Genomic DNA, 72,089 nt, shown 5'->3' on the forward strand with positions numbered 1-72,089 from the left:
GGGGTTGTAGTATCACACTCCCAAAACACATTCTGCTATGCCTCTCAAGTACAGCGATACCACATGTGTGAGACTTTTTCACAGTCTAGCCACATAGAGGGACCCAAAATCCAAGAAGCGCCTTCTGGCATTCTAGTGGCATAAATTACACATCTAATTTCTTAACTACTACCTATCACATGTATGTGACTGGCTGCATTATTGAGGCTCATTCATACATGAGATGGGGGGGAGGTGATAAAACTGTGACTCAACCGCTACCCCCTTTAGCTGCAGAGGCAATGGTTGGGGGTGTACATTTGCTGTGGCTGCAATGCTTTGCATCACTGCTGTGGCAGGAATTATATTTCATCACTTTTGGTGGGTGGGGTACCTGCCAATTGTGATCCATTCAAATGAATTGTCAAACTTGTGCAGGGTCCAAGGGGTTTACATGTGTGATCGCAGTAATTGTATTGGCCAGCTTCCCATGCTCTTTCTTTGATTTGGGGGATCCTCATGTTAATAGTCCTCAGTACAATGAAAAAACTATCCAAAAGGAAAATGTCAATTAGCAGCAAGTGGGGAAGAAGGCGGATGTTCACCTAAAATGTGTACCTCCATTAATAACAAGCTCCTGTGCTTCTGTCAAGACGGTGGTGCTTTGGGAGAATGACAGCATCGGCTCCAGCAGTCCTCCTGCCTGCTCCTGTCTCTGAGAGACTGAGGAAGAAGGCAGACATTTGCCTTTGAAATTTGTAACTCCATTAATCACAAGCTCCTGTGCTTCTGTCAAGTTGGTGGTGCTCTGTAAGAAAGACAGTTTCAACTCCAGAGGTCCTCCTGCTGGCTCCTTTGTATGATCTTCTGCTGCACCGCGCCTCCAAAAGCTACTCCATCTTGCTCCACAGACCCTGTATCCTGCTTATTTTCCCCCAGAGATATGCCAACACTTACAGAGTGCAGTTTATTTATTTGTTTTATTTACCAAGAAACTGATCTGCTACACTATATTGCCTCTTGGCACCCCTCTCTCCCCTCTCTCTCTCATCAAAAGAATAGTGTCCTGATCATGGGTCAGGCTCAGAGACCAGTAGCTATAGCAGTAGAGAAGCTCCTACCAACCAACAGGAGAAGTACATGAACAGGACACTCTGGCTCACCTGAAGGACAATGTATAAGCACTAACTGGTCTTCACCAGAGCTCCTGACATTGGAGATGGAGGGTTTTAGTGTATACTAGTGCCAGGTCATGGTCCTCAGCATCGCCCCACTAGGAAATGAGCAAGCCGGTGTCCAGTTGCAGATGTAGCAGGTAGGGATCAAGCAGAAGCGTAGTCAGTAAAAAGCCAAAGGTCAGTAACAATTTGTTGCAGGTTGGAATCAAGCAGAAGCCTAGTCATGGAACAAGACAAAGGTGGGTAACAATTTTGGTCGTAAAGATACAAACGGCAGCAGGAGTGAAAGGAGCAAGATATTGGCTGGAGAAAAGCACAATAATCTGGCAAACAGGAAGTGCAGAGACATGGCTTAATTGTGGAAGTTCATGGGAGAAGCAAAGAGTTAAAAGTTCAGCAGAAACAAGGACAAGACAAGATTGCGCAAGGCATCAGACATGCAGCTGTGCAGCATCTTAGGTGGCACCAGACACTGCAGATGTTGCAGGTTCAAATCTGGATCCTAACAAACAGATCTTGTCAAAGGGTCATAGGGTTATGGAGAGGAGGGGGTGCAGAAAGGCAGCACACAGTAGAAGACAAACAAAATTAATATGTACTGATGTCATTTGCCTGAGATTAACATAAAAAGTGCATTTCCAGATTTTTACACCACTTTAAAAAGAGAAAAAGTTGCCATGGGAAAAGCTTGTTGGCTTTCTAATATACTCAGTATAACAGTGCATTACAAGAAGTTGTCTAATTGTGAAAGACGACTCCTCCAAAATAGACTCATCTGCAGCCCATTTAATTGAGCTCCTGAGATGCAATATCAGTGAGACAGAGGGTTAAATAACTACCAGTCCCATTGGTCTCACCAAGAACCCATTGATGTTTCATAAATCCTAGTCACTACAAATCTAATTGAGTTACCATGCTGAATTAGCTTACATCTAAATGGCATTCATGTCTACAAATGGAATAATTAGACTCTAGAAAATGGGATACATCAAGTGGTATCCCAAGTGAAAAGATGAACACATTAGTATTCATCCAATCAACAGTTTTAGAAAGAAAAGGAGAAATAGTCTCATTCTGAAAATAAAGGATGGAATACCGTATAATGTTTTAATTATAACGCAGAGGTCAATTTAAAAGTAAATGTAACAACAACAAAAAAATGAAAAATCAAATCAAATTTATTAGAAAAAAATAGTACATTAATGCAGTAAAAGAAATGCTATATAATGTAGCTCTTATCCCAGTCTAATTTTCACATCTGGTTATTAATGAAGTTAGACCATAATGTTTTTTTTTTTTTCATTGTTAGGAGAAATACTAGATTGTTTTCAAAAGGTGAGTATCATGCCCTTCAATGCAATGGATGTTAAGTATAGTTTTAATTAAAAAAAGGTAAACATGGGAATGTTCTTCATATAATTTTAACATTCATTGTTTGTGCTATGTAAAACATATATATTTTTACTCAAGAAAAACTCACCAGTGCATTTAGATATAATCAGAAACCATTGCTTCTTTAAATGCACTTCGTAAATCTTTTGGATATTTATGCTGCAGACTAAAATCTAAAAATAATACATTACATACTTTTAGGATCAGTATTTTGAACTTGTATTAGTGTGTTTATAACAATGGGACATGTTGATGTTATCTCATATCGGTACCTGATTGAATTGTTTACATGCTAACTATGAGGCAAACAGAGTAGAAAGGAAGACACAAATGCCGCATACACACGAGCGGAATGTCCGAAAGAAAGAGTCCGATGGGAGCTTTTCATCGTATATTCCGACCATGTGTATGCCCCATTGGACTTTCTCTGTCAAAAATTCAGACGGACTTAGATAGAGAACATGTTCTATGTTTTTCCAATGGAACAAATTACTATCGGAAAAAACGCTCGTCTGTATGCTGTTCCGACGCAGCAAAAACGACTCATGCTCTGAAGCAAGTGCGAGACGGAAGCTATTGGCTACTGGCTATTGAACTTCCATTTTCTAGTCCCGTCGTACGTGTTGTACGTCACCACGTTCTGGAAAGTCGGGATTTGGTGTGACCGTGTGTATGCAAGACAGCTTGAGCGGAATTCTGTCGGAACTCTGTCATAAAAACCTTCAGAGTTTACGACCGGTCGTGTGTACAGGGCATAAGAGGCAAGGCATGTTTTTTAAAGCAGTGAAAGTGACATTCACCAAACATTTACTGCAGGTGAATTAAATACTGTAATTTAAAAACACATGCACTAGGAATTAAAAATAACCTCCCATTTTTTCCTACAATATATTTAAAAATAAAATCCAAAAAGCTCCCTATGAAAGGTTTGTCCTGTTCAAAAATCTTAACTCTATTCCTGGTTACAAATACAGCACACGGTGAACTACAAGACTCTGATGCGTTTCACACCAATCGGGTGCTTAGTCATAGCTCATAGTTGGAGCTATGACTAAGCACCCGATTGGTGTAAACCGTGTCAGCTGAGTCTTGTAGTTCACCGTGTGCTGTATTTGTAACCAGGAATAAAGTTATTTGCACAGGAGTGCTGCCATCAAGTCCTCCTTTGTTTTCATAAAGGCTTTGGGTAGCTATAGGACATGTTGTGTATACTCCATTGTTTTTCTTGAGAAAAGAGGTATGACTAATGACCAATGGTTATATCCTCATTATCCCCTCGAAGAGCTAGAATACAGAAAGTAAGCAGATAATTAAGTCCAAGTTGCATTGGCATAGACCTCTGTCTCTAAGTACCAGCAGACCTGCAGTTTGTCCCCACTATTTTCCCAGGGGTATGAATCAATATCTCCTAGAAACTGCTCATATCACACTATTTCAGTGCCTCCCCTGCTGGGAGATACAGTTTACCTAAATGACCATCCCCAGCATTATAGCCTTCCAAGTTATTGTGAATAAGTCTTAAGGAGGTCTCCTCCAGCAAAGATTTGTATTCCCATGAAAATCTGGCATCTGTGCAAAAGCAAAATAAATATTATTTGAATTTGAAAAAGAGGTGCCAATTTTTCCCTTAATGTTTTAAATTAAAGAAATAATAGAGGACAAATAGTCAAAGCCGAACAAAAAGTCCAGTGGGTCAAACTGTCTGTCAAAGTTATAACCCTTTTATCTTACAAACTCAAAATTTTGGGATTCTCCCCCCAAAGTGAATTCAGCTTTGCAGAGGTTAGAAAGACATGTGGCCATATCACTTGACGGCTTCATCACCTTTAAAGACATTATGGACCTGAATTTGTCCATGGATTTGAATCTTAAAAGGACCTAATTCTGTGGAGGTCTGTAAGTTTGGGGTTACCTTAACGCCAGTAGCCAGAGTCCTGAGATCCTGGATCTGATAGATGGAGAAGCCTTGGTCATCAATATCCAAGAGAAAAGGTATATCTTCCCTGAAAGAAGACGGCATTCGATTTTATAGCAATTTCTATAAACTTGCTGAAAACAGTTGCAAAAATGTCAAGTATACTCCTATGGAAAAGTTAGTATTATGACATAATCACAAAGACACCTTTCTTGCTTTCATAGAAGCAAAATCATCTATAACACTATCAAAATGAATCTCTTTTGCAATTGCGTACTAAATTGCCACTGTTTTCTGATACATTAGTGACCATTGCCAGTTAATTAACCCCTTTGTGCTGCATTAGTGGCACAAGTGTAACACTGACACTGGTGCCATTTATGCAGCACAAAGGGGTTCATTTACTGGCACTGGTCATCTGAATGTGGATGAAGACTGTAGCTGAAATACTTTCAGAGGTAATATATTATCCATTAGGTAGAGAGTCTAAAGAAAACTAAATGTTCCATGTTCTAATTAGAATCCTCCTCCTCTCAGCCAGTGGCCAGCCAGACACCCCGCCAGCACCACCATCCCCCCCACTGACTGACCCCCACCAAAGTAGTTGATTTACTAATATGTATTAATAGCATGGGCTTACTTGAGATCTTGCACATTGCAGAGCTTAGTCCCTCCTCCTCGGCTCCTCTAGGTTGCGGCTCAAGCTGCACTCTCTACTCCTCCCATCACGCTGCACTCTCTGCTCCTCCCATCATGCTGCACTCTCTGCTCCTCCCATCCCGGTGGGAGGTCTGATCTCCTGCTCCTCTGCGCCTCCTCCCATCACGTTGCGCTCTTTGCTCCTCCCATCTCCTCCCTTGCTTCACATCTGCTCCTCCCAGCTGGTGACATCACACCGGGCGGGACTACAGTACAGAGCGCCTGTCGGGGGGAGAATCTCTGCTGACAGGGTGCAAGACAAATGAAAAGCTTGTCTGTGTAGGCTTGTGTCGGGTGTGCAGGACTCAGCGCACTCGGCACATCATTACAAGTGCAGGCTATAGCGGCTGGAGCCTCCAAGCAATCAGTCCAGTCCAGCCACCTTTTAGAAGGACACTTCACTGTGCTGGCGCAGCTCCCACCCCCAATAACCGCCCAGGGCATCCGCCCCTTCCACCCCCCCCTTGTACCGGCTCTGAGTCCATCACACTATGAAGGTTCAGAAATGACACTGTTTTTAAAATGTTTTTTTGTAGAAATAAAAATCTTACAAATTTTGAAGTGGTTGAAAAGGCAGAAGGTTTTTTTATCTTCATGAATTCTATACATTAACCGATTGCTGACCAGCGCACGCCGATTTACGTCAGCAGAATGGCACTGGTGGGCAAAAGGGCATACAGGTATGTCCCCTTTAAGAAGTGGTGCTGCGGGGGCGTGTGCACCACCGGCGGTCTCCGTGACCGTGACAATGGGTCCTGCGTCCTCGATGTCCATTGGGTGCCCACGATCGTGTCACAGAGAGGTAGAACGGGGAGATGGTTTTGTAAACAAAGCTTTTCCCCGTTCTGCCTAGTGACAGGACAGAAATCACTGCTCTCTGTCATCGAGAGCAGTGATCGCTGTCATGTGAGGTGTAGCCCCCCCACAGTTAGAATCACTCCCTAGGACACACTTAACCCATTCACTGCCCCCTAGTGGTTAACCCCTTTACTGCCAGTGTCATCTACACAGTAATCAATGCATTTTTATAGCACTGATCGTTGTATAAATGACAATGGTCCCAAAATAGTGTCAAAAGATCTGTCCACCATAATGTCGCAGTCACAATAAAAATCGCAGATCGCCGCCATTACTAATAAAAAAAATTTAAATAAAAATGCCATAGACCATTCCCTATTTTGTAAACGCTATAAATTTTGCGCAAACCAATCAATATACGCTTATGCCCCGTACACACGGTCGGATTTTCCGATGGAAAATGTCCGATCGGAGCGTGTTGTCGGACATTTCGACCATGTGTAGGCTCCATCGGACATTTTCCATCGGATTTTCCGACACACAAAGTTTGAGAGCAGGCTATAAATTTTCCGAAAACAAAATCCGATCTCGTCAATTCCGACCGTGTGTGGCCAGTTCCGACGCACAAAGTGCCACGCATGCTCAGAAGAAATTCCGAGACGGAACAGCTCGGTCTGGTAAAATTAGCGTTCACAATGGATACAGCACTTTCGTCATGCTGCAATGTAAAAAATGGTTTAATTCAGCGCACTCTCTTCTTCTTTATAATGTGTGAAGAATGAAGTAGTTTTGCTTCTTATATTCACACAGACGTCTTACAAACTTATTTCTTTATTATTTATTGGGATTCCCTCAATATATTTTGATTTGTCACATCTGACCAATTTTTTTTGTTTGTTTTTAATTGTAAAAATTTTTTTTCAAGGCTGTTTTTTTTTTTTACTTTTTTTTGCTTTTTATTCCAGAATATTTTTGTGTGAGTTTTGTGTGTCAAGTTACCACATCACCATTATTATCTTGTATTATTTAATCTCAATGAGATTGTTTGGTGTTGGTGTCTCTTGTTAATTTCACATTGTATTTTTGAAATGTACCTGCCTCCTCACCAACAAACTGTTTTTTTTGAAGGAAAACACACATAGGCGAGTATAATTGAATCAAAAATTCCTTTATTAAGAGCTCACAACAAAACAAAGAGGGAGGCAACGCTGGAGAAACAGCAGCAATTGGTGAAGCCTTGGACCCCCAGGGCACACATCAATTATTTTACACCAAAAATTGGTGGCCTGAGGAGTCCATATCTAAGTCCAGAAGTCCCAGAGATCCAGAAAGCAGCAGATGACATCTGTGTCCCCAGGCTGTGGTCATACAAGAGGCTGCATCTTTTGCCAGACCAGACTGAACCCAGGGCCATCACTCTCTGGTCTTCCTTCCCTGCTTCCTTCCACGCTGCGGCTGTGGTGGCGGAGTTGTGGCAGCAGGAGGAGGAGGAGGATGGTCAAACTCAATCACGTCGGTATTGGGTGTGATTTTGCCACTCACCCCCTTAGTTAGGACTTTATAAATAAGTTTCTCACACATGAGGCATTGACCCTCCTGCAAGCCCTTAAGTTTGGTGGCAGCCATGCAGGCAAAGGCCTCTTTAGGAGTGGGTAAGGCTCTGAGGGATGCAGAAGCCTCCTGAATAAGTCTGAGAGCTGAATCCTGAACGTGACTCCCCTTCCTGGGTCTTTTGTATGGAAGGCGGAGGAGAGGGACTTGTGATTCGGTCAGGCTCCGACTGGTCCCAAGCTTCTCCTGGCTGCCACTTAGCCCCACCTCCTCCTGGCTGCCACTAACCCCCGCCTCCTCCTGGCTGCCACATTCCACAGCCTCCTCCTGTGTGCCACATTCCAGAGCCTCCTCCTGGTCTTCCTGTGTATAAAAAAGGGACATAGTTTGAGTTTTTGATTCATCGATCACACACAATTTTCATTTCATGACTGTTGCAAATTGAATGTTAAAGCGGGGGTCCACCTATCTATCGTTTTTTTTTTTTTGAGTTCATTCACAAACTTTTCTTCTCAGCATTACATACTCACATATTTTGTGTAATATGTCCGCCTGTGTCAGATTTCGTCGGAAAGAATAACTTATATTATTCACTGCAGGCGGTTTCCATCTTCATTGTGGGCATTTGAAGCCCACAAGCATTTATTTCCTGGATGCGGTGAATGCTGTGCTCCCAGCATTCACCGCTCGTTCTCGCACATGCTCAGTGGCATCCTGGGAAGCCTGAGACTAGCTCCCAGGATTCTGTGCGGAGTCTGGGAGAGGCTAGAAACACGCCTACTCCCATGGGAGGAGAACCAGGAAGTGCAAAGAAGAATAGAAAAATAGAAGGTAATTACGGCGATTTAAATTTTTTTAAACGGCATGTCAGCATCTAGGCAAGGAAGAGAATACATACAGATATTGTTCAAAATTTGGGTGGAACCCCGCTTTAACAAATATAACAGACTATCATTCTGAGCCCAGCATTTTTCATTCTTGTCCCAATTTTTTGTGCCCACTACTGTCTATTGATATGTAAAACACTTTATTAAATCAGCAATTAGTGATCAATAATAACATCTAGTAAAGATCATTTATTTATTGACCAGAAATCTAAAGAAGAATGCTATACCTGGCTCCAGCTGGGCTCCTCCACTTCTTCCTGGCTGGAAGTCCCAGGTTGGACATCGGAAGCCTCAGCTGGGGTGGAAGGAAGAGTGGAAGGAAGGGTTGAGAGGGATTCCCTGACTCCAGTGTGGTCTGACAGAAATTGCAGTCTCTCATAGTACCACAGCCTGGGGACATAAATGTCATCTGCTGCAGCTCCTGATCTCTGGGAATCCGTGACCTTCTTGCGCTCCCTAAGATAAGTGCTCCTCAGGCCACCAATTTTGTTTTTTAAATAGGGGATGGTTTCTGTGGGGACCACCGGCTTCACCAACTCCAGCAGTTTCTCCAGCGCTGCCTGCCTCTTTTGTTTATTATTGTAATGTGGATGTCTCACCTGCCACAGACAGGGCAGCTCGCTGTACTTGTCTATGAACAGGGGGAGGAAATTGTGGTCATTGAAGCCATCCATTTTATCTGCAAAACACAACACGAGACAAACCCTAAACTCTCCTAATCTTGTTACAATATAGGCCTCAATCTAGAAGCAGTATAGGCCCAAGTTTAAATCTTACCTTCGTTATCACGATCGGCGCCTCCGATACTCCTTCCTCCGCTCACAGATCGTACGTACTACGCACGCGTGTTACGCTTTATACACACTGCGCATGCATGTAACTCCGCCCGCCCCTGACGTTCTATCTACTCTATTCCCCGCCCCTTTTTGTTCGGCGCAGTGGGGGAAGAGCACATGGCGGAGACACAGCAGGTGCGTGCTAATTATAGCAACGAGGAGGAGGGGGAGGAAAGCCCGGAGCCGTAAACGTCTGGATCCAGAAGGAGAAGATTTAAGGCATCAAATATGTCCTTTGGGGAGATGTTGGAGATGGTCGACATCCTGAAGAAGGCCGACTATGACGGGAAGTATGGACCTTACCCCAACCCCAATGTCAGAAAGACCAAGATCATGGCGAAAGTGGTCAAGAGTCTGCACCGGAATTTCGGGGTACGTCGATCGAAAGATCAGCTCAGGAAGCGGTGGTCGGACCTGAAATTAAGAGAACACGAGCAGTACCGAAAGATCCGGAGAGTGCTGCAAAACTCTCCTGTGTTCCTATTCTATATGTATGTGCTGCTCCATGTGCTTTTCTTAACTGTTATCCAGTTTAAAAGGTCAACTTTCATGTTCATGGGCACATTATTCATTCGTATCAAACGTTTTTCTTTCGGCCTAAAAAACACCATTGTTTTGGCCATATGCATTTGACCACATCCATGCATTTGAGAGGACACTCAGCAGCAGTTTTCACATATGGACGCTGGAGCACTAGTGTGGGACACAAGAACACCCTTTTTATTAGGGGGTCCACACAGGTGCTCCAGTGTATACTATAGGGGGTCTCCATCTGTGAAGCTTGGACAAAACAGGTAAAGTATTGTAGCTTGACAAAGGACACTAAAAATTCTACATCTTGGAACTCTGCCCAAACAGACAATTGTACCCCACTTCCAAGCAATGTTTCATATTTATAGTTCTGCCATCAAATATCTGTGTGCTAAGTATACCATTTTTTTTTCACATAGGGGAGAAAAGATTCGGAGGACACCCCTCTTCCGAGGAGACCAGAGACCCCCCACCTCTGGAAGAAGGGGAAATACCCCAAAGACAAGAAGAGCAGGATGAGGAAGACGTGGTGGAAATAGTCACCACAACAGGTGAGTGTCTGCGACCACAGGCTCAGGTAAGAGATGGATGCCGACATATTTATAATACATGTTTTTTTTTGGTTTCTATCTTTTTAGGTGATCGTGATGTTGTGGATCCAGGGCATTTCACCTCAGAAAGTGCACAGATCCTGATTGAGGAGATCATGGGGTGTAATAGGGACTTGGAAAACATCAAGAAAAGCATCAATGATGTTCTTCAAAAAAATAAGAACTTCATTGATATTTTGGGGAGAGTTTAAAACCCCTCCAAAGCCCTTTCTTTTATGGTGTGCTACAATTTAAACATTTTTTGTATAATTGGAGAAAAGCCAAATTTTGAAGATGCACACAGTGTGTCAACATGTGCTATCTGCTATCACGGGAAATCAATGGACGCCTTTTGGGGGTGCAACCCCTTCCTTAATAATAAAGTAGCTGTGAGGAAGGGGTGGCTCCCCCAAAACACGTCCGTTGATCCCCCATGATGGCAGCTAGCACATGTTGTCCTTCGGCTATTTGTGTGCATCTTCAAAATTTGGCTTTTCCGGGGGTGACTTCACCCCATCTGAACGCAATATCAAACACAGTTCCTAAATACTCATGTCTGATATTGCCTTCAAGTTCTACCAAATGTGAACTTTGTAAGTTCTAGATTTGAGTCTTTCTTGTTGGTTTTAAACATGCCTGTTTTATCTTAAATGGACATTTCTACTTTTTCTAATGTGACCCCAAAAATTGTTATACAACAAACATGTTGGTTTGTTTTAAAAACCTTGTCTAAATGCACATGTGATTGTGCTGGTATTAATCAAGAATGTGTGGATTATTGTCTCAAAGCTACAGTTTCAAGTGCACTTGTAGTGCAAAGTGTCTTTGCCTTTAGTAAATAACACCCAACAATGCTTTGTATAAGGTTACACAATCACGCCATTTTCAGGACTCAACATATTTCTGTCAGGGTCAGCTAAAACAAACACAAGCAGTAAATGTCACCAAAGATTTGCTTAATGTTTTTTTTTATTTGATAAAGGTTTCACACATTGTCTGGCATATTGATAGCCCCCCTACCCGCAAAGAATTCAAGGTATCTTAGCCAAACATCACGGGCACTCAGGGAGGGCAAGCCAGGATGGCCACTTTCAAGCGCTGTCAGGGTTGGTTCATTTTGAATTCCGGCCTCAGGCCTAACTGAGCCAGCATAGTTGGCAGAATGTTGCCATAAAAAGTTGTGTAGAACACAGCACGCCAGGATAATATGATTCAGTTTGTACTCCGCCATGTGAATGGGTGTAAGAAATAGGCAGAACCGGCTGGCCATGATTCCAAACATGTTCTCCACCACTCTTCTGGCTCCGGCCAGCTGGTAATTAAAAACCCTCTGGTCCGGGGTGAGGGTCCTCATTGGGAATGGCCGCATAAGATGGTCCCCCAGCGCACAGGCTTCATCCACAATGAAGACGAATGGGAGTCCTTCCACATTGTCTTCTGGAGGTAGCAAGTCCAAGCTGCCATTCTGGAGATGCCTGTAGAACTCGGTCTGGGCGATGACTCCACCATCGGACATCCGGCCATTCTTCCCCACGTCCACATACAGGAACTCATAAGTAGCCGACACCACCGCCAACATCACAATACTATTGAACCCCTTGTAATTATAATAGTATGACCCCGAGTTGGGTGGTGGGATAATGTTGACGTGTTTCTCATCAATTGCCCCGAAAAAATGGCATGGGGTCCCCCCTAAAATCCATACCAGACCCCGATCCGAGCACACAGCCCGGCCGGTCAGGAAAGGGGGTGGGGACGAGCGAGTGCCCCCCCTCCTGAACCATACCAGGCCGCATGCCCTCAACATGGGGGTGGGTGCTTTGGGGGAGGGGCGCCCTGTGGGGCCCCCCCACCCTAAAGCACCTTGTCCCCATGTTGATGAGGACAAGGGCCTCTTCCTGACAACCCTGGCCGTTGGTTGTCGGGGTCTGCGGGCAGGGGGGCTTATTGGAGAACGGGAGCCCCGTATAATAAGAGGGCCCCCAGATCCCGGCCCCCCACCCTATGTGAATGAGTATGGAGTACATGGTACCCCTACCCATTTACCTAGGGGAAAAGTGTCAATAATAAAACACACTACACAGGTTTTTAAAATAATTTATTAAACAGCTCCGGGGGGTCTTCCTCTGGCTTTGGGGGTCTTCCTCCAGCTTCGGGGGTCTTCTTCCGGCTTCGGGGGTCCCTCCGATTCCTCTTCTCCCGGCATCCGGTTGGTTCTTCTCCACTCTCTCTGGCCTCTTCTCCCGGTGTTCCAGTTCTTCTGCCGGCTCCTCCGCTGTCTTCATGCCGCTCTTTTGCCAGCGGAGGTCCGGACCCCTGAAGCTGGAGGAAGACCCCCGAAGCCGGAGGAAGACCCCCCGGAGCTGTTCAATAAATTATTTTAAAAACCTGTGTAGTGTGTTTTATTATTGACACTGTTTCCCTAGGTAAATGAGTAGGGGTACCATGTACCCCATACTCATTCACATAGGGTGGGGGGCCAGGATCTGGGGGCCCTCTTATTATAGGGGGCTCCTGGATTCCGATAAGCCCCCCGCCCACAGACCCCAACAACCAACGGCCAGGGTTGTCAGGAAGAGGCCCTTGTCCTCATCAACATGGGGACAAGGTGCTTTGGGGGAGGGGGTGCCCCGCAGGGCACCCCCTCCCCCAAAGCACCCACCCCCCATGTTGAAGGCATGCGGCCTGGTACAGTTCAGGAGGGGGGGCGCTCGCTCGTCCCCACCCCCTTTCCTGACCGGCCGGGCTGCGTGCTCGGATCGGGGTCTGGTATGGACTTTAGGGGGGACCCCACGCCGTTTTTTCGGCGTAGGGGGTTCCTTTTAAAATCCATACCAGACCTAAGGGCCTGGTACGCCCTGCGCTGGCCGCAATAGTAAAATTTGTTTTTCCTATTGCAGCAAGCGCGAGATGCAATACCCTGCCCTTGCATCGTATCTGGTCCGTCGGACCAGCATACAGACGAACAGACTTTCCATCAGGAACTGAGTCCGACAGAAAGATTTAAAACATGTTTTAAATCTGGATCCGGCGGACTTTTGGGGAAAAAAAGTCCACCGAAGCCTACACACGATCGGATTGTCTACTAAGGAATAACTTATGTATTTATTTTTATGTTTAAACCCTATACATTTTTATTAGGAATTCCCATCTTTACATGTTCTACTGTATACATTTAAGAAGAGTCAGCAAACATAGACATGTTTACATAGTTTGCAAAGATAAGCTATATTTTGCATTCCAGGAGATACCATCCTCCACATTTAAATCAGTCATTACCTAAATCACAATTTTTACATTTGATTAGAATTACCAATGACCCCATGAAACGTGAAATTAAACTGTAATGGATGGTGAATAAATTCATTCTCAGGGGCTATTCTAATATAATAACAAGACTCCTTGACAAATGTCTGCCTATTTATAGGCATATGTTACCTTATTGTGTAAGTGAATGTTAAGAACAATTCAGACTGTCAAGAAAGAACATCTGTTTTAGTTTTTGGGGATTTTTTGTATCAGAGTTAAAGTACACAAAAATAAATTATATTTTGCTATTATTTCTCATTTTTCTATATGATAGGGAAAAGTGGACAGTAAGTGGTAATATTAACTTACCAAATGCTGTTCTACAAAAAAAAAAACAGAAACCAGTAAATAGGGGAAACATTGGCTCACTAGTAGTACCATTTCACATGTTTTTGCACAGCACAATAAAAAAAATATTAGATTCTTGGGTTGCCTATATAGATTGTAAATTACACATTCACTTTTTTCCCCTCTGTTTCCACCTGGTATCTGGCCAGTAACACATCTCCAGCATTAGAGTTCTCCCATTCTGAATGAAGGAACACAGGGGCACCTTTGGATAGCAGCACTAACAGGCTGGGGGAGGGGAATATTGAATGTACTAGCAGATTTAGATATACTAACAAATTGAAGCCAAACTCCAGCTCGCACTGCAGTTACAGCAACTGTTTTTTTCTTTTGGGATAAAAGTTTTACCATAATAAATGAAATCTGATCATTGTAAGCACCCCTGACAGTGGTAAATCGTTGGTCTCAACACTCTAATTTCTATATATACAAGAGAGCTTGTTCTGTTGAAAAACAACAGACTTACTGGAACGATCTCTAGATAAAAATAAAGGAAAGAAAGCCAAAAAGCAAAAACGAATGCAGCTACCACATCCAAGAATTGGTAAGCTGCAAAATAATAATGGTTTTGCTTTTGCATTTAATATCACTTTAGTTAGACGATTGGACATTCAGCCTGTGTCAGATGAACAGGTTAGCCTATGTGCCCATGGCACTGTTTTCTTTTTCCTCTGACCATCTGTCTGGGGACCTTCACCCCTCTGGCATCTGTCTTGTCTATTTGTCACTTGTCACTCCTTGTGGTACAGTAGGTTATATGCATAGGCGTGCACATGAGGTGTGCTAAGTGTACATGGACATGCCCTAATCACCCTGTACTATGCAGATTCCCTCTGCAGCCTCGGTCCCTTTTTCTGTCTCAAAAATGAGATCTCAAGGGTTTGTTTGGACCCCTGATTTCACCAAAGCCCCCCAATGCGGCTCCTAAAAAATAATAAAAATAAATAAATAAATAAATAAATAAATAAAATAAGTAAAAATAAACTACTGGCAACAAGCTCTGCTCTACTAACATTGTCCACTGCCCTACTGACACGTCCAGTGCTCTACTGACACTGTCCACTGCATATTACATAGTTACATAGTAGGTGAGGTTGAAAAAAGACACAAGTCCATCAAGTCCAACCTATGTGTGTGATTATGTGTCAGTATTACATTACATATCCCTGTATGTTGCGGTCATTCAGGTGATTATCTAATAGTTTCTTGAAGCTATCAATGCTCCCCGCTGAGACCACCGCCTGTGGAAGGGAATTCCACATCCTTGCCGCTCTTACAGTAAAGAACCCTCTACATAGTTTAAGGTTAAACCTCTTTTCTTCTAATTGTAATGAGTGGCCACGAGTCTTATTAAACTCTCTTCTGCGAAAAAGTTTTATCCCTATTGTGGGGTCACCAGTACAGTATTTGTAAATTGAAATCATATCCCCTCTCAAGCGTCTCTTCTCCAGAGAGAATAAGTTCAGTGCTCGCAACCTTTCCTCATAACTAAGATCCTCCAGACCCTTTATTAGCTTTGTTGCCCTTCTTTGTACTCGCTCCATTTCCAGTACATCCCTCCTGAGGACTGGTGCCCAGAACTGGACAGCATACTCCAGGTGCGGCCAGACCAGAGTCTTGTAGAGCGGGAGAATTATCGTTTTATCTCTGGAGTTGATCCCCCTTTTAATGCATGCCAATATTCTGTTTGCTTTATTAGCAGCAGCTTGGCATTGCATGCCATTGCTGAGCCTATCATCTACTAGGACCCCCAGGTTCTTTTCCATCCTAGATTCCCCCGGAGGTTCTCTCCCTAGTGTATAGATTGCATTCATATTTTTGCCACCCAAATGCATTATTTTACATTTTTCTACATTGAACCTCATTTGCCATGTAGTCGCCCACCCCATTAATTTGTTCAGGTCTTTTTGCAAGGTTTCCACATCCTGCGGAGAAGTTATTGCCCTGCTTAGCTTAGTATCGTCTGCAAATACAGAGATTGAACTGTTTATCCCATCCTCCAGGTCGTTTATAAACAAATTAAATAGGATTGGTCCCAGCACAGAACCCTGGGGAACCCCACTACCCACCCCTGACCATTCTGAGTACTCCCCATTTATCACCACCCTCTGAACATGCCCTTGTAGCCAGTTTTCAATCCATGTACTCACCCTATGGTCCATGCCAACGGACCTTATTTTGTACAGTAAACGTTTATGGGGAACTGTGTCAAATGCTTTTGCAAAATCCAGATACACCAAGTCTACAGGCCTTCCTTTATCTAGATGGCAACTCACCTCCTCATAGAAGGTTAATAGATTGGTTTGACAAGAACGATTCTTCATGAATCCATGCTGAAGTCTATATACAGGTGCTGTACAGTGTTTCAAAAAACAAACAGAACAAAAATAGTCCAACAAAAAACTAGCCGTGTCTCGGCACTAGCTACACAATATATACAGGCCCTAACTAACAGGCTGAGCAAGCCTACAGCTTGTCAACTTCCACAGATACAGCTTAACAGCTTGTTATCAACCTTTTGCTCTCACAGACCAGTGTTGTCTGTGTTCCCTAGGCAGAGAGCTAAGGCTGCCTGTCACAGGTTTAAATTGGCCTGGGGGAGAGGACCAAGATCCAAACTGGATCATGGCTCAGAGATCCCTGAACGTGTATGAGAGGAGCCTGGGAGATGTATAAACCCCGAACAGGACTTTTCCTGACTCTCTCGGGGACACCCTTCTACATATCCTGCCCCGTTGTTTCAACCTCAGGTTTGGAACACCTGTGGCCCAACAGGAGTGAACATGGTACAGGGCATCTACATTCCTCATCTCAACACCTGCCTGTGTTTCACAGTGAAGGAGTAATCCTGTAGAGCCAATAACCACCGGTTCATCCGTCTATTAGTCTCCTTCTTTTGGGACATCCATTTCAGGGGAGCATAGTCAGTTATTAACTCAAACTGGCGCACTAATAAATAGTACCTTAGAGCATCGACAGCCCATGTTATGGCTAAACATTCCTTTTCAATGACTGCATACTATTTCTCATGTTCATTGAGCTTTCTACTTAGGTACACCATAGAGTGTTCTTTCTCATTGTGTACCTGTGACAATACTGCCCTGATACCTACATCAGACGCATCCGTCTGAACCAAAAAATCTTTTCAGAAATTGGGGAAGTACAGCACTGGCTGTACACAAAAAGCCTTCTTCAAGAAATGATTCATCTGCTACTGGGAACCATTTCACCATTACGGAGTCTTTCCCTTTCGTAAGGTCTGTCAGTGGGGCAGCTATAGTTGCAAAATTCGGGATAAACCATCTATAATACGCGATCCCAAGAAAGGCCTTGACCTGCTTCTTGTTTGCAGGACGTGGCCACTCTTGGATGGCTTCTATTTTTATTCACTTGAGGTTTTATGACACCATGGCCAATAGTGTAGCCCAAATACCTGGCTTCCTCTAAACCAATGGCACTTTTTTTGGATTTGCTGTAAAACCTTCTTTGAAGAGGGAATCAAGGACAACCTGGACACAGGGCAAATAAGACTCCCAGTCTGTGCTATGTACCACTATGTCCTCTAGATAGGCTGCTGCATACCATCGGTGGGGTCTTAGGGTCCCGTCCATGTTGCAGGGGCATTTTGCAACCCAAAAGGCATTTTTTTATATTGAAAGGAACCCTCTGGGGTCACAAATGCAGTCTTCTCTTTGGAGCTACTAGTCAGGGGTATTTGCCAATAACCTTTTGTCAAGTCCAAAGTGGTCAGATAGCGGGCCTTGCCAAGCCGGTCTATAAGTTTGTCTACCCTGGGCATCTACCCTGGGCATGGGGTATGTGTCAAACTTTGTCACTGCATTAAGCTTTCTGAAGTCATTACAGAACCTCCACATGCCATCCGGTTTTGGAACTAACACGATGGGGCTAGACCAGTCACTATTGGACTCCTCAATGACTCCTCAATGACATCTAGCTCCAACATCCTTTTAACTTTATCACTGATGTCCTTTCTTCTTGCTTCAGGAATTTGGTAGCTTTTGAGCTTGAAACGGACCCCAGGTTCGGTAACTATATCATGCTGAACTGCTGAAGTCAAGCCAGGTAACTCTGAACACTTCTCCCTATTCCTTATCAGGACCTCTCTAGCTTCCTGTTTTTGGGAATTCGGGTGTCTGGAATTGTGACCTGAGGGCTCAGAGGGGACTCAGTACCCTTAGGCATTACCGGGAGGGACCTCGCAGTTAATGGCAGTCTATCCTTCCAGGGCTTTACCTGGTTTATGTGGTAAATCTGTTCGGGCTTCCTTTTACCTGGTTTATATACTTTGCAATTGACATCCCCAACTCATTCAATTACTTCAAAGGGACCCTGCCACTTAGCCAGGAACTTGCTTTCAACAGTGGGAACCAACACCAGGACCCTGTCACCAGGTGAGAAAACACAGAGTTGTGCCCCTCTGTTGTATATTCTCTGTTGGGCTGCTTGGGCCTGCAGTAAGTGTTCTTTTACCATAGGCATGATTGCTGCAATCCTGTCCTGCATTTGAGCGATATGCTCAATAACACTTTTGTGGGGTGTCTGCTCCCCCTCCCAGGTTTGCTTGGCTATGTCCCCCGAGGGTGTTCCCATAAAGCAACTCAAATGGGGAGTACCCCGTAGAGGACTGGGGAATTTCCCTGATAGCAAACATCAAATATGGAATCAGAAAGCCTCAGTTTTTCCCATCCTTGTCAACAACCTTTTTTAACATGCTCTTTAATGTTTTATTGAAGCATTCCACCAAGTCATCAGTTTGAGGGTGGTACACAGAGGTTTGCAACTGCGTCACCTTAAATAACTTGCACAGCTCCTTAGTTATTCATGACATAAATGGGGTTCCCTGGTCTGTAAGGACCTCCTTAGGGATTCCAACACAACTGAACACCATGAACAGCTCTTTGGAAATGTTCTTAGCAGATGCGGTGCAAAAGGGAACTACCTCAGGGGAACAGGTTGTATATTTCATGATTACAAGGATATGCTGCTGACCCCAGGCAGACTTGGGGAGTGGACCCACAAGGTCCATGGCAAACCTCTCAAAGGGCACTTCAATAATGGGCAAGGGCACTAAAGGACTTCGGAAGTGGGATAGTTGGGCTGACATCTGACACACAGGACAGCATTGACAATAATTCTCAATATCTTTCTGTATCCAGTGAAACCTGTGTAACACCCTTTCAGTGGTTTTCTCAACCCCTAAATGACCTCCTAGCAAGTGCCCATGGGCAAGTTCCAACACCACCCGTCTGTATGGCTTAGGGACCACCAACTGTTCAAAATGTCATCATTCTTTTTATAGACACAGTATAGTAAAGCCTCATTGCTGCTGAAATAAGGAAAACAAGGCCTGTCCCCTGGTTCGACAGGGTACATCTTTAATCACTATTACATATTCCCAGGCCCTGGCAAGAGTAGGGTCTTTCTCTGCTCGGTTCCAAAGTTTTCCTTGTTGACATTAAGGTCAGCAAACTCTAATGTAGCCTCAGAGTCAGCAGACGGCTGTCCATCTTCACTGGTTGTGGGGATTTCCTCAGGCTCCTCCAGTTCTCCTGCCATAACTGAGAAAGGAAAACCCAGGGAACCCTGAGAGGAGTCTCCTGAACCCACATTGTTGGTGCTGGCCAAACGTTCTGGCCCTGCCACTGGGTCAGTTACTGTGACCGAGTCGGGACGATCCCACAGTTCCCCAAATTTAGGGAAATCCCTACCAATGAGGGCTTCATGCACCAAGTGGGGCACAAGTCTGACCGGATGGGTCACTATACCTATGTCAGTTTTAAAGTGAACAGTGGCTATAGGATATTCCTGCGTATCCCCATGTACACAGAACACAGTAACTTTTTTAGCATGAAAATTCACAGTTTCAACCATCTCAGCTTTAACCAAAGTCACTAGACTTCCAGAGTCCAGCAAGGCCATGTTAGGCTTATTATTAACAGTCATTTGGCACATGTGTTTTCCTACATTTGGGGCTGCAGTGCATGAAACAGCAGCAAACATAGACTGTCTTCTCATAGATACGTCACACTGCATGGGTTAATCTGTCATGGACAGTTTGCTGCAACATGTTACAGTTCTTGGCAATGGAAACACCTGATGTTGCCCCAGTTTGGTTTGCTGACAGGCAGTGGCTTCCCTTGTTTGGGATGCCAAACTGTAGTCCTGGCACCAAAAATCCTCCCCCCATCTCCTTGCCATGCTTACCACCCACTTCCCCTGGAACAGTCTTACCTGTTTCCTGGGGTGACTGTGGCTTTGGGTGTAAAGTCCGTGCAGCTGTAGGGGTGGTGACCAGGCTCTCTGCAGCAAAGTATCTCTCAACAAGCTCCACCAGGTTGTCTGCCGACTTGGGGTCACCTTGACTCACTCACTTCTGCAGGGGAATTGGCAGTGACCTCAGGAATCGGTCCATAACCACATGCTCCACTATTTGTGATGCAGACAGGGGCTCTGGCTGTAACTATTTCCGCACCAGGTGGATTAGATCAAACATCTGCGGTCTTGGGGGCATCTCATCTTGGAAGAGCCAGCTGTGGACCCGCTGTGCTCAAACGGCCAAGGTGACACAGAGTCACACCATGATTTCCTGCTTGACCCTCTCACAGTCTACCGCATCTGCCAACTACAGATCAAAGTAGGCCTTCTGCGATTCTCCAGAAAGTAAGGGGGCAACCAGTCCTGCCCACTGGGTGTTAGGCCAACCTTCCCTCTCTGTTGTCCGTTCAAACATTAGCAGAAAGGCCTCTGGATCATCATCTGCAGTCATCTTAGAAAGAAAGAGACCCACATGGATGGCTGAGGGCTTGTCTCCAACATCATCAATTTTAGCAGGTGACCACTGTGCTAGCATCTCTACAACCTCAGTCAGGGTTTTACTATCCACTTTGGCCGCAGTGGCTAGCTGTTCAAACAGTCTCTGCAATTGCTCCTGTACAGCACCAATCTGTTTGCACAGCACCTTGGTTTGCTCCCGTGTGATAGCGTTGGCTTGCTGTTGTGCAGCATTGGCTTGCTGCTGTGCAGCGTTGGATAACACCAATTGTTTGAGGATTTCCACCATGTTTAGTGGGGTTTAAAAATTCATTTAAATATAGTGCCTGGGGGGTCCCCTTAGTCTGCCTGTAAAGTGGCACTTCTATAGCATGTAAAGAATATGCTGCAGCAAAAATGACATTTCTAAAGAAAAAAAATGCATGAAATAACATTTAAATTGACAATACAATACTATTGCCGGCAATAATAAAAAAAAAACGGAGTGGGGTCCCTCCAGAGATACATACCAGACCCTTATCCTAGCATGCTGCCTGGTAGGTCAGGAAAGGGGGGACAAGCGAGTTCCCCCCTCCTGAACCATACCAGGCTACATGCCCTCAACATGGGGGTGGGTGCTTTGGAGCAGGGGGGCTCTGTGCCCCCCCACCCCAAAGCACCTTGTCTCCATGTTGATGAGGACAAGGGCCTCCTCACGACAACCCTGAGCTGTGGTTGTGGGGGTCTGTGGATCTATATCGGGAGACCATGTTTTTTATTTTTGAATAAAGGATTTGTCAAAAACAGTCTCTGTGTTTTTATTATTTTTTTACACTTTTTTGGTTCATGGGTACTGGTACTATGTACCCGATGCCCATTCACATAGGAGGAGCCAGGATCTGCGGCCCCCCTTGTTAAAGGGGGCTTCTAGATTCCGATAAGCCCCCTGCCCGCAGACACCGACAATTACAGCCCAGGGTTGTCAGGAAGAGGCCCTTGTGCCCATCAACATGGTATTATGCTGCCACAACACCGGTATTTAACATCAAAGTAATGAGGTATTTTTACTATAGGCCAATTGGCAAGTGGCTAGAGAACTACCAACTGTTGAGGTCATCAGAGTAGTGTAAAAAATAGCAATGTTATATTTAGGGTTCCTGCTTTAAACTATTTGTGAAATCGTTCCACTATGTTATTGTCCACTGTTTAGGTTCACTTTGTTTTGCCATCTCATACCACACCGATAGCTCTACCTCTATATTATGGTGTGCAAGACTTCTTTGTACTGCAGACTTCTGCCTACACATGATGTGAATGCATGATTCCACAAATAGTGACTTTTTGTATGGCCAGAAGCCTGTTGTACAAAGTAGCTGATCACACCATAAATTTTAGGTAGTTCTATGGGCAGGGGATGAAAGGCAAACATTTTTACAGCAATCTTGAGTCAACATAAAACACAGTGCTAATACAATATGCAAGCAATTTATCACATGGTCCCCAAATATACTGTACACACTGCCATTCCTCCTATAGAAAATTCAGTTTAGCATGGGTTGGACACTTGAGGTGGGATTCGTGATGTGACATGCATTCGGGAGGAGAATAGAAAAGGAGAGGCAATGAATCAACAGTTATAGGTGGATTCTGGAACTTAAAAATATCAATGTGACACTACAATAAAAAGTGTTTACGCTTTTAGGTCTACTGTACGGGGCTTTCTAATCTTTGAATTTCCAAACCCCACAAACCCCATTGCTTTCATTCACTTGGTATCATGCAATCCAGATTAATGACCACTTGTAGATTGTAAGCTCTAATGAGCAGGGACCTCTGATTCCTCCTGTATTGAAATGTATTGTAACTGTACTGTCTGCCCCAAGTTGTAAAGCACTGCGCAAACTGTTGGCGCTATATAAATCCTGTATAATAATAATAATAATAATAATGATGATGATGAAAGATTATGATAGTAAAAAAAAGCAAAAGAAAAGGCCTTGGGGGAGGGGCCTCACATGTAGTGCAGCTGTCTTGCTGTGCTATGTATAGGCAAAGTTTCCTCTTGCTGGCGGTTATATCATGTACAATATATAAACAAAAGATTTGGATTAGCATATGTATTTGTTTTATCAGATGCTCTTGCTTCTAATATAATTACTGAATCTCTTCATGTATCACTCATATTCCACATAACAATTAATTCATGTATATACATCTAAAGGCTGTCGTAGGATTTATAAAGGCCTGTTGTTAATGAGGATATCAACTTGTTAACTGTAAAATAATGTGAAATTGCAAATCCTTGTAATTACTAATCCTTGAGGAAGCATGACTGAAACTAATCTCTATGATAAAATAGGCACTTGTTTAATTAAGGGCAGAACTGGAATAACACTTTCAGTTTATAATTTCTTTAAAACTACATCATTTTTACAATCATATAAAAAAATGTTTATATCAAGCAAACACAGATTTTACAAAACAAATATCATAGCTGCCTCTCCCTAACATTGCATAGCACAACTATTGTTACTGAATCAATTAACATGCACACATTAATTAATAAAGGCGAAAACCTAAACATTTTGAGTTGTACAAAATGATATTCTAGTTCTAGCAATAGGGGCCAGCCCCTATAGTATATAAAAATGTATCAAAACCAAAAGAGGCACATAAAGATCCATCCAAGAGCACTCATAAGACTCAGAGGCCGGCTAACTCACTAAAGAGTGTGACTACAAGTTTCTACTCTAGATTCAACAACAATTTACAGTGTTTTAACACAATCTTAAAGCAAACCTAAAATCAAAAATCCAAAATATGCTATTTTATAGGGAAAATCTAGAAGTGTCAAGGGTACATGGACACACCAAAAACACCAGAACTGCTGGCAGGAAAAGATGGCACTGAAAATGCACTTTAAGACCTTGATATTTACTGGCAGTTGAAAAAAAATCATAAGAGAGGTATGGACTCCAGAGAGAGCGATATCATTTTGCCCCTGTACAAATCATCAGTAAGACCTCATCTGGAATATGCAGTTCAGTTTTGGGCACCAGTTCTCAAAAAGGATATCGGATAACTGGAGGAAGTGCAGACAAGGGCAACCAAACTGATAAGAGGCATGGAGGAGCTCAGCTATGAGGAAAGATTAGAGGAACTGAATTTATTTACTCTTGAGAAGAGGAGATTATTGGGGATATGATTACCATGTAAAAAAAAAAAGGGGTCCATATATTGAACTTGGCGTTGAGTTATTCACTTTATGGTCAACACTGAGGACAAGGGGGCACTCTTTACATCTAGAGGAAAAGAGATTTCATCTCCAAATACGGAAAGGTTTCTTCACAGTAACAGCTGTGAACTTGTGGAATAGACTCCCTCCAGAGGTGGTTCTGGCCAGCTCAGTAGATTGCTTTAAGAAAGGCCTGGATACTTTCTTAAATGTACATAATATAACTGGGTACTGACATTTATAGGTAAAGTTGATCCAGTGAATATCTGATTGCCTCTCTGGTATCAGGAAGGAATTTTTTCCCCTGTTATAGGAAGTTGGATCCTGCTTTTCTGGGGGGGGGTTATCACCTTCCTCTGGATCAACTGTGGGTATAGGATTGGTTATGTGGGATTGTATGATATTTTTTATTTTTTTATTTTTTATTTTTTTATGGTTGAACTAGATGGACTTGTGTCTTTTTTCAACCTCGCTAACTATATATGTCAGTAAATTTACTGGCGGTTGGCAACCCTGGTTCACACCTATGCATTTTTTAGGGCATTTTCAGTTTTGCAGACACACACTACAGTCCATTTAACATGGTTTCCTATGGGTCACGTTCACCTCTATGCATTTTATGGAAAGAGCCAGGGACTTTTTTCTGGTTTTTGGTTCCATAGACTTCAATGGATGAAAAACATGTATTGAAAAAACACAAAATGCACCTGGAATATGCAAACTGCACCCTGCATAGGTGTGAACCAGGCCTTAGCAGTGTTTTGTACAAGCCTATTTTTGACCAAATACTCATTCTGCTCATTTTTTACTCCCAAATGACCATAATGCTTTGCAAAATCTTTTTTATCTATTATATGGCGTTATTTTGACTGAGAGCAGTGTAAACACTGTGAGATCAGAGAGCTATATAGCTTTTTTATTGCATTCAGAATGGATTCCATTACCAGGATGGTTCATGAAATAATTCCTCTGATTTTGTTGCTGAGGGTGACAATACTGAGACAACTGGAGGAGAAGTGAACCCGTCGTTGCTGCAGGACACATCATTTGCTATCACAGCATCTTTCTTTCAGGATATTTTTATGGGGAGCTGCGAAAATATCCCGATACATTTTTCAATTTTACGAGGATTTCCATTGCTATCCAAATAGACACCCCCACTGGGGTTGAGTGTCGATCAGGGAACATCTCCTGGTCACACTAAGGTATGTTATTCTGAACATTACAAAAAGTCTCTGTATATATACTGTTGGTGCAACAACCTAAGAGAGACAGAAAAAAATATTACAAGTAATGTGTAGAAGAAGGATAAATTATGGAGACAGATAAATATAAATAGACAGACAGATAGATACCTGTCCATGTGTGAGATATTGACTTTCCTCATGATCTGATCCTCCTGGTGTGGCTGGAGGAGAGGTGACTGGTGTTAAACTTATTGATGTGCACACATTCGTTGGAGCATTGGAGGGCCTGGCCTCACTCTCCTCCTCTTCTTTCCTTTCCACCTCTCTCTCAGTTACTGACCGATTAGATGTTTTCCTATAAGAAAACATAACAAATTAGATCAAACAGATGTGCAATGCGGTTATTTTTGTGAACTTGTACTTGGACACACACGCACATGAATTACATCTTACTGGTCATTTACCTAATTTTAATAAAAAATATAGCACAAAAGGAAAAGTTAAACAGGCTCCTCACCCCCACCCCCCCAAAAAACCCCATTAGACTCTACTTACTTATTCAACTCCATTGAGGTTCTTAGGAACGCTAGCTCCCTAGTGTACAGATGCGGTTTTTGGGCGGGGGCTAGGGCTCCAATCCTGGCTGCCTCCTGCTTGGCTGTTAGGTCACATTGCATCTGATCGCAAAGAGACTTCCATCTCTTGTGGAGTGCTTTTCCTGAAACAAAACAAACCAAAACAAAAATGTAAAATAAATAAAATAATAATAAACATACATATATATATATATATATATATATATATATATATATATATATATATATATATACACAGTATATATATATATATATATATATATATATATATATATATATATATATATATATATATATATATATATATATATATATATATATATATATATATATATAAATTAAAGCATTTAATAAAATAATTTGAAAAAATTACTTTTAACAAAGCAAAATGTTTACATCTTGCATAGATGTGCACTAACTTCTTTCATCCCTCTGCCTTCTGTTCATTTCTGCTCACTGCGGTGTCAAATCCCATGCTAAATCATCCTTGGCCTGCTTCATAAGTATCCGGTCTGCATGCCGTGGATGGCCGACACCTCAGGATGAAGCTGCATGGAGGCTATAAGCTGAGCTTGCATCATGGTTTTTTTTTTTTTAATTCTATATTTTATTTTTTCAAACACAGAAAAAGAAAAAAGAATAAATTTTCACACATATATATATATATATATATATATATATATATATATATATATATATAACAAATATCGTTATTGCTACTTCCAATTTTCAGAGTATAACTTAGCACATTGTGATTCAGTTTTTAGTAGACACATATGACTTATTATCAAACAAGACAGAGAAAAAAAAAACAAGAACCCCAAATACAAAATTTTCCCTATGGCATTATTTAGATTCTCTCGCTCTCTCTCCCCCCCTCATAATGACCCATCCTGCTCTCCGAGCGCATATCTGTACTCCCTGGTGCAGACCAGAAGAGACCATGAATTCCATTTTTTATTAAATTTCTCCACCTTACCCTGTGTAATCGCAATGCCTTTTTCCATGGCGTATATATCTGCTACTTTTTTTAACCATAGTGAGATCGAGGGGGGTGATTCTTGCTTCCAAACGTCCGGGATACAGGCCTTTGCCGCATTCAAAAGAAAGGCCACCAGAGAATTCCAATATGTACACTTTGAGAGGTCCGAAAGATGAAGAAGATATCTTGCTGGGTCGGACCCCGGGTCATACTCTGTTAAGTATCTCATACTTTAGACCAGAAATCTACTAACTTTCGACATGACCAAAAGATGTGGAGCATATTACCCTCTGATTCTCCACATCGTCAGCATTTATTCGTCCGCTCTGGATACATTTTTTGCAGTAATGATGGAACTTTATACCACCTTGTAAGAATTTTGTAGCATAACTCTTGGTATTTGCTGGCAGTTGAGGAGTAATGAGCAAAGTGTAAAATATAGCTCCTTTGCTCTTTGGAGAGTGTAATGTCCAGATCTCTTTCCCATTTCGGAAGAAATCTTGGGACAAAGTCTTCAGGGGGATCTATTAATATTTTATATACCTCCGATACTCCATTTGCAGAAGGCTCTTTTAAAAGGCATACATTTTCTAATGGTGTATTTAGGCGGTCTGATCTTTCCCACCTATTAAGGGAGGTTAGGAAATGTGTAAGCTGTTGCATCCGCCATGGATCCAGTGGCGGACAGAACAGCGATTGCATTTCCGACCTTGTCTTCAACCTTGATGCTTCAAGAAAAACCCCTGATCGAAATCTGCCATGGCGCATAATTTGCTTAAAACGGCTGTCTGTGTAGCCAGAGGGAAATTGTGGATTTCCCAACACAGGATGGAGCCGAGTGATTTCCCCGTCAAATCTTGAGAAAAAGTGGCTCTGTTGGATTACTTTTAAAGTTGCCCCTATCAAGGGGTGATGTCTTAAATTTCCAAGAGTTTTAAGTTGTAGCCATGGCAGACATCAAAGAGGAATCTCCGTACATGATTGTTCAATCGCTATCCAGGTTTTGTGTCCCTCATCTCTGCACCAAGCAAGTACCCTAGCAAGGTGTACTGCTTTGTAGTATCTTATCGGGTCAGGAAAAGCCATACCTCCTTTAGCCTTTGGCATAGCCAGTAAATTGAAAGATAGACGTGGATGCTTTTTTGCCCAAATAATTTTAATAAAAATACTACGTATTGATTTCAGAAAGGACTCTGGGATAGCTATTGGCAGAGTCTGAAGGAGGTATAGTAACCTTGGAAGAATATTCATTTTAAGAATGGCATTCCTACCCATCCATGTATAGGGGCCTTTATTCCATCTTTCCAGATCAGATGAAAATTCCCGTATTAACGGTGGAAAATTTGCTTGGAAGACTTTGTCTATTGAGGAAGTCAATTTGACTCCTAGATATGTCAGAGATGAAGCTACCCAGGGGAAGAAAAACGACGATTGAAGAGCCTGTGCTTGTGCTGTTGGCAACGTAATGTTTAATATCTCTGATTTTTGAGTATTAATTTTAAAATTAGAGATTAAGCTATAGCGATCAAACTTATTTACAAGGTTTGGTAACGTGGTTTCTGGTGAGGTGATGAAAAACAATATGTCATCTGCATACGCCGCAGTTTTGTGCTCAGTTTTGTCGATTGAGCAACCCTGTATATCGATATTTTGTCGTACATGTCGCAGAAATGGTTCGAGGGTTAATATGAATATCATTGGGGACAAAGGGCTTCCCTGTCTAGTACCGTTGCTCATGTTAAAGTATGAGGAGGTTACCTCATTAATTCTTACCGCCGCAGATGGAATAGAGTATATAGCCTCTATCCATTTACCAAATGCTTTCCCAACTCCAATATGGGTCAACGTCTCCTTCAGAAATGTCCAATCCACCCTGTCAAATTCTTTCTCAGCGTCAGACGATAGTAGACATAGTGGTATTTTATGAGAATGAGCCAGATGAATAATATCTAAAGCCCTAGTGGTATTATCTTTAGCCTCTTTGGTAGGCATGAAGCCTACCTGATCAGGGTGGATGACAGTCTGAAGGAGAGGTTGTAATCTTGTAGCTAATATCCTTGTGAAAATTTTCAAATCAACATTTAATAATGAGATCAGTCTATAGTTCTTACATTGGGTGAGGTCCTTGCCCTCCTTAGGAATGACTGCAATATGTGCCCTAAGAGTGTCAGTCGGTAAGGGTCGATCTTCTAGGAGGGAATTAAATGCTTTTGTAAATCTTGGACCTAAAATGGGAGCAAATACCTTGTAATAGACTACTGTATACCCATCTGGGCCGGGAGCTTTATGTGGCTTTAATGTACTGATTGCGTTCATATATTCATCAATTGATATCGGCGCATTTAGTGCCTCTGAGTCGTCGTCGGAGATTGATGGTAAACCTGAGGAGGCAAGGTACTCTCTAATTAATTGTTGCTTTTGTGCCGTTTGGTCTGACGGGGTATTCGTCTGTAAGTTATATAATGACTGGTAATATTTTCGAAAAACCTCTGCGATTTTATTAGATTCGAAGAAACGGTTCCCTCCGTCAGAGTCTATATGTGGGACATAGTTTCTACGTGAGTTTTCCCTTAGACCCCTTTCACACTGGGGCAGTTTGCAGGCGTTATTTTGCTAAAAATAGCGCCTGCAAACCGACCCAAAACAGCCGCTGCTGTTTGTTCAGTGTGAAAGCCCGAGGGCTTTCACATTGAAGCAGTGCACTGACAGGAGAAGAAAAAAACTCCTGCCAGCCGCATCTTTGGAGCGGTGAAGGAGCGGTGTATTCACCGCTCCTAAACCGCTCCTGCCCATTGAAATCAATGGGACAGCGCGGCTATACCGCGGCAATACCGCGGCTATAGCCGCGCTATACGAGTGGTTTTAACCCTTTTTCGGCCGCCAGCGGGGGGGTTAAAACCACACTGCTAGCGGCCGAATACCGCGGGAAAGCAGCGCTATAAATAGCGCTGTTTTACCACCGACGCCCCCCTACCGCCCCAGTGTGAAAGCAGCCTAAGTGAATGTGCCAGGAGTTTGCCTGATTTGTTCCCTTGTTCGTAGTGTACATTTCTAGCTCTCGCTGTCTGTATGCTGGCCTCCTGTTTCATCAAAGAAGAGAGTTTTTCCCGCTGTATCCTGAGATCTACTGCTACGGTTTGCGAAAGTGATTTTTTATGTTTAGTCTCTAACTCTGCTCCCAATTTTAATTGATCCTGAAACACTCTTTGTTTTTTTTTTTACTTATTTCCATCACCTTTTTAATCAATATACCTCGCATAACACACTTATGTGTTTCCCATAGAATGAGTGGGGAGATTTCTTCTGAGTCATTTTTATTAAACATTCTAGTCAGTTCGCTAGAAAGCTCATTCCGAAGTTGGCCTTCTTGTAGTAGCGATTCATTAAGTTTCCATGTCCATGGTCTGTTAGCCGGCTTAGACAGCTGAAGATCTAAAGACACCGGAGCATGATCTGATACCGTTAATGTCCCGATGGTCGAGTTGACCACCGCTGGTAGTAAAGATTGAGATATTAACACATAATCGATTCTAGAGTAACTATTGTGTGGCGCCGAATAGAAAGTGTAGTCACGTTCGGCTGGATGCTGGACTCTCCAAACATCTACAAGTCGCATAGATTGTATAGCTTTTTTTATTCGTCTAAGATATTGATAAGATAGATGTGTAGCAGATTTAGAAACGTCCAGTAAAGGATCAAGGGCCACATTCAAATCTCCACCCAGTATCAGTCCACCCTCCATAAAAACCTGTAGATTATTAAGAATTCCATTAAGACAACTCAACTGTGCCTGGTTTGGTAAATAGATGGACGCCAGAGTAACTCGATGGCCAGCTAAGTCGCCTTTAAGAAAAAGGTAGCGTCCTTCCGGATCACTCATCTGGTCGGTGTAGGACCATGGAACCATCCCAGAAAGCAAGATACTTGCCCCCCTCGTCTTAGAGTCTGGGGCTGTACTGTGGAAAACATATGGATATCTTTCATCTTTAAATTTTGGTGTCTTCCCGGATTGGAAATGTGTCTCTTGTATGAATACCACCTGAGCGTACATGCACCAGAGTTCACGTAGGACCACTGTGTGCTTCTCCGGTATATTCAATCCATTGACATTCAGGGAGAGGCAGCGCACACTGGTCATAGCGAAGCCCAATACGGGAAAGAAGAGAGAAAAAACCACACACACCCCAACACACCAACAACACAAAATTGAATACACAACAAACTACTAATAGGGCTCTAATTGAGCCTGTACGCCCCTGCGATCTCCTCCTAGAATAGTCCAGGAGGAGATAGCACTGGGAGGCAAAAAAATTCCTATGTAGAGGAGCTGGAGAGTGACACCAATAGTGGGGATCATTCAGATCACATTAACATATATAGCATGTGTGATTCTTTATCCTAATATCCACAGCTTAGGTTTCATATCAAATCACGTATTCCATGCCCGCCTTAAGAGGGGAAAAAAAAAACCCACACAGCTCCTGTATATTTATGACTTATACTCCATTTACATTATCTGTTATTACCCATGCCTACCCCATCCCCCCTCCCCTCCCCCCAGACATCTCCCACCCCCAGTATTCTTATTTCTGTAAAGTAACTTTCCACAGTGCCTGCTCTTCATAGTACAGCACCTAAATAGTATCAAGCGGCCCCCGCTGCCTCCACCTCCCCCCTCCCACCTACATGGGGCGGGCAAAAAAAAAAAGGGGGAAGGGGAAGGGGGGGACGGGAACGGGGGGGACGGAGGAAGGGGATGTGGGGGAGGGAGATCTAACACCCAGTTCTATTCCGGTCTAACACCTCTAAGGCTCTGTTCACACTAATGCGTTTTTTGATGCATTTTGCATTTTGCAGAAAATGCATCAAATGGGAAATTTTTAACATGGGTTCCTATGGAACATGTTCACATCAATGCTTCTTTGTACCTCTGCATTTTTGGGAAGGATCTGGGACTTTTTTTCATGCAAAATGCTGCGTTTTGCGTGTAATTCAATAGACAAGCATCAAAAACGCAAGTACAGCGTCTTCACAGCACCTCCACAGCGCTCCCGCGGTGCCCCCACCACGCCCCACGCCTTTTCCTTTTCCTTCTTTTACACTGTATACAGTATAAAAGAAAACTGTAATAATAAAAAAAAAAAGCAAAACGCGGCAAAAACGCTGCTCAAAAACGCGGCAAGCACCACAAAAAACACTGCAGTGACGCTCAAAAGCAACATGTATAGATGTGAATCGAGCCTTAGACATCTATAATGCTCATATAAACAGATAAAGGATTAGCAAATCAGTACTTTGTCAAAGCATTATTTAGAAGTCATTCCTATTTGTAGAGAATAGAATATCTGATAAATTAAGTTCAATCATGCTATATCAAGCCAGTTCTAGTGTCAGTCCAGTCATGAAGCAGAATAGGTGTCATAGACAGCCTAGCGAACATATCTGGCAATTGGCTGTGTGCACATAGTACAAAAAATTGTTGGCCTTTCTGTATATGCAGGGAAAAGGGTTAACCCCATCTATATGTAGCACCTTCTTCACGTAATTTGTCTAATAGGGCCTTATGCTACGGCGCATCTGTAAAGTAAATTTTGAAAGGTCTGGCAGAATCTGTATAGTTGCTCCATTAGAATCAATAGTACCCAATGACCATGCCTTCCGGATAATTTCTTCTTTAATAATATAGAAATGTACTCTGCATAGGGTGTCCCTCTGTCTACCATCTGACAAAGGAGCATTGCCTTGTATCCGATGAACTCTGTCTAGTTCAATATCCGCTGTTGAATCCCTCCCCAGGATTTTATTTAACCTCCCTGGCGGTATGATTCTGTCTGGAATTTTGTGCTGAAAGCGGTACAATTATTTTGCATGGAAATTTGATGCTATGTATTATAGGCCTGCAATTCTTAGTAATTACTTACTTAAACCTGACCAAACAAGACTCTAGTAGACATCCCAGATGTGATAACGTTTGAAACACAAAATCATGATTTTAAATTTTTAAATCATATAATTTTATTCAATAATGTAATACAAACTAAAGAAATTTGTCAGACAAAGAAAATTCAGTAAACATCCTGAGTGTGATAAATTTTAAAGTAAGGTACAGCACACAGTCCCACGTCACAATCCGGACAAAAGAACCTGCTTTCTTTTCGGATTTTTTTTCCCTTGTCATCTCTGTGTGAACAGCAAACCACACACATCCTGGTAGGTGCTGCCTTTTTTGCGTTTGGCGGTATATAGTCCATAAAGTGCCGACCTGTTAGGCGTTCTGGGTTGGCAACACCAACAGCACGTCGTCCAGGTCTGTTCGCATCAACTGATGGCATCTGGTGTTTGGCAAAAATCTGCTCAGCGACCTTCCAGATAAAATCTGAATGAACAAGAGGCCTGTCACTCCCTGCTCGGTACAAGATGTAAGCGTTCCAAAGGCATTGTTCCAGAAGATGCCTGAAAATCTTTTTGTAATATTTTTTCTGCTGTTTCCGCATAGTCGGATAAAAGGTCATTGCCTGATCGGCTCGGTCGACACCTCCCATAGTGCAATTATAGTCTATGACGACTTGCGGCTTCAGCACATCTTTCCCACCTTTTGTGTGGACCGTGGCAGTGGAGGTATTGTGCACAGTGCTCATGAGACACACGTCCTTCTTGTCTCGCCAACGTATTGCCATCATCTTACCCTTCTGCCAGGCAACCATTTCTCCGGGTTTTAGTTTTTTCTTTCCAAACATTGATGGCATGTCACGTCTGTTAGGCCCGACTGTGCCATAGGCATCCATCTTGTTTTGGATCAAAACCTCAAACAGTTCCGGCGACGTATAGAAATTGTCCATGGTCACACAATATCCCTGGTTCAGTAATGGCTCCAGCAGTGTAAGGACAGATGATGTGGCCATCCCATAATTGCTGTACCTGGGGTTGAACTTCGTGCCTTTACCGGTGTAAATGACCGAGTTCCATATCATGTATGATTTGATGCCAAACCGCGCTCTTTTGGATGCAATATACTGGATCCAGCTTAGGCGTCCTTTGTAGGCCATCAAACTCTCATCCACGCTGACGTCCCTTTCTGGCACGTAGGCCCGCTGGAAATTGTTCCCAATAATTTGGCATACCTCCCAGATTTTTTTTAGCTTGGGCGCAGGATGCGTGGCCTCATCAAACTCTTCATTGTTAGTGAAGTGAAAATATTTCATGATGAGGGAAAAACGGTATTCGGACATCACAGTACCAAAAAACGGAGTGGCCAATAACTTGTTGGTGGTCCAGTACCATTTCTGGCGTGGTTTCCCCACCACCCCATGAAGAATAATGAGTCCGAGAAACAGCCAGATGTCCTCTTTAGTCACCGGTTCCCACCTTCTGCTTCGGGAAAACCTGGCATGCAGCGTAGCGGATTGCTGCTGTTGGTAGCGATTTGTCTCTATGACAATTTTTTCAATTACCTCCCCTGTGAGAAATAATTGCAGGTATGCCAGAGGGTTGCCACGCTCAACTTCGACCTTCATCCCAGGTGATCCAGTGAAGGGAAATCTTGGGGGCGCTACCTGGTCCGTATCGCACTCAATAGGGGCACCAAGTGCGCACATCGCTGATGTCCGGTGCAGGATAATCACCGCTGTCATCGCTGTCACTTGTCAGCTCAGTGTCAGACGACAAATCTCCCCACGACTCACTATCGCTGAGTTCTGGGAGCAACTCCATGTCGCTGTCGCTGTCGCTGTCATTCAACTGCTCCAAAGGCGATTTTGTAGCGAAATGGCGCTTTTTGGATTCCATTTTCTCAATATTTTATTGGAGGCAATGGTCACTGGGGCAAGGGGCACTGTATCAGTGAGATCTGAGATGATACAATGTAATCCTCTCAGATTACACTGTATCACCTCTTTTTATATTTGTGTTTTGTGTTTGAACTTTTGAACTTTGAATTTCCCGCCTAGTTCCGCTCCCGTGCGCCGCTGCTGCTCGCAGGGAACGGAACTAGGAAGTGAGATGCTGTGATCGCGCTGGATGCTCTGCAATGTTACCCCGAGCGTGACTCGGGGTTACTGCTCCTGACAGTAAAAGTCAGACCCGAGTCACGCTCGGGATTACCGCCAAGGAGGTTAATATGACCGTAACAGTGGGGTGCAGCTCTTTAGCGGACGTGGTCTCAGGGATACCCCGAATTTTTAAGTTATTCCTCCTGCTCCTATTTTCTAAATTGTTCTGTTGAAGTCGCACATTGTGTAGATACTGCGACTGTGCCGCTAATTTAGCCTCCAGAGTCGCTATTTTTTGTTCTGCTGCAGTCTGGTTTTGTTCAATGGTGTCTACCCTGAATGTCAAGCTATGCAATGACTCTTTGACCTTTTTGAACTCTTCTCTAAATACTTGCTGTAGAGTAGCGGTCATTCGGTCCATATCTGCCTTAGTAGATAGTGTAGAAAAAAAGGAATTTGTATCCGAATCGTCCGACAGAGATGGCAAAACCGGGATGGCAGATCCAGTTGTACCAGTTGTGCCAATTATACCAGATATTTCTTTAGAGGGTGTTGGTGCATACTGACGTATATGCTGGTGTGTAAGCTGATGTATATGCTGGTTAACCTGACCCGAAAGTCCATCAGCTGTTTGCCCCGTCTGCATGTTAATAATTATACTGGTACTTGTAGTATTGTTAGTGCTATTAACCCCCTTTTTGGCTCTTGTGTCAGGTTTGTTTACTGGTGTGTGTTTTCCTTTAGCTTCCTGTATGGGAACCCCAATAGGCCCCTCAGTAAACTCCCCAGCAAGCTCACCTGTCTGGGATTCCAGTGCTTGCTGATTAATGGTCTGTGTGAAAACCTGTGGATCGCCTTCTGATATCCCCACGTTCACAGTTAGAGACTGTAGGTCTCGAGTGTCCCAAGTGTCTCGAGTGTCCACGCTTGGTGATCCGGATAGCGCAGGTACCCGCTCGGCTTTATTCGGCGGGTCTCGGCTCACAACAGGACTCAGCTCCTGATTACACTCGGAGGGCTTTGAGGGCAGCAGCTCAGGTGACGCCGGCACCGCAGGTATCGCGGGACTCTGAAACACAGAGCCTGCCTGTGATTGCAAGGGATAGTAACTGGTAAGTAGGGTGCTAGGTGTAACAGGTCCGGTACCAAGCTCTTTCCTGGCTGCACGGGGGCCTCTGGGCATCTCCTTGCGTCTCCCTCTGCATCTGCGTCTCCCTCTGTCGCTCCAGTCCCGGTGGGAAAAGGCAGGTAGCCCGTTCCAGAGAGATGAGATGGGATGAAATAAAGAGTAAACGGGCAGTACACTGTAGTGCACAATAGTCCTGAGATCAAATGCTGGGATCAACAGAAAAAAGCAATAGACAGTCCAATAGTTCAATAGACAGTCCTCACGGCACTACAGCAAACAGGAGATGTCCGAATTCTGAAATCTGAAATCATCAGCCGTCTCAGCAGCCATGGAATCCACATCCCCAGTAAATAGGACACAAATAATGGCAGGTAACGGCAGACATCAGGGGAGGCACACATTCACTCTGAGACTGGCCAGAATTTTGAGTGTCAGCATCAGACAGCAAGTATCAGGAGTCAGGAAATAGTTAGAGATTAACACCAGCCGCCAGGCATCAGGCATCAGGCATTGATTGATCCGAGAGAGGCCTCCAATTAGTGCCTCTCCAGCTCCCTCTCAGTCGCACTCTCACTTCATTCTCACCAGGTAAAATATCTTATAGTGTTACCAACCACTGTGTAAAGTGCTGTAAAGTGTTTTTACCCATGATGACTTTCAGCTGAAGAGCAGCACACCAACACATGCTGGGATCAGAAGAACAAATAGGAGGCAAGGCCACTGGGAACTTTCTGTATAGACAGGAATTTCTGGAATTTATCCAATGAAATTACAGTGCTTTCTGATCACTGCAATCTGAGAATGCCTGTAAATGTATATGTGGCTAAACACGACACTTATGCCGTGTACACACGGGCGGACTTTTCTGCATTAAAGGTCCGACGGTCTTTCCGACGGACTTTTGATGGACTTTTGACGGACTTCCGACGGACTTTCGAATGAACGGACTTGCCTACACACGATCACACCAAAGTCTGATGGATTCGTAAGTGATAACGTACGACCAGACTAAAATAAGGAAGTTGATAGCCAGCAGCCAATAGCTGAATTAGCGTCAGTTTTCGTCCGTCACACTAGCATACAGACGAGCGGATTTTTCGACCGGACTCGAGTCCGTCGGAAAGATTTGAAATATGTTCCAAATCTAAAGTCTGTCTGATTTTTGACCGTAAAAGTCCGCTGCAGGTCCGATGAAGCCCACACACAGTTGGATTGTTCGACGAATTCGTCCCGTCGGACCAGTCCGGTCAAAAAGTCTGCCCGTGTGTACACGGCATTACATGCATTTGCACACATTTAGGTGTGTCGTGCGTATTTTCTGCTCAAAAGCTCCTCTTCTGAACGTGACTTTGGAGGGTTTTTTTTCTGTTTCTAAATGCTGCCGCCACTAAACACCTGTAACTGTTTACGTGTGCATGGACACATAAGCTTACATTAAGGGGCATTTTTGAGGTCAAGTGTGCATGAGTCCTAAATGTGCCTGAACAGTATACTGAAAAATCAGCCCTTTTTTCTTAGAAATTTCTCATAAAAATAGCATTGCACTGAGCATACTTACTACTGTGCCTTATAGTTGTATATATGCAGTATTAGATCATCCAATACACTTACCAATGACTGAAAGTTTTCAGGATTTTTAGAGTGAGATTTTGTGATGTGATGTCACTACTGTGCTGCTCACAATTCTTTCTTCTAGGGAAGAAGTTCTACCAGAGAATCTGCAGTAGAAGAATTTTGCTACATCTGCTTAAATTCATTCAGTGGATCTTTCCTTCTCCATTGCTCTTTCCTGATGATTCTTTAAAATTACCCCACCAATCATCAGATTACCAGTCATCAGGACCGACACTGATAAGGGGAGGCTATGCTCTGCTCCTTTTCCCACAAAGCCACAGTGCAGAACAAAGTATGGTAAGACAGTAAAGGGAATATAATCAGCTGCAAAAATCCTACAGGTAATACTGGAAACTAGTAATTTGTTCGCTGCTGGACACAGCTTCTACAGTTATGGTCTACTTTAAAAGGCAGATAATATTTTGTGAATAACAATACCCATCTTAAAATGGGCTTTCCTGTTATTTGTTATAAACTATAAGAAATAGGGGATTGGCGCTGTTCACTGTTAGAATAATAGTAAAAAACTCTCACCACGAGGGAAGAACTGCGCTACAAATCTGAGTAAATTAATTAAAAAATTTAAAAACGGTGAAAAAGTATACTTCAATACGTATAATCCCATAAAATGGTATATATATATATATCCACGAATATGACTAAGAATACCAATAAACATACGAACTGCTTGAAGTGAAATATAAAAATAAAAAACAAAAAATAAAAATATGTACAGAAAATGAAAAATAAATCAAATATACAAAGGTAACACAAAATCCAAAAAATAATAAAAGATGTATATATATTAAAGAAGTGCCCTGAAAAACAATCAGTGATAAACAATCCAAATGGTGTTATAACAATTATGTATTTTGAAATCTAAATGGTGATCATGTAAAAAGTGGAACAAAAAATTTTTTGTGCATTAAAATCTGAAATTGTGATCTCATACCAAGTTAAGCAAAGGTAAAAAAATATAAATAAAAATATTAGAAATACTAAAACACAGCAATGATAGTCCGTGCATACAAAATTTCAAAAAAAGTGTCCGTGCATACAAAAATTACAAAAGTATCAAAAATGTGATGCATATATCAAAAAATGTCCTGTGTATATAAAAGATCCTTGTGCAGAAATTTGATACGTCTCCAAATGGTTCCGGATGTATCTGTTTGAGATTGGTGTGAACCGTCCTATGTGGAGCCCCCACTAGTGTCCCCAATCACCGGAACGCCCAACCCCTGCAGGGGTAATAGGCATGTAGATGTAAATCCGATGGTCCAAACGATCGATGTCCCCTTCACCGACTTCTCTCCACTTGTGTCACCAGTGTAATCTGTAAAGTGCGGTGTCAGATCTGGACGCCTTGGCCTCTGGGAACCAACTGCAGGGGGGTTTCACGTGACGTCACTCCATCCACACTCGATGACGTCACTCCCGTGTTTCTTCCAGTCCTCCTCTAGACGTCATACCCCGGACAGCCGTCGCTCCGACATGAACAAAACACCCGTCCACAAGGCACTTGGCTGTGTAGTGACGTCACGGCTTGTGAGGTGCTCCGGTTGATAGGAGAGGTCAGTGTAGTCCAACCGAGGCGCTGCGACACCACACACCGGAGCAACACACAGACACCTCCGCGACTCACCGCCGAGTAACTCGGGAGGGGAGGAGTCCCCAGGCACTGCTGTTAGTAGTGGGTGGGGCACTAGGACGCTAGGTGTGTGTGGTGTCGCAGCGCCTTGGTTGGACTACACTGACCTCTCCTATCAACCGGAGCACCTCACAAGCCGTGACGTCACTACACAGCCAAGTGCCTTGTGGACGGGTGTTTTGTTCATGTCGGAGCGACGGCTGTCCGGGGTATGACGTCTAGAGGAGGGCTGGAAGAAACACGGGAGTGACGTCATCGAGTGTGGACGGAGTGACGTCACATGAAACCCCCCTGCAGTTGGTTCCCAGAGGCCGAGGCGTCCAGATCTGACACCGCACTTTACAGATTACACTGGTGACACAAGTGGAGAGAAGTCGGTGAAGGGGACATCGATCGTTTGGACCATCGGATTTACATCTACATGCCTATTACCCCTGCAGGGGTTGGGCGTTCCGGTGAGTGGGGACACTAGTGGGGGCTCCACATAGGACGGTTCACACCAATCTCAAACAGATACATCCGGAACCATTTGGAGACATATCAAATTTCTGCACAAGGATCTTTTATATACACAGGACATTTTTTGATATATGCATCACATTTTTGACACTTTTGTAATTTTTGTATGCACGGACACTTTTTTTGAAATTTTGTATGCACGGACTATCATTGCTGTGTTTTAGTATTTCTAATATTTTTATTTATATTTTTTTACCTTTGCTCAACTTGGTATGAGATCACAATTTCAGATTTTAATGCACAAAAAATATTTTGTTCCACTTTTTACATGATCACCATTTAGATTTCAAAACACATAATTGGTATAACACCATTTGGATTGTTTATCACTGATTGTTTTTCAGGGCACTTCTTTAATATATATACATTTTTTATTATTTTTTGGATTTTGTGTTACCTTTGTATATTTGATTTATTTTTTATTTTCATTTTCTGTACATATTTTTATTTTTTGTTTTTTATTTTTATATTTCACTTCAAGCGGTTCGTATGTTTATTGGTATTCTTAGTCATATTCGTGGATATATATATATACCATTTTATGGGATTATACGTATTGAAGTATACTTTTTCACCGTTTTTTAATTTTTTTATTAATTTACTCAGATTTGTAGCGCAGTTCTTCCCTTGTGGTGAGAGTTTTTTACTATTATTCTAACAGTGAACAGCGCCAATCCCCTATTTCTTATAGTTTATAGCATTTGGACTTCACCTAGGTGTTTTCCTTTTCTGGGGGGCTGCAGTTCGTAATGGTGTCAGTCCTGAGCGCGGAATACTAATATATATTTCCTGTTATTTGTGCCCCACTAAAGTGGTACAGTTTTAGCCATTGGGAGCATGAGAGAATTAGAATTGTGTGAGCTCTAGGGATGAGCCGAACACCCCCCGGTTCGGTTCGTACCAGAAAATACCGAACCGGCAAAAAATTCGGAAGAACACACGGACACCATTAAAGTCTATGGGACACGAACATGAAAAATCAAAAGTGCTAATTTTAAAGGCTTATATGCAAGTTATTGTCATAAAAAGTGTTTGAGGACCTGGGTCCTGCCCCAGGGGACATGTATCAATGCAAATTTTTTTTTTTTAAAAGGCAGTTTTTTCGGGAGCAGTGATTTTTGTAATGCTTAAAGTGAAACAATAAAAAGGAAAATATTCCTTTAAATATCATGCCTGGGGGGGTGTCTATAGTATGCTTGTAAAGTGGCGCATTTTCCTGTGTTTAGAACAGTACCACAGCAAAATGACATGTCTAAAGGAAAAATTGTCATTAAAAACTGATCGTAATGGATTGTCGGGTCTCGGCAATATAGATAAAACTAATTGAAAAAAAAGGGCATGGGTCCCCCCCCAGTCCATTACCAGGCCCTTTGGGTTTGGTATGAATATTAAGGGGAACCCTGACCAAAATTCAAAAAAAAAATTGCGTGGGGGTCCCCTAAAATCCATACCAGGCCCTTCAGGTCTGATATGAAAATTAAGGGGAACCCTGCGCTAGATAAAAAAAAATGGAATAGGGGTCCCCCCAAAATCCATACCAGACCCTTTAGGTCTGGTATGGATTTTAAGGGGAACCTTACGCTAAAATTAAAAAAAATGTAGGGGTCCCCCCAAATCCATACCAGACCCTTATCCGAGCACGCAACCTGGAAGGCCACAGGAAAAGAGGGGGGTACAAGAGAGCGCCCCCCTCCTGAACCATACCAGGCCACATGCCCTCAACATGACATTGACAGTTCTCATATAACTGAGGGCGGGGCCACCCGGTGACGTAAATGGGTGACCCCGCCCCCTCTAATGCCAAAGGGCTTCCCCGTGGCTTCCCTGTGGCATCAGAGGGGGGCGGGGTAACCCAGAAAAAGCATCTGTCAGCGGAAGCCTCCCGTGGAGGCGGAACGATTGTGGCTTTTTTTTTCTTTTTCAGTCCGTCGTGCGACATGGATTTACATCGCAGGACTTTTTTTTTTTAATATTTTTTAATAAAGGACTTGTCACAAGCTGTCTCTTGTCTTTTTTACCATTTGTGACACTTTTTTGGTGAAATGGTAGGGGTACAATGTACCCATTACCAATTTACATAGGGGGGCCGGGATATGGGGGACCCCTTGTTAAAGGGGGCTTCCAGATTCCGATAAGCCCCCTGCTCGCATACCCCCAAAACCACTGGGCAAGGGTTTTGGGGATGAGGCCCTTGTCCCAATCAACATGTCAGACCCCAAAGCACCATCCCCATGTTGAGGGCATGTGGCCTGGTACAGTTCAGGAGGAGGGTAGCTCTCTCCCCCCCTCTTTTCCTGCGGCCTGCCAGGTTGTATGCTCAGATAAGGGTCTGGAATGGATTTTGAGGGGATCCCTACGCCATTTTTTTTTTCAATTTGGTGTAGGGTTCCCCTTAATATCCATTCCAGACCTGAAGGGCCTGGTATGGATTTTGGGGGGACCCCCCTCAATTTTTTTTGAATTTTTGGTTCAGGGTTCCCCTTAATATTCATACCAGACCCAAAGGGCCTGGTAATGGATTGGGGGGAACCAATGCCCTTTTTTTAATGAGTTTTGTCTATATTCACTCCAAAGACATGCTGGTAGGTTAATTGGATCCTGTCTAAATTGTCCCTAGTATGAATGTGAGTTAGGAACCTTAGATTGTAAGCTCCTTGAGGGTAGGGACTGATGTGAATGTACAATGTATATGTAAAGCGCTGGGTAAAATTGATGGCGCTTTATAAGTACCTGAAATAAATAAAAAATAAAATAAATATTGCTGAGACCCGACAATTTATTATAGCCGCAATCAATTTTAAATGACAATTTTTCCTTTAGAAATGCCATTTTGCTGTGGTACTGTTCTAAACATGGGAAAAAATGTGCCACTTTACAGGCATACTATCACTTTAAGCATTAACAAAATCACTGCTCCCGAAAAAACGGCTGTTTTTTTTTTTTACATTTGCATTGATACATGTCCCCTGGGGCAGGGCCCAGGTCCCCAAACACTTTTTATGACAATAACTTGGATATAAACCTTTAAAATTAGCACTTTTGATTTTTCATGTTAGTGTCCCATAGACTTTAACGGTGTTCTGGCGGCTTTCAAATTTGCAGCGAACATCACATATTGTTTAGTGTTCGCAGAACATCCAAACAACCAAAGTTCGGCCCGAGCATAACCGTTCGCCCATCCCTAGTAAGCTACTGATTAAGGCTGGGTTCACACTATTCCGAATTGGATGCGGGGAAATCCAATTTGCATGTCAGGAGATTGTGACTGGTTCTCTATGGAGCCTGTTCACACATCTCTGGAACGGCTCCGGTGCGAATTGCACAGGGGTCCTGTGCATCTTCTGGTCTGTTTCAGATCTAAAATCGTACCTGAAACAGAGATGCACCGGACCCCTGCTGTGAGCCACTCCATACGGCAATGTGCACCCAGCCCAAAACTTTGAGTGGCTGAGCACTCTCTCCCCATCTCCATGGACAAGGCCAGTCAATTTCAGAACTTTGATAGTAAAATTAGGTTTAGTTAGAAAAAAAGAAAAACACAAGCTTCTCTATAACTACTATTTAAAGCAATCATTATTATATTTTCTAAGTTATGGGAAGTTTTAAGCTCAGCTTGGGGAACAAGCCCTCAATGCTCTATTAAAAAAAAAATATTAATTTAAATCACCTATCTGTCTTCGATGTTATGGCTAGATGATAACATTATTCATTTTCCAAACAAAATTTGCTTTTTTCTACATTACTGTTGTAATGGCATAAAAATGTAAGGTTATCAACCTCAATAAAGCTATGGCCTTGCCCATCCCAGTCCAGCCCAGCCCAGCCCAGCATAAATTGTTTCTGATTTTTTTGGGGGTAAAGTCCTGCTTGGTATGCTTTTAAGTTTCTGGATCAGCGTTGCTTCTGAATTATGGAATGAAATTTGCAGATAGTGACACATACACACTCCATGCTATTAATGCTATTATTGGTATTAAAACATAACTAAAGGAATTTTTTTAGCTTTGGACAGAGTGGAGAGGGAGTGGAAAGGGATTAGAACACCTGTCAGGTTTTTATTGCCATCTGTGCCCCATTAGGGCGTTTTATCATCCCTATTTGTCCTGTTTACTCATAAAATTCATTTTGGGCACTCCCTAGAACAATAATAGAGGGGAAATCTTCCAATGGGGACACTATTTCTGGTGACCTTGGTAACAAGTAAGGCTTCCCCCATTTTGGAAGGATTTCCTCTCACTTTCTGCTTTTGCTATTGGACAGGAAGTGAAGGGAAATCTCCCCAATAGGACATGGATTTCAAATAAAAAAATAGACGTTACAACCCCTCCCTCCCTCTCTTACTTTAGTTACTTTCAGATACTTTCGGAAGTACTTCCTTCAGTTAACATCCCACACAGATATATATACAGTATATATATATATATATATATATATATATATATATATATATATATATATATATATATATATATATATTCTTGTTACACACGGAAACATTTGTTTTGTAATGGTACATAACCTGTATAATTTAGATAAAAAAGATTAAAATTACATTGTTGAGCCATGAATATTGTTAGGGATATGACTATTGTTAGACAGTGCACCTTTGGCAACAGAGAAAGTTGATGCCAAATTGCTATTTACAATGGCCAAGAACAAACTAATTTGGTCCTTCTAAACATGATTTCACAATCAAATATTTTGTTGGTTTTATTCTTAATTCTAGGTTTAAATTAGAATTCCCTATATTAAAGCTTGAAGCTAAACTCTGTTTACAAAACAGTATTTACACTTGACTAATTTTGCAGATCAAACTAATTAAATCAATTAAACTGGTGATTAACCAAATGAAGGCTGATTGCAAAAATTAGTGGGTTCATTTTGAAGGAGTGGAAATAAGCTAATTACTGCCGTGATTACTTGGATCTGGAGTACTTTAAATGTGGTATAAATTGAAACCTCATAGTGAATTAGACTGGGAATTCATTACAGTATAAAAGCGCAGCTAATACTATTCTAGATGCTCACCCTGTGGGAGAATAGCTCACTGCATTTTGCATGATGATAAACACAGTTATTCAGCGTTTGCTCTTTTCAAACACAACACAATAGGCTAGCACTTTAGGCATCTTCATCTCATACAGTTTTAATAGGATATATATCTATCAGGAACAAGACAGAAATCCAGATGTTTTGCTATATTATCGCACAGATGTCACATACAGATGGTAGCTGAAATTGACCTTGTGGTAATATATGAGGCACATTATTTTTGCATGACAATTGCACTTTATCTTATGCAAAACCTTTACTGCTGCACTTTAAGAACTATAGCACTGACATCAACTAAATCAATTAACGTACATTAGAGTAAATAAATGTTTTACATAACAGACCCAGATTTTAGCAATTAATTGTGTGTGAACCAGAATTTGAACTAGACTTTGTCGTTTCTCTTGATGACAATATCTGCAAATTTGTGCTTTATGGGAAAAACGTTTGTGCCATTTTCAATTGACTTTGGTGGATGTCCCCATGCTTCTATGCATGCCTTTCTCACATGCACTCAGGAGGTGTTGTATCACCAGAAATAATTTCTATAGCACTGCAGGTGTACCAATATTTGCTATTTGTACTTTCTACTGCTTAATGCCAGCACCAGTTACAGTAACAGCACAAAACCATTGCCATAATCATTCATCATAGCTACTGACAGCATATCCTGTTATTTTCCAGTGTTCACTACTAGCTGTCAGTAATTCTCTCTATGTTTATCTCATTGACGCACAGTGGTGGATCTCGGGTTTTTTAAATGTCAGTACTATACAGATTCTGAAATACAGTATTGCAAGTATCTGCATGATGCTCAAAAAACAAACAACAGGGGTATGCCTATACAGTATTTGACAAAGAAGCTAAGCAGTGGTTAGTGACTTAAATGAAGTCACTGCAACAAAATACATTCTTACCAACTAACTATAGTGTGGACTAAGAAGGACAGTTTTTGGATGTTTCTGTTCTAAAAACTGAAATTCACCATTCCCCCCAAACTTCCATCTACCGCTGTAGCTGACAGATTCACCATGCAGTCTACTCCTAAAAATGCTGTAGTTCTTGCTGCTGTTGCCACCTTCTTTGTCAGTGGAAAGACACACTACCTGTTACAATCTGCAACCAAGTTTTCAAGTAGCGATGTAGATAGGAAGTTACTTTGAGTCATCTGTGGGTTATTGATAGCCAGTGGTGGTATTAGTGAGGCAGTGAAAGACCTAGGTTGTAGGTCAATCTGGTCAGCAGAAGGTAAGAGATAGCCAGGTGTGGTTTCCTGTCAGCAAGTGGATACACAGCTCAGATGTACAGCTGGAAAAGCTCTGCAGCTATAGCAAGTTGTGGTACCAACAAAATAGTGTCAGTCTCACACCACGCAGGCATGGTGTTTGAATAGGGTGCAGTAATGAACAAATGGATGGCACTGTGTAGAAATGTTCAGTGATATTAACTACTTCATAACAAAAAGGTGGGCTTGTGAAGATTTCTACCTTGTTGGAAGTTTCAAAAAAGAGAGAGGTGATATTGAGCTAAAACTCTAGAGTGCCACCAGCAAATAATTACAACAGAAAAGCACCAGGGTCTTTCCAGGATGGCACCCAAGGATATAAATTTAACACATTACTATACAAAAAATTACAGATTTATTAATCACACCGTATAAAAGATTGAATGAATCACATACGATGCACAATACAATATTCTTTATTCTTTTTTTGACACACTACAAAAACCACTTATATATTTGCATTCTACTGATTGTCCCCTTTCACAGATAACAGATTGTAATCAATTTGTTTTGTTGATCGCTCCACTTCTCCAGAACAGGCAGTGAAAAGTACTATTTGGGCCCATTTCTATTCTATGGTTTGGGAAGGGGTCTCCTCCAACATTATCACCTTGCGTCAGGACAACGTTATGCCCTGGACCTCTCTATTTTTTAGTCCCATATAGGCAAAACCCAATAACTATTTCCTTGTGGAAATGCATGTAGCTTTAGACTGTTGGAACCATATGATGCCATAAACTAATTGTGACCACTATACTGAGATCAAGAGAATTGCATGAATGTCATGTGACTCTTTCTCTGTCAGTCCCAATGAAGTGGAGCTATCTATGAAACGCATTAACCAAAATCTGGTATCTGTGAAATGGAACACTCAGCTTTTGGGCATCATATGTGATTCTTTTAAACGTTTATATGGTGTGATTAATAAATTTGGAATTGATTTTATATTCACATGTTGAAATTTTGTCCTTGGGTGTCATCCTAAAGAGTCCCTAGTTCTTTTTCTGTCGTAGTTACATTGTTGGAGGTGTGGTGCCAAGTTGACAGGCAATGACATACACTACCGTTCAAAAGTTTGGGGTCACCCAAACAATTTTGTGTTTTCCATGAAAAGTCACACTTATTCACCACCATACGTTGTGAAATGAATAGAAAATAGAGTCAAGACATTGACAAGGTTAGAAATAATGATTTGTATTTGAAATAACATTGTTTTTACATCAAACTTTGCTTTCATCAAAGAATCCTCCTTTTGCAGCAATTACAGCATTGCACACCTTTGGCATCCGTCCACAACACTTTTTTCCAGTCTTCCTCTGTCCAATGTCTGTGTTCTTTTGCCCATCTTAATCTTTTTCTTTTATTGGCCAGTCTCAGATATGGCTTTTTCTTTGCCACTCTGCCCTGAAGCCCAAAATCCCGCAGCCGCCTCTTCACTGTAGATGTTGACACTGGTGTTTTGCGGGTACTATTTAATGAAGATGCCAGTTGGGGACCTGTGAGGCGTCTGTTTCTCAAACTAGAGACTCTAATGTGCTTATCTTCTTGCTTAGTTGTGCAACGCGGCCTCCCACTTCTTTTTCTACTCTGGTTAGAGCCTGTTTGTGCTGTCCTCTGAAGGGAGTAGTACACACCGTTGTAGGAAATCTTCAATTTCTTTGCAATTTCTCGCATGGAATAGCCTTCATTTCTAAGAACAAGAATAGACTGTCGAGTTTCAGATGAAAGTTCTCTTTTTCTGGCCATTTTGAGCGTTTAATTGACCCCACAAATGTGATGCTCCAGAAACTCAATCTGCTCACAGGAAGGTCAGTTTTGTAGCTTCTGGAAGGAGCTAGACTGTTTTTAGATGTGTGAACATGATTGCACAAGGGTTTGCTAATCATCAATTAGCCTTCTGAGCCAATGAGCAAACACATTGTACCATTAGAACACTGGAGTGATAGTTGCTGGAAATGGGCCTCTATACACCTATGTAGATATTGCACCAAAAACTAGACATTTGCAGTTAGAATAGTCATTTACCACATTAGCAATGTATAGAGTATATTTGTTTAAAGTTAGGACTAGTTTAAAGTTAGCTTCATTTAAAAGTACAGTGCTTTTCCTTCAAAAATAAGGACATTTCAATGTGACCCCAAACTTTTGAACGGTAGTGTATGTTGGGGGTTAAGCAAGGTCATCGATAGCCAGGTATGGTACCAAGACAACAGGCAGAGAGGTTAGTAAGAAATGAAACCAGGTCAGTAGCAAGTCTAATGCAGCAAGGTGTGATACCAAGAAGCAGGCTGGGTCAGATTCGAGTTAGCAACATCAAGGTCAGCAAGCTAGAGCAGAGTTGACTGTCGGAAACAGGGTCATATCCAAGAGAAGCAATAAAAGTACCAGGAGACGTAAGCCACAGACTGCTGAAATAACACTTAGCAGTTAGCACTAGTCTTTGGTAGAGCAGGAGAAAAATATTGACTTGGCTTCTGACTTTTTCAGTAGGGCAATGATTAATGCACTTTTTGCATACAGAGGAAGTATACCTGCAGTTTTTCTAGCAATAAACTCCAGCATTATATCTGCTCACTATGATTTGTCATTCTCAAAGACAAATTATATATTTATTTTCCACATGGGCAATCTGTCACCAAGGAAAGTTAATTCAGATATGCAGAAAATCACCAATTAAAGTAGCATGATTTTATCAAGTCTGTCATTGTCTTCATAAGAGTAAAATGTAAAACTACATTCATTTTGGGCCATTTTATGGCAGCAGTGTCTGTCCACCCCCTCAATCGAGCAGACCTGTTTCCTGTATGAAGCACAACTGTCTTCTAGTGGGAGCTTTGAATTATGCCCAAGTCCTTCACTATAAGGGCTGTGTACACCTACACTCAAAGCTTGCCAGTCTTCTGCAAGTCCTGGACACTGGGTTGAAGACTTCTTCTTTCCCAAATCTATTTGAAATCGCCAAACTCTGGAACCCAATCCAGGAATGCCAAAATCTTGAGAAAACTAAAAAAAACATTTTCACTCACAATTGATATTCCAGAGCACGACACTCTGCATACGTGCTAACCCTGTGTCTCTTTGCCCTACTTTTAACAGTGGCAGGGCCTCGCGCTATCACAGGTGGTAGGCAGGAGCATAGATATAGTGGGATAGTAAAGTATTAGATTTGCTCATGGAAATGCAAACATTATCGCTCCACATGTTTCTACATGTATATGTTTTCAAGGTCTTATGAGCTAATGCAAGTTTGATATTCTGAACCCTAGCATATGAATCTAGTAATGTTTTGGATAATACATATATAGTCGATCTCTTTAGATTAACTTTGCAAGCAACCTTTTTAAACAAGCCTGTGTCCCATTTTGTAGTAGGTGTTTTTTCTACCCCAAGTTGTAACACCACAGTATTTAATTCAGCATGTACATTTTCAAACTTTTAGGTGTCACATTTTTTCCCTTGCAGTGTTTTGTGGGATCTATCAATTAAACACTCAATTTCCCATGCCTAATGCATAATTACATTACTGCACTGTACAGTACATAGTAAAAAAAACTGAGAATTACAATAGCTTTGACTAACAAATACCAACCGTGTTTTGTATTGTGTTTTTTAATTCTAATACAAAAGTAAAGTATTTTTTTTTACACATATATCTTTCCTGTTTGAGGTTGCAATAACAAAAATAGAATGTCCTTGTAGTGTGGTCTCAGTCAGTCAGACACTTCAGTGGGATTATTCGGAATAGGGATGAGGTTCAGGTATGCAGCAGTACAGGGTTTGCCCCGAACCCTGCCTGTTCATGGTCCTAGGACCAGCTGAACTATTTGGACAATTTGCCCACCCAAACCTCCTACTGAAGGTAGCAGGAGGTCATTTATTTGTTAACGGTATAACTACTGCCAATAAGTGACACCCTAATGCTGTGCAGGAAATATTTATTGCTAAGACAATTGCTGCCACCTTCATCATACAACCACTATCCCACTGCCTGCCAGCCTGTAAACAAGCAAGCGGGCACCCTGGATGAGGTCATTGCATTGACCAAATTTGGTCAATGGAGTCAGCAAGCTCTCAGCCCCTTGGTTTATATTTAGCTGCAGAAAGGGGAGCTGTCAATTGAGACGAGGAGTCTGTTGGGAGTGGATGGCCTAAATGTGTCAGCATGTTTTTTTTAGGGATGGAGCTACATTGTCGCACAATGTGATTAACAAAGAATTTATAATGTGACTTTATTTTTTTTTAATATAGAACTTTGTCAATAGTGTGTGATTAAAATTCACTGCTACTATTTTTTTTAATTAAAAGAAGTACTTTACTTTTAAAGGAGGTTTCCAAATTCTGATAAGTCCCCCCACAGACTCCACATAGACTGGGCTGGAACTTGAATAGAAACACATAGGGACAAGGTGCTTTGCCATCCCCCTCCCCCTTTCCTCAGCAAGGTATCCTTCCCATCTTTAGAGCATGGGATCTAGTATGGTTCAGTTGGTGGGGGAGTGCACACTCACTGTCCCCTCTTTCCTGACCAACCAGGCTGCATTCACAAATATAGATCTAGTGAGATCTTTGGGGGGACCTCATACTTTTTAAAATTTTTTTTGTTGATTTCCACCTTAAAGTCCATAATTGAAGAGTCTGCATGAAACTTGGAAGGGTGCCCTTGCCTCATCCTTAAAACCCATAACAGACACTCACAAAAAATGGGTATACATTTGAGTTATATTTTAAATGTGTTGGAAATTTATTTTGAAAACTATCAGAAATGTTTGCTGGTTATATAGGCATACAATATTTAAAATACAATGTATAAATGCATTTCCGACTATAATATGTATATATAATATAATATATTGTATAATAGGAATGTATTTTTTAGGAATGTATTTTTAAAATTTTGCATTCAGAAGTACATTTACTACAGTTCACACTTACGCGGCTTCAAAGTCGCGTGACTTTGACAGCTGACATCCTGCGTGACTTCATTGCAGCTTGCTTGCGACTTCATTGACGAAAACCAAGTCATGATGAAGTCGCTCTAAAGTAGTGTAGGAACCTTTTTCTGAGTTGCACCGATTAGAACGGTTCCATTGCTGTTAATGGGGAATGACTTGTCATGCGTCTTTGAACTCTGAAGTCACATTACAAGTCATGGCAGTGTGAACCGAAACTTAACATACATTCTAGAATATATTCACAGCATATTTCACAATGCATTCCAAAATTCACTTTGCAATATATTTATGGCTGCAGAAGTATATTGCTAAATGCATTCAGAAGTACATTTAAAATATATTTCTGAATATATTTTCAGCATATTTCACAATGCATTCCAAAGTACATTTTGAAATATATTTCAGCATGTATTCAGAAAATATATTCAATAACATATTCACAAATATATTGAAATATATTTTTGAAATATAGTGAATATGGCCTAAATTGTAGTATTTGAAATATATGTCATTATATTTGGGAAAAATATATTAAGAATGTATTTTTTTTAAATATATTAAAAAAATTTTTTCATCCACGTGGGCACTTGCCCATTTGCAGGAAACAAGGACACTGCACACAGACAGAGTTACTTCACTTTGCCCACACTTGCCAGGACCTGGGTCTCATTGACACCCTGTTAAGCAGTCACAGTGTCCACCTCTGGATACTGTCAGCATACCACAGTTACAATTTGCCAAGCAGGAGTTCTAAGTGCACCAACTAAAGTGGCTAGCTGAAGATCCAAGGCATCATTCTTCTTCCAAGGGACTGAAGTTGCTGGTGCCATGTGGCATACAGACACGTACTCAGGGCTCTGTATATGTAGTGTATTTGTGGAATAGTCTGTCTTGGAAGTTACATTCCTGAACACTGAATTGGGTACAGTGTTTATAGTTGGGCCTGTGGTGTCAGAAGATAGAAGAGAGAGGTCTGACATATGAGGTCATTCTTCTGCTCTCCTCCTGCCTGGACTCATAGAGCCAATTTGAAAGGAGGCAACAAATCCGGTATAAGTTGCCATATTGTGATTTATCGCTATTAGAGTGTTCTCCTCTGCTCTTGGGGTTATTCGCCGTTGTGGAATCCCCTTGAAAGCAGCCTTACTATAATATCCGGTTATATTGCTCTGTATTTTCAGTTATTGCTCTTCAGTTAATACACCAGAAAATATATTGTTACTGTCTGTTACTTCTCCATAGAAGCCTCATAGTAAAGACAATTCTGTGTTTTATTATAACGTGTGTTTCATTGGTCCTTGTACTTACACTATTGCCAGGTGTGCCAGAGGGGCTGAGACTGTTCTTGGGGTTGAGAGGCAGTGTACGGAATCAACCATACTCAAGCGGCTCCTTCGGGGGTAGCGCTCCACGCCATTAGTGTTTTTTAACATTCTGCTCTCATTGTCTTTAATAGGGCTCGGATTCAGCACCCAAACTTTAGTAATTTAACCTGCTTCAAACTGAACCCAAGTGCATTTGGTTCATGCCTATTTGTTATCTTGTATATTCTTCCTATACTGGGAACTAAAAAGGTAGCATAGTATTCTGGTTCTATAATAAAAAAAAAATAAAAAAAAAAAACAAATTTAACAAAGGGCACAGAGGGAAAATGTGTGAACAATTATTTTTTAGCACAAACTGGAACAGGAAAACATGGTAAATCATCAGTGGGGCAGATTTTCATTCCTTTTTAATAATAACATTTTTACTTTTTTTCTGTTGTTACAGTGTTGTGTTTATTAATGGACAGGAGATCCACTGATGATTTCTTTTTAATTAATCAATTTAAAAACACTGGCTATAAGACTTTTCACTTTATTAATTTAAATAAAAACAGAACTACTTAATTAGTGTTTCCTCCGTTTAAACAAAGAAGGCCTGTCATGCTTGGGAAACTCATAACATCTTTCCATATTTAAGAGTTGATAGCCTAATATACACCAACATAACATCTCTAAAGGAGCATATTGAGCCACTTCAGTGCTTTATGATGTGCTAATGTGTGCCATTTGCAAAGACAACTGTGAATACAATCTTCCGCATACTGTGCAATTAGCACTAAAGAGATGCTGGGGCATTCTTATTACCGTTAGTCCCAGATGTTTTTGTCCTGGTAGCTTGTGTTGGTCTGTTCTTTGTCAGCTCTAATTATCAATCAGTCAAGATGAATGAATAAACTAAAAGAGCCTGTGAAAGATAACCTCTTGCATTGGATGAACACTGCAAGTGCAAAGCTAAGAGTTCAGTTATCACAGGGTAAAACATGTATAACAGAGAGCTGCTAGTAAATCATTAAATTGAATCTTCTTACATAGTGGTAAAGTAATATATGCAACATTCTCTTTGGTATTGTTGTCCTATTTATTAGTGTGCACATATCAATGTGTGGATCATTATTTAACATGTTTTTGGTCACAGAACATGATAGACAGACCATGAAAATTTCTACACAATGGGATTGATTTACTAAATGAAAATAGGCTGTTTACTTTGTAAAGGAAGTTTCATTTGCAATGAAATTTGTCTCAGAGCTTAGTGAATGTGATGAGATTTCACTTTGCAAAGAATACCCAATCGCATGCAAGGAAAATAACAAAATAGCATTTTTATTTATACATAATTGGATCATGGAAGTCTGCAGGGCTTCAATTCATTCACTAAGCTCTGGGTCGAATTCCCTTGCAGTGAATAGTCTATTTGCCTTTAGTAAATAAACCCCAAAATCTTTAGTGTTAGTTCACGAGATAAGTATGCAATTTTAACTGTGTATATTTTTTTATAATAGTATAATGTTCTAATCAAAACATTTAATTTGCATTGAAATATATTCATGTGCATTTCTTCAGATGAATGAAAAAAAAAGCCTTATTTTTCATGAATCAATATTCTGTCTTATGAAATTCCATTTTAACTCCACCATTAAAGCCTCAATTTTAAGCTCTTGTAAAATAACACTTAAAGTGTTACTAAACCCAGGACTCTGCATTCACTATATCTGGTCTCTCACAGTACACAGAACATAGAAATGCAATTATTTTAGTAAATATAAACTGCTAAATACCTTTTCTCATCAGCAGTATATAGCAGTCTTGTGACTTCTATCAGTGTCTGGTTAAAACTTGTAGGAAGAGTTTTCATTCCCCACTGATTGTCCTATGAGGCCGCATGACCCCTGACCCTCTATCTGGACAGTGCTGATTGGCCCTGTGCCGATCACATGCACTCTCCCAAGAAAAAGAAAACTCTCTAGCAATATACACCAAACTGAGCATGTGCAGCTTGCCTCCAAGGCTCTGTTCTATCTATTAAGAAGGGGTTTTTAGGGCTCCAACAAGATGGGTGAGCTTCCTGAAGATGCTTAGCTAGCGAAATGCATTAAACCTGTGATGCCCCGCTGTCATCATCACTTCCTGTCAGGTCTCCTGGGGGCATTTCTGGGTGCTGGAATACATGCCGGCTTTGGAAAGAGTGGCGAGTGAGGACCTTGCTTTTGAAGCTGTTTATGTTGGTGCTCTCTGTAGCACCAATAAATGTGAGTTTTATTCTATTTTTTTCAATATTCTTTATTAGAAATTTTTCACATACATCGTTAATAATGCATGTAGTAGTTTGGCAAATGTTCCAACCAAAGCATAAAGTTAAATTCAACCCGTGTAACATATTCAGAACAGGTAGCAAATTAGTCAAGTTCAAACTAGGTTGTAGGGATATGATTACCCCTGGAGGTATTAATGGAAATGGCTCCAAAAGGGGTATAGCAGGAGTTTGAAGAGGGGGGGGGGGGGGGAGTACCAGATTATCAATCAAAACACTGTAAAATTCAACAAGAAACATTATACTTTAACAGTACACGCAGAATGTGATAACCAAGAGGACCATTTGAAGAGAAACTTGTCCATTGTCAGATACTTTCTGGCTACTATTTTCTCCATCTCCCATTGGAGATTGAGGTCTGCAAGAGTGGACTCCAGGGAAGGGGGATTTGTAGATTTCCACTGTCTGGTGATATTTAGCTTTGCTGCAAGTAACAGATGTATTATCACTACTCTTGGTCTGGGTGGAAATTTTTCTATACCCAAGTGGAGTAGGGCTAATTCCAGAGAGGGCTTTGAAGCTATTTGTGATACCGATGAAATTAGGGAAAAGATTTGTCTCCAAAAGGAGCTGAGGGATCTGCAAAACCAGAGGAGGTGTGTTATAGTACCCACGCTGCCACAAACCCTCCAACAGGTGTTAAGCAAGTTTTGGTATATTTTTTATAATCTGTAGGATATTAGGTACAACCTATGTACAGTTTTCTGATAGTTTTCCCAGTGGTCAGAGCAGTGGGATGCTGCATGAGTGAATGTTAAGGCCTTTTGCCACATAGTGGAGGTCGTCTTGACGTTTAGTTCTGCTTCCCATTTTGAAAGGGTGGTTATTTGGGAGCATGGTCTTTGGTCATTCAGGGCCTCGTATAATGTGGAGATACCATGTTTTGGATATGTGGATAGGGAGTAAAATCTGTGGAATGTTGTAGGTAGAAGGACTGTCGAAGGTAGTTTAGAGGTTTTGAGGAAGTGGCTTATCCTTATATAGTTGTAGGTCTCTGAGATAGACTAAATTTGTTTTGGAGGACATTAAATGCTTTAATTGATTGCTGGGATCTGAGGTCACTTAGGGAATTGATCCCATATGCATGCCAGTGTTGGATTTTAAGATTTGAGATTAGACTTTCTAACACTCTGATAGGGATGGCGTAGGCATGTAATGGTTGTTTAGGAGGGGTAGTAAGGGTATGTTTTTTCCAGGCCAACAGTGATGCTCTGACTGCCGGGGAGAGGGGTACCATAGGTAGAGAGGATCCTGACATAAAGTTTTGTTGGAGGAAGGGTGCCACCAATAATACTTTTGGTCTAGGATACCTGCATAGTAATAGGTACATATGTTGGGTAGCCCGACTCCACCTTTGTTGTGGTGTCTCATTAGTAAATGGTGAGCATATCTGGGTGGTTTGTTATCCCAAACAAACCTTGTGATTTGTCTTTGTATTGAGGAGAGAAAGGAATGAGGGATCGGTAGTACTACTGTGCGGAAGAGGTATATGAGTTTGGGTAGGATAATCATCTTGAAAGAGGCTATTCTACCCATTTTGGATAGACCAGAAACTCAGAGATGTTTAAGTAACTGAGGAAGTTTCTTTTGAAAAGTTATGTAATTCAGATCATAAAGTTGGTTTGGGGATTGGGACAGTTTAATTCCTAGGTATGAGATATCTTGGTCGGCCCAAGTATAGGGGAGGTTCTTTTTTAAAAGAGATTCTTGCTTGTCAGAGAGGTTTAGTGGGAGGATTAGGGATTTGTTGGAGTTAAGTTTGTAAAGGGATACTGTACTAAATTGGCGGAGAGTTTCCTGAATTGCCTGAAGGGAGCGATCCGGTTTAGAGATCATAGGAATAATATCATCCGCGAAGAGACTAATCTTATGGTCTATACCAGTGATGGACCTTGGCATCCCAGATGTTTTGGAACTACATTTCCCATGATGCTCATGCATTCTGCAGTGTAGTCAAGCATCATGGGAAATGTAGTTCCAAAATATCTGGGGTGTCAAGGTTCATCATCACTGGTCTATACCATAATAAGAAATTCCAGAGATACGTTTCTAATTTTAGATGCTAGGGGTTCCATTAGGAGGGCAAAAATGATAGGGGAGAGAGGACAACCCTGGCGGGTGCCATTGGATATCCCGAAGGGTTTGGATAACGATCCTTCAGTCAACACTGTAGCAGAGGGGCTGGAATATAGAGAAAGTATTGCTTCTTGGAACCATCCATGTATGCCGAATTTAGAGAGCACCGCCTTCAAAAATCCGCAATGCACTCTGTCAAACGCCTTCTCTGCATCTAGAGATAGAAGCAGAGAAGGCGTTTGTGTTTGGTTGTTCTGGTGGATTAGATTGATGACCCTCCTAGTCACATCGGGAGCTTATCTATCAGGTACAAACCCGACTTGGTCTGGGTGGACCAAGATTGGGAGGAGGGGCATCAATCTGGATGCTACCACTTTGGTGTATAACTTAACGTCAGTGTTAAGAAGAGAGATAGGTCTGTAATTGGCTGTGGAGGAAGGATCCTTATCTGGCTTAGGGATAATAGTAATGATCCAGCGTAACATATCTAGTGGAGAAGAACCAGAGGAGGCAGCAAAATTGAAGAGAGTAGTGAGATGTGGGGAGAGAATGTCGGTGAATTACTCATTGAAGTACTCATTGACAAATCCGTCTTCCCCAGGAGATTTAATGGTGAGAAGGGTTTTAATTGCTTTTATAATTTAATTGTTTGTGAAGGGCTTGGATAACTAATGAAGTTGGTCAGGGGTGATGGGATGGCTGGGTGGTCAACTGATGACAGGAATTTTTGAATAAGGGGTTCTGTTGGTTGTGGGGTGGTGGGGTCATTGGCTAGGTTATAGAGGGAGGAATAGTAGTCACTGAAGGCATTTGCTATGTCTTGGGGATTGGTTAGTAAGCATTTAGTAGTAGGGTGGTGGAGGTAAGCGATTGGTTTCAAATTTATAGAGAAGCACAGAGCGGAGTTTTTGCCTCTGGGCTAGAAGCTCATTAACTATGCTATAAGAAGGGGATTGTTTGTTTTCACTTTCTAGTTTGTCAATCTGGGATTGCATCTCTTCAGTTTGCTGCATCCTCCATTTTTTAGCCTTACTGTGCAGTTTAATAAGGATCCCTGCATATATGCTTTGTAGGAGGACCAAAGAAAAAAGCGGTCAATATCTGGATGGTCGTTAAGTTCATAGAAAGCGTGGTGTTCTTCTGTAATGGTTTGGGTGGTACTAGAGACTAGTTGCTGCTTATTCGGACTGTAGGCATTGACTAGGGTGTACGTGACTCCATTGATGTCGCAAATTACAGTTAGATGGGAACCCTCGGGGTCCAGGATGGTTCAGTGCAGGTTGAAGTGAAGAGAATCTCATATAGCTATCAAGACTCTATTCTTTTTCTTTGCATTGGAAGCTAAAAGGATCTGGTGGTAATTTTTCAGTTTGAACTGAGGGGTTTTGGTTAGTATGAAATGCGTTTCCTGCACGAAAAGGATATCGTCATTTTGGGTGATGGCCTCCTTAAGCAGTGCAGATCTCTTCTGAGGAGTGTTCAGGCCTCTAGAATTTATGGAGACAAGTCTAAATGCCATGGTAGAAAGTTGTTGTCTAGGAATTCTGATGCAGAAATATAGTTGATAAAACAAAAATGAGATGAGAGTAGTTGGTACAGGTATAAGGAAGGGTAAATAAAATGAGAGAGCTCAAGAAGAAGTGAAGTTCTCGAGCTCCATGGGCAGTAATTACTGTACAAAATCACAAGGATGGGAGTAAATAGACTTACCGTGGAATGGGTAAGTCTATGATCAACAGTCTAGGCAGATGGGTGCAGAAGAACAAACCTGCAGGTATCAGCATCTGTGGAATCAGAGGTAACAGGGTCATAATATAGCTTCAAGCATTCTGGTATGCTCCTCCAGTCTCCATTTGGTGGTTTGATTGGTCTTGAGGGTCTGGGGTATCTTCAGGTATGATGCACCAGGTTTTTAACAGTTGGAGACCCGCAGGGAGCGTTCTCACCGCATGGGTCTTGTTCTGGTGGGTGATAAGTAGCTTGGTGGGAAATTCCCATTTCTAGGGGATTTTGTGGTTCTGGAGTTCCTTGGTAATTGTAGCAAGTTGGCAGCGGTTTTCCATGGTGGCTTTGGAGAGGTCAGTGTAGAGATTGATAGAGTTAAAGGGGTCCGGAAGCCTGGCGGTGCATTTCGCTGCATACATGATGCACTCCTTGACCGCAAAGAAATAGATGAGTGCCAGAACATCTCTGGGAGTAGAGGCTGGTTGATGGGGAGGTTTAGGGAGTCTGTGCGCCCTGTCAATCTCCAGGTCTCTCTCAGACAGCTCGGGCATGAGTAAGCGCATTAGGGATTGGATGAATTTCATTAGGTCAGCCTGTTGGACCGATTCTGGAATATTGCAGAATTGTATATTTTTCCTTCGAGAACGATCCTCTAGATCTGCCAACTTGAATCGGTATTGTTGTAGTTCATCCTTATGGTCAGTGACTGCATCCACCATTTCATTATGGGCAGTGTACAAATCACCCACTCTGGATTCTATGGTGGTAATTCGTTGGTCAAGGTGCTGTACTGAGACAGACAATGATGATACAGCTATGGACAGATCAGTGTACAGGGTCTGCCTGAGGGATAGGAGCATGCTCTTCATAGTTTGTTCAGACAAAGGCTGGTCTGAAGCAGGGAATGATTCCAACACCGATGCTGAGGAAGAGAGAGAGAATGAATAGACAGGAGGCTGTGCTGGGCTGTGTGTGCTCTAGCTCTGTTGTTCTGAGCCTCGATTTAGCTGGGCTTGCTGTGAAGGGTGAATTAGGAGGGGAAGACTCATCCTGGTTGTCTGTGGAGGAGGGTGTCCCAGTGGTCTGGAGGAATTTAATTCCTGGAGAAGGTGAGGAGAGCCGCACTGAGCTTCCACAGGCGCCAACGGCACCATCTTGGCCATCAGTGATACCAGGCAGTGAGAAGTAATCTGTCAGCTATCTAGGAGATTTATACTCCTTTCTCCATTTTGACATCGCGGTCGGGTGTGTGGGGGAGTAGAGGAGTAATGTGAGCTGATCATTAGCCCTGTTTTCCATCGCTGTGTGGCCGCTATAGCTGATTTCCCTGAGGAGCTGAGGGATTAGGCAGCCATTTACTCACGCCGTCAAGCCACGCCCCTCAGTTTTATTTTTTTTAAATTCTTTAAATATGGCTAAATAAACGTATTGCACCATTATAGCTATTATCCATTTTTTGGGTACTTGGCTAAACTGTGGAGGAGTATATCAGATGAAGCACCTGCCGGCTGTTACCATGGGTGACTGAATGTGATCTGTGAGAAATACTTGCTTTAATCCCAGTATCTTAAGGCTTACCTAAGTTTGATGGTTGGTGAGTGTACATCTGTTATATACTGTGATGGAGCACTTATTGGCTAGTATTGGAGCACGATCCTCTTTTGAACACGGTGTTTGGAGGACTTTTATAAGAAGATTGTGCATTTCATTGAAGAACATACCTGTATATTTTTTACATTTTATATTTTTGAGAAATTTTCAGGTCATGGAAATTTATATGCATTACACTATGTGATCTATGGTATAACTGTATTGTATGGTGGTTGCACATTAGTGCCTTACTTTTGTTATTGTTGCACATTGAAAGTGGTTTACTCACTTAAAGGGGCAACTGTTCAGTTTTGTTTCTCCATATTACTTTTTACTGTTGGAGTCATATTTTATCACACTGATTAACCACTTCAGCCCCGGACCATTATGCTGCCTAAGGACCAGAGGACTTTTTCCAATTTGGCACTGCGTCTCTTTAACTGCTAATTGTGCGGTCATGCAATGCTGTACCCAAACAAAATTTGCGTCCTTTTCTTCCCACAAATAGAGCTTTCTTTTGATGGTATTTGATCACCTCTGCCGTTTTTATTTTTTGCGCTATAAACGGAAAAAGACCAAAAATTTTGAAAAAAAATGATATTTTCTACTGTTTGTTATAAAAAAAATCCAATAAACTCAATTTTAGTCATACATTTAGGCCAAAATGTATTCGGCCACATGTCTTTGGTAAAAAAAATGTCAACAAGCGTATATTTATTGGTTTGCGCAAAAGTTATAGAGTCTACAAACTAGGGTACATTTTCTGGAATTTACACAGCTTTTAGTTTATGACTGCCTATGTCATTTCTTGAGGTGCTAAAATGGCAGGGCAGTACAACCCCCCCCAAATGACCCAATTTTGGAAAGTAGACACCCCAAGGAAATTGCTGAGAGGCATGTTGAACCCATTGAATATTTTTTTTTTTTGTCCCAAGTGATTGAATAATGACAAAAAAAAAAAAATATTTACAAAAAGTTGTCACTAAATGATATATTGCTCACACAGGCCATGGGCCTATGTGGAATTGCACCCCAAAATACATTCAGCTGCTTCTCCTGAGTACAGGGATACCACATGTGTGGGACTTTTTGGGAGCCTAGCCGCGTACGGGCCCGGAAAACCAATCACTGCCTTCAGGATTTCTAAGGGCATACATTTTTGATTTCACTCCTCACTACCTATCACAGTTTTGAAGGCCATAAAATGCCCAGATGGCACAAAACCCCCCAAAATTACCCCATTTTGGAAAGTAGACACCCCAAGGTATTTGCTGAGAGGCATGTTGAGTCCATGGAATATTTTATTTTTTGACACAAGTTGCGGGAAAGTGACAATTTTTTTTTTTTTTTTTGCACAAAGTTGTCACTAAATGATATATTGCTCAAACATGCCATGGGCATATGTGGAATTACACCCCAAAATACATTCTGCTGCTTCTCCTAAGTATGGGGATACCACATGTTTAGGACTTTTTGGGAGCCTAGCCGCATACAGGGCCCCGAAAACCAAGCACCGCCTTCAGGATTTCTAAGGGCATACATTTTTGATTTCACTCCTCACTACCTATCACAGTTTTGAAGGCCATAAAATGCCCAGATGGCACAAAAACCCCCCAAATGACCCCATTTTGGAAAGTAGACACCCCACGCTATTTGCTGAGAGGCATGTTGAGTCCATGGAATATTTTATTTTTTGACACAAGTTGCGGGAAAGTGACAAATTTTTTTTTTTTGCACAAAGTTGTCACTAAATGATATATTTCTCACACAGGCCATGGGCATATGTGGAATTGCACCCCAAAATACATTTAGCTGCTTCTCCTGAGTATGGGGATACCACATGTGTGGGACTTTTGGGGAGCCTAGCCGCATACGGGGCCCCGAAAACCAAGCACCGCCTTTAGGATTTCTAAGGGCGTAAAGTTGTGATTTCACTCCTCACTACCTATCACAGTTTTGAAGGCCATAAAATGCCCAGATGGCACAAAACCCCCCAAATGACCCCATTTTGGAAAGTAGACACCCCAAGCTATTTGCTGAGAGGCATGTTGAGTCCATGGAATATTTTATACTTTGACACAAGTTGCGGGAAAGTGACAATTTTTTTTTTTTTTGCACAAAGTTGTCACTAAATGATATATTGCTCAAACATGCCATGGACATATGTGGAATTACACCCCAAAATATATTCTGCTGCTTCTCCTGAGTACGGGGATACCACATGTGTGGGACTTTTTGGGAGCCTAGCTTCATACGGGGCCCCGAAATCCAATCACCGCCTTCAGGATTTCTAAGGGCGTAAATTTTTGATTTCACTCCTCACTACCTATCACAGTTTCGAAGGCCATAAAATGCCAAGATAGCACAAAACTCCCCAAAATGACCCCATTTTGGAAAGTAGACACACCAACCTATTTGCTGAGAGGCATGGTGAGTATTTTGCAGCTCTCATTTGTTTTTGAAAATGAAGAAAGACAAGAAAAATTTATTTTTTTTTCTTTTTTCAATTTTCAAAAGTTTGTGACAAAAAGTGAGGTCTGCAAAATACTCACTATACCTCTCAGCAAATAGCTTGGGGTGTCTATTTTCCAAAATGGGGTCATTTGGGGGGGTTGTGCCATCTGGGCATTCAATGGCCTCCGAAACTGTGATAGGCAGTGAAGAGTGAAATCAAAAATTTACACCCTTAGAAAGCCTGAAGGCGGTGCTTGGTTTTTGGGGTCCCGTACGCGGCTAGGCTCCCCAAAAGTCTCACACATGTGGTATCCCTGTACTCAGGAGAAGCAACAGAATGTATTTTGGGGTGTAATTTCAGATATTCCCATGGCATGTTTGAGCAATATATCATTTAGTGACAACTTTGTGCATAAAAAAAAAAATGTGTCTTTTTCCTGCAACTTGTGTCACAATATAAAATATTCCATGGACTCGACATGCCCCTCAGCAAATAGCTTGGGGTGTCTACTTTCCAAAATGGGGTCATTTGGGGGGTTTTGAACTGTCCTGGCATTTTATGCACAACATTTAGAAGCTTATGTCACACATCACCCACTCTTCTAACCACTTGAAGAGAAAGCCCTTTCTGACACTTTTTGTTTACATGAAAATTTTTTTTTTTTGCAAGAAAATTCCTTTGAACCCCCAAACATTATATATTTTTTTAAAGCAAATGCCCTACAGATTAAAATGGTGGGTGTTTCATTTTTTTTTTCACACAGTAATTGCGCAGCGATTTTTCAAACGCATTTTTTTGGGGAAAAAACACAATTTTTTAAATTTTAATGCACTAAAACACACTATATTGCCCAAATGTTTGATGTAATAAAAAAGATGATCTTAGGCCGAGTACATGGATACCAAACATGACATACTTTAAAATTGCGCACAAACGTGCAGTGGCGACAAACTAAATACATTTTTAAAAGCCTTTAAAAGCCTTTACAGGTTACCACTTTAGATTTACAGAGGAGGTCTACTGCTAAAATTACTGCCCTCGACCTGACCTTCGCAGTGATACCTCACATGCATGGTACAATTGCTGTTTACATTTGACGCCAGACCGACGCTTGCGTTCGCCGTTGCGCGAGAGCAGGGGGGGACAGGGGTGCTTTTTTTTTTTTTTTTTTTTCTTTATTATTTTTTTGATTTTTTTATCTTATTTTTAAACTGTTCCTTTCATTTTCATGTTTTTTAATCATTTTTATTGTTATCTCAGGGAATGTAATTATCCCCTATGATAGCAATAGGTAGTGACAGGTACTCTTTTTTTAAAAAATTGGGGTCTATTAGACCCTAGATCTCTCCTAATTTCACTAGGATTGCTTTTACATGAAAGCCGACCGCTGGCTGAAAAGAATGATACCAAGATGATACCTAAACCTGCAGGCATCATTCTGGTATAACCACTCAAAGTCCAGCAACATACCAGTACGTTGCTGGTCCTTGTTGGGCATATATTGTAAACTTTTTTTTCATGCAGCCTGTGGGCTGAACGAAAACAGATATTGATCGGTGGGTATGCCCACCATTAGAATACCTCCCTTCATCCACCCACTTCTAATGATGGGCATACATGCACCATTTATATATGCCGAAGCATGGGGGCATCCTCCCACAAAAGGCAGGAGCAAATCGCTCCTCCACCCACTGCTGCCCCCATGCTTCGGCATATATGCTGAAGTATGTAACTGTGGTGGTGAAATCACCTCCGACAGCGCTGGAGTCACGGCTTTATATATCGTGGGAGCAAACGCTGTTGCTGTCAAGATAAATAAATCCGCGCTGCAACTGAATTGCGTACCTGCTAAGCAAATGATGGTTAACCAAAAAACAAAGTAACATTACAGTATAACAGTAATACTTACCATACCTGATAAGCAAATACAAAAAAAAATAGTAAAAAATAAAACATTTAACGCAACCTGTGCCTACCTAAAATATATATATGCCGAAGCATGGGGGCATCCTCCCACAAAAGGCAGGAGCAAATCGCTCCTCCACCCACTGCTGCCCCCATGCTTCGGCATATATGCTGAAGTATGTAGCTGTGGTGGTGAAATCACCTCCGACAGCGCTGGAGTCATGGCTTTATATATTGTGGGAGCAAACGCTGTTGCTGTCAAGATAAATAAATCTGCGCTGCAACTGAATGGCGTACCTGCTAAGCAAATGATGGTTAACAATAAAACAAAGTAACATTACAGTATAACAGTAAGACTTAACATGCCTGCAAAGCAAATACAAAAAAAAACATAGTAAAAATAAAACATTTAACGCAACCTGTGCCTAAAATATATATGCCGAAGCATGGGGGCATCCTCCCACAAAAGACAGGAGCAAATCGCTCCTCCACCCACTGCTGCCCCCACGCTTCGGCATATATGCTGAAGTATGTAACTGTGGTGGTGAAATCACCTCCGACAGCGCTGGAGTCACAGCTTTATGTATCGTGGGAGCAAACGCTGTTGCTGTCAAGATAAATAAATCCGCTCTGCAGCTGAATGGCGTACCTGAAAACAATAAAATGGTTACCAACAAAACACAGTAAACTGTAAAGTATAAAAAAATTGCATATCTGAAAAGCAAACATGGTAAAACATGATAACAATAAAACATTGCAGAATAGAATACAGTAAAAAAGAGCAGAACAATAGAGAGAGGATAGAGAGAGAGAACAATAAAACAACAACAACTATTTTTGTTTTTTTTATTTTATATTTTTTTTTGTGTTTTTATTTTTTTTTATTTTTTTTTTTATTTTTTTTATACACTTTTTTTAGTAACTTTAACTTTTGTAACTGGTACCAGGTTTGGGTCTCTCAAAATGCGATGGCATCTTTGGAGACCCTGTGAAAGTGTGTCCTAGTCTGTGCAGTGCTGTACCCTACCCTAATACTCAACTAGTGTATGGTAGCGTTCAAAACATTCACCCATGCAAAGACCAGGATTGCCAGGACAGGAGGGACAATAACACCGGGTGTCACGCCTAAATCCGCGCTTGCTACAGACACGACATCTTTTTTGGGGGGCTCGTTGGGTAGGGGTACTTGGGAGGGCATAAGGAAAATGCCTCTCATGCAGCCGGCCTACTGCATTTGGTTGGGGATGGTGAGGTGGAGCACCGTCTGGATACAGAAGGGCTCTGACGATCTCTTCCTGGAATTTAAGGAAGGATGCAGTCCGTCCTGAAGCTCTGTATAGCACATGAGCGTTCAGCAAAGCCAATTGAAATAAATAAACAGACACTTTTTTGTACCAGCGTCTGGCCTTACGGGCAACTAGGTACGGCGCCAAAAACTGGTCGTTGAGGTCCACCCCTCCCATATTTTGGTTATATTCGTGGACACAGAGGGGTTTCTCCACAACACCAGTCGCCGTAGTAATTTGGGCCGTCGTGTCTGCATGAAGGGAGGTGAGAACGAAAACATTCTTCTTATCTCTCCACTTCATAGCGAGCAAGTTATTACACTTCAAGCAGGCTCTCTCCCCCAGCCTAAGACGGGAATCTACAAGCCGCTGAGGAAAGCCCCGGCGATTAGGTCGCACGGTGCCACATGCTCCAATCTGCTGATCAAACAAGTGACTAAAAAGTGGCACGCTTGTGTAATAATTGTCCACGTACAAGTGGTACCCCTTTCCGAATAAGGGTGACACCAAGTCCCACACTATCTTGCCAGCACTTCCTATGTAGTCAGGGAAGTTTGTCGGCTCTACGTGACTATCTTTGCCCTCGTAAACCATAAAACTACATGTATAGCCTGTGGCCCCGTCACAGAGCTTATACATCTTGACCCCGTATCTGGCACGCTTGCTGGGAAGGTACTGTTTGAATGACAAGCAGCCAGAAAACTTAATCAGGGACTCATCAACGCAGACAACTTGATGGGGAGTAAACAAGTCTGCAAAACGTTGGTTGAAGTGGTTTACGAGGGGCCGAATTTTGTAGAGCCGATAGTATCCAGGGTCTCCACGAGGATGACAGAGTTCATTGTTGTTGAAGTGCATGAACCGCAAAATCTGCTCGTATCGTGCCCTGGCCATGCAAGCAGAGAACACGGGCGCATGGTAAATTGGGTCAGTGGACCAATATGACCGCAACTTACTCTTTTTATTCAAGCCCATGTTGAGGGAAAGGCCCAGAAAGATCTTAAATTCGGAGACCGTAATTGGTCTCCAATCTCTGGCAAGGGAGGACTGGGGATTAGCGGCGATGTGTTGACCAGCATATAAATTGCTTTGGTCCACAATAGATCTATAGAGATCTTCGGTGAAAAACAGTGAATAAAAATCCAGTGGAGTAAAATCAACTGTTTCCACCTGAATTCTGGGTTGGCCAGTGAATGGGGGATGTACGGGTGCTGCAGAAGTGGTGGGTTCCCAATTCGGATTGGCGAATGCAGCAGGAAGGGCACTATGGGCATGATGGGCCTGTCTTTGTCTTCTTGGTGGCAGCGGGACACTACTTGTGCTTGCCACCTCGCCAGCTTGAACTGCACTTATGGGACTCGCCACGTCACCAAGTGTTACTGCAGTGCTGGATGTATGACCAGGGTGTACTAGGCCGCTGGTGCTTGCCAGTTCACCAGAAGGAACAGCGGCACTAGTACTTCTCTGCTCCATACTAGAGTCCTGCGGTTCTTGCACTTCAAGGACAGAAGAAGATTGGGGTCTGGTACACCTGACCTTAGCAGGGACCACAACTCCGTTGTCAGAGCTATCTGTCATGGAGCCGCTGTCCTCTACAGGATCGTATTGTGAGCCTAAATCTGACAGATGAGTGACTTCCTCTTCTCTATCTGTCATGCTCAGAAACGTGTAGGCCTCTTCACTAGCGTACCTTCGATTTGCCATTTTGGGCTCTAAATTTAGGGGTACACTAGTGAGACTCACAGGCAAAAAAGCTCCTGACTGTCAGCGACTGTATCAAAATGCTACCAAAAAACTGTTAGCGATCGCAGGGATCAGGCCTGACTCTGCGAACGCTGCAGTTATGTGTGCTTAGTGTTTTGTAAGTGTCAGTGATCGATCGATACTGCACCTGGGTGGGCTGGGCTGGGCTGGGCCGAGGGACAAAACGCAGGTGCTAGCAGGTATCTGGGCTGTTCCCGCTAACACTGCGTTTATGGGAACCCTAAACTGCTGGGGACGCTAGTATAGATCTGATCGGATCAGATATCGATCCGCTCAGATACTATAGCACTAAGGGAGGTGTATGCTGCGTGCGTGGGTGTTAGCGGTACTGGCGCTAACCTGACACTGCCTGGGGCGACGCAGACCTTATCTGACCCTAAAAACTTAACTTATATCACCGCCGGGCAATTAGGGGGTTAAACCTTTATAAGGTAATAAACGGCGGGTGCCCTAAAACTATAATAAACTATAATAAACTATAATAAACAAAGCAACTACCCAGCGTCACCCGTAACAATTATACGGTGATCGCTGATGAAAGGGTTAACTAGGGGGCAATCAGGGGGTTAAAACCTTTATTAGGTATTATATGGGGGTCCCTGTCGCTATAAAATACTGACAGCGAACCTATATACTTACCTCCCTAACTAGCGTCACCTGTGTCACTAATACAGCGATCAGAAAAATGATCGCTTAGCGACACTGGCGACGGGGGGTGATCAAGGGGTTAACCTTTATTAGGGGGGTTACAGGGGTACCCTGGACCTAAAGGGGGGTACCCTAGACCTAAAGGGGGCTAGCCTAACTGCCCTAACACTTATAACTGTCACAAACTGACACCAACTGCTATTGGTGTCAGTGTGACAGGGGGTACAGGGGGGTGATCGGGGGGTGAAGGGGGGTGAAAAGTGTGCCTGGCGTGTTCTACTGAACGTGTAGTGTTGGTGTACTTACTTGGATGTCTTCTCTCCTTGGCGCCGGATCAAAAAGACCGGCTCAAGGAGGGATGACATCACTTCCTGTGCCTCTGTTTACATTACAGTGGCACAGGAAGGATTTTCATTCGCCGGGAGCGATCGGGAGGGGGTGGCCACGAATGGATGGCCTCCCCCTCACCTCTCATCGCCCGGGAAGAAATGGCGACGGCCTCTGGCACCGGGGGGGGTCCGATAGGACCCCCCGCCCGCGGAAGGCAGATCACGTGTATGTACGTGATTCTGCCTGTCTGTGCCACCTTGCCGACGTACATCGGCGTGAGGCGGTCATCAAGTAGTTAATTATGTGTTCTATCAGGAGATGGTTTGGGGGACTGTGGAAAAAGGGGAGGATCAGAGAAGACAGGATCAAACAGCCTTTTTACACAATGTGGAGGATTAACCTCTTAGGTTTCACAGTGAGTATAACTATCATGCTTTACTTCATATAAAGACTGATTTTACTGTGGTGAGTTTAGTAACACTTTAATGTAATCCACTACCTGTTTGCTAACAAACTATTCTTTTTCACACTCTCTGTGGCATATGGGCAGGGCCGTGTACACTGCTGCTCCACACTTGGCATCTGTTCCAGATGTCCAGAATAAAACAGGGTGCTGGAATAATGTAATTTCAGCATGCATTCACAAGAATTACAACATCACTAGCAACCCACTGGTTGAAGGGAGAATACAACGGCATAGAAGAAGACCAGGAGAAGATGGTAGCAGCAGCCAAATGAGTTGTACGCACTAGAAGAAGGCAAAATAGTGTATATGTTTGCCATAATGTAAAGTATGCTGCATTGGGGTGTCATTTAAAAATAAAAATGCACAACACACTGCAGAAAGTGCCATGCTTCACCATGGCAGCCACCATATTAACCTGAACATGAACAAAGTTAGAAAAACTATAGAAATCCTCTTTTTACCTCTGATATAATTGAAAGTGATTATTGAGATTAGAACATCTGTCCACTTTGCTGTACACTTTGCAAGGGATGAAAAGGTAGGATTCTACTGCTCAGGACATAAAAATTAAAGCCCGGCCAGCTTTAGTAGGGAATGGTTAATACTACTGTCAGCTTTTTATTGCTTTTTTGTCCCTGTTAGGGAGATTCACCCTAAAACAGAAAGTGTTAAAACATGAATAGGAACACATACAAGAACAAAAATACATTTTAGTAAATTGGGGAAGTAACTTTTAGAACCTTTGAAATTGTTTTGTTTTTGCCGTTTGTGACTTTCTGTATCAGGAGTGAACACTCCCCCATTTTTATTTACAGGGAGTCATTAGGACAGTGCATAAGGGAGGAACTCCCCAAAGAGGCCAAAGAGAGCAATAAAAACCTGACTCATACCCACTTTATTGAAATAGAAAAAGATTTTGCCTCACACTTCCTGGGAAACAAAGTGACTTCCTACAAACACATGTTTTCGGGTATGGAAGCATAACTAAGCATACATTGGCATGCACTTGGACGCAAGGGTACGTCCACCACAGATTCTGGTGCCTAATGGACTTAAATAGTGGATTTAAATAACTTGAGGACTGCATGGGATCATTGCCAGATGGTCTTTCAGCTTATTCCCTTGTTATCTGTGTTCCTAAAGCCTGCTTGACTCTGTTCTGACTCTTTGGATTACCCTTGCATGTTCATGTCTGCTGCTTATTGGTGTGACTGATCTCGGCCTATACTTTTGACCAGGTTTCTGCCTTTTGATTCTGTATTTCACAGGCAGCACACTGCCAACCATTGCTTGTTTTTGACCTCTGTTCATGATTTGGTATCTCTTCATCCAGCTGTTACTGTTACTGTGTTATTTGGACTTGTGAACTGACTCCATACATCTGCTCATCTGACATCAGTACTTTCCAGTTCAAGCTCACTGGTCCAACTTCCTGGCACCTGCGTCCTTCCGCTGCTCTAGCAGTCCCTGTCTACACTTTCAGGGGTGCTCGGATGGGAATTGTGCAAGAGGCAACCCTTACCATCTTACGCTCCTCATACAGGTATGTAACAAACTGTGGAAAACATGTGCATTGTGGACCGTGCAAAGATTCAGGCTCTAGTTAACCATTCCCCTTTAAACCATGCTAATAATATAGCATTATTTTCACCATAACTGCACATTCTTCAACAGGCAGTCTCTCTTTATGAAAGTCCAAATTTGGAAGGATGCACTTTACAAGCACTTCACATATTTTGTGCTTCTTTTCAGCTTACAGCATATAACAACCTGTTATGGCTGTAATGCTAATGAACCCAGAGTACATAGATATGTAGAAGTGCTGTAAATAAGTTATAACAATAAGACTTTCTGTTACATCTGGCCATAAAACATCCTGTTTAAACACTAGATGACAGAATCTAAACTCTAGTCAACCTTTACATTGCTTTTCCTTGGCAACAGCAAATATTCCTGTGTAGATATTCTGAATATTCAAATACAGTAATTGTATATGATTTACATTGTTTTGAATTAACAGAAATTTCATTGTTAAGCACAAATAGAGCTTCACACTAAATCACCACGCTTTTAATAGGGCCACACAAGCAGGTTAGTGTGCATGTTCAGATTTATAACGCTCCCGGGAAGCTGACCACTCTATTAGACTTCCTGCTGCTAGGTAATGTGCATGACACATTTCTAGACACTAATTCATTTATTTAATAGTAACCGTATGCAAAAACAGAGTTCAAAATGAGGCTGACAAAGAAGATATAAAAGTTTTATTAATCCATAGCTAATCAAAGGCCAACAGAATGCATGTAATAGTAGGTATTATGGACCATATCGAATGTGAATAAATTAAATTTTCTTTCCAAAATTCATACTAATAAGAAGCCAGGAGCTTGGAACATTTGTATTTTTAATTATAAGTATCGTAAGATCAGGGCAGGTGGAAAAGAACACACACAGTTGATTATTGTGCCATTCTTGTTGTATGCATTTGCTACCTTATACAGTATATTGTTCTGCTTGATGATTTTGGAGTATGTTATACAAAAAATTGTTATCATTAAAGGCTTTGTTCACAGAAAAAAATTTAATTTTGCTGGGCTGACTGGTCCACAATTTTCCCATACTCCTCAAGGACTTCAAAAATGAGATCTCCCACTAGAAACAGGGAAATTAAATTTCATTGTTTTCCAGTAAGCAGTCATAGTTTCTGACAAAGTTGCATCATTTCTAAAGGAGGAACACACAAGATGAAAAAAATGGTGGATAATTTAACATGCAAACATCTAATCATAAATGAAATATCAGTTTGGGGAAAAGGGAGAGTAATGGTAAAGAATCAAATTGAAAAGAATGAGTGGAGAATGTTTACTTTGCAATGTGGATGTTCATTAGGCTACTTTCACACTGAGGCGATTTACAGGCATTTTAGCGCTAAAAATAGAGCCTGCAAAGCCCCTGTAAAGTGCCTGTAAAGCGCCTCTCCTATCACTCCAGTGTGAAAGCCAGAGTGCTTTCCCACTGGCTCAGTGCGCTTGCGTGATGATAAAAAAATTCCTGCAAACAGCATCTTTGGGGCAGTTTAGGAGCGGTGTATACACCACTCTTAAAACGCCCCTGCCAATTGAATTGAATGGGCACAACTGCTGAAGCGCCTGCAAAGCGCTTCGGCAGTGGCGTTAAACAGGCATTATTAACCCTTTCTCCGGCCATTAGAGGGGGTTAAAATTGGCCGAAAAG

This window comes from Aquarana catesbeiana, linkage group LG03 (assembly GCF_042186555.1).
Source record: "Aquarana catesbeiana isolate 2022-GZ linkage group LG03, ASM4218655v1, whole genome shotgun sequence".
NCBI classification, from domain to species: Eukaryota; Metazoa; Chordata; class Amphibia; order Anura; family Ranidae; genus Aquarana; species Aquarana catesbeiana.